The sequence below is a fragment of the Electrona antarctica genome (assembly GCF_951216825.1).
Source record: "Electrona antarctica genome assembly, contig: scaffold_93, whole genome shotgun sequence".
Taxonomy (NCBI): domain Eukaryota; kingdom Metazoa; phylum Chordata; class Actinopteri; order Myctophiformes; family Myctophidae; genus Electrona; species Electrona antarctica.
Window position 1 is genome coordinate 119,542 of NW_027638165.1, and position 60,948 is coordinate 180,489.

Consider the following 60,948-nt stretch of genomic DNA (forward strand, 5'->3'; position numbering starts at 1 on the left):
GATACCCATGTACCTGTCTAAATACTTCACTAAGATACCCATGTACCTGTCTAAATACTTCACTAAGATACCCATGTACCTGTCTAAATACTTCACTAAGATACCCATGTACCTGTCTAAATACTTCACTAAGATGTTTATTTATTTTCCCCCTCACTGTATATGTTTATTTTCCCGTGTTGACTTTATAGTTGTGTATATTATATATAGTTGTGTATATTATATAGTTGTGTATATTATATAGTTGTGTATATTATATAGTTGTGTATATTATATATAGTTGTGTATATTATATAGTTGTGTATATTGTATAGTTGTGTATATTGTATAGTTGTGTATATTATATATAGTTGTGTATATTATATAGTTGTGTATATTATATATAGTTGTGTATATTATATAGTTGTGTATATTATATAGTTGTGTAAATTATATATCTCCAACTTGTTCAAAATGCGGCTGCTAGAGTATTAACTAGAACTAAAATGAGAGAACACATTACTCCAGTTCTAATATCACTGCATTGGCTCCCAGTGGTTTTTAGAATAGATTTTAAAATTCTTTTACTCGTTTATAAATCCCTAAATGGTCTTGCACCTTCGTACCTCCGTGACTGCCTACCTAGATATGTCCCTAACCGCCCCCTCAGGTCCTCCACTGCTGGCCTGCTTGAAGTGCCTAAAACAATGTGCACACAAAAATATGGTGAGGCAGCTTTTTGCTTCTACGGCCCAACAGCCTGGAATAAATTACCATTCCAGCTCAGACACGCACCCTCTGTAGACATTTTTAAATCTCAACTCAAGACTCACCTCTTCACTCTTGCTTTTAGTTGAGTTTTAATATCTGCGTTCCTACTCTGTCCTGACTGATTTGCTGCATGTTGTGTTTTTATTTATTTTTTCTCTATGTTTTTATACTTTTATTTTGTTCTTTGCCATAGTTCTATCATTTTAACTACTTGACTGTGTTTTATTGTATTCTATTTTTGTGTCCTGCCCTGTGAAGCACTTTGAGCTGCATTTATGTATGAAAGGTGCTATACAAATAAAGTTTATTATTATTATTATTATTATATAGTTGTGTATATTATATAGTTGTGTAAATTATATATAGTTGTGTATATTATATAGTTTTGTATATTGTATAGTTGTGTATATTATATAGTTGTGTATATTATATAGTTGTGTATATTATATAGTTGTGTATATTATATAGTTGTGTATATTATATAGTTGTGTAAATTATATATAGTTGTGTATATTATATAGTTGTGTATATTGTATAGTTGTGTATATTATATAGTTGTGTATATTATATAGTTGTGTATATTCGTACGTCTCTAAATGTTTTGATGAATTGAAAATGGTGGACCCTCTTGTAAACAAGTGTAATGCTTTAATGGTGTCATCCACTCACAGTTTACAGTCTTTGTATTGAATTGTACTTGAAATGTAGCCTACTGTAATTCTGCAAACTGTTAATAAATCAATCAATCAATCAATTCCAAATTCCAATGGACCCTCCGGTGGACCCTCTTGTAAACAAGTGTAATGCTTTATGGTGTCGTCCACTCACAGTTTACAGTCTTTGTATTGAGTTGTGCTTGAAATGTACTGTAATTCTGCAAACTGATAATAAATACTTCAATCAATTCATCTGACATACTAATAATACTAGGAATGAACCTAATCTGTTGTTTTAATAAATTAATGATTCTGTTATCATTCAACAGTTTCAGAACGTTAAAATGTTGAATTCATTAATGATTGTGTTGTTTCCATTCCTGTGACAACGCCCCCTTCCTCCATTCCATGCTAGCTGGTTAGCCTAGCTGCTAACCTGTTGTTGTTGTTGTTTACCTGCCCGCTCCAGGCCTCTCAACGGTTCTGTTGGGCCGCCGGTGGCCGCTGGGTCTCCGGTGGCTCGGAGCCTCGCGGTCCGGTCCGGTGGTCCGCCGGTGGTCCGCTGGCTCAGTGGAACCGTTAGCTGTTGTTAGCCAGCCGCTAGCCGTTAGCCGTTAGCACCGCCAGACACACACACACCAGTAAATACAAGGCTGCTTCTCAAGGTTGCCAGATTGTGTGACAGAAACAAGCAACCAGCTCTATGAAAGCAATAGCAGATCTACAAGCTCACAATGCGTCGCGGTGCATATGTGACAAATGTGGAATATTTCTAGAAACATTTTAATCCGCACAAATCTCAAAATGTGGTATAATGGGGGTCCCTCAGACCAAATAAACATCTAAACTTTAGAAATATACAAAATAAACAACTACACTTTATAAACCAGCTCAAATAAACACGTTCAAACAACTACACTTTAGAAACAAGCTAAACAAGTTCAAACAACTACACTAGAAACTATCATATGTGAATGAAATTAAATCTACAAACTGTGAATAAAATGTTAATCAATCAAAACCAATATTTACAAGCAACTTTACAGAAAAGGAAGCCCAAAGTCGCTTATAATGAGCAGGCATGGCAACCCTGCGGCTGCTACTTGTTTTGTGTGAAACAGCTTAGAGAGTTCTCATTAGCGCCGCCAAGTGGCCGCTTGGAGTTTGGAACAGGAGATTGTGCCGTAAGAGTTATATAACAGGGGCTTGAATAGAATATCTCTGCTGTCGGGAAGAAACCTCTTAACTCCAAATTGTTCATTTTTCAGGAAAAAAATTATAAGTTTTTTCAGGAAATTAAGAAAACCTTATATTTTTAAAACAAAGCAATACTGCCTCATCAGAGTTGGTGTTGTAACTTTATATATAAGGAGAGAGGTGGTGGAGTTAGCTGCTTTAGCAGACAGTTTGAGAGTTCAAAGGTTTTCTCCAAAGCGTGTTTTACTACTTTCCATTGGTTCAATATTTTTGAAACAACACACAGACGTAAAGGGTGTTCAAAAGCACTGATTTATGCCAAAAAACCATAAAAAAAAAAAAAACTAAAAAATTGAGTTATGAAGTTTCCTCCCGACAGCAATATGTATACCTTTCTGTTGGATTTTGCAGTAAAACTTAAATAGAATTCAAATCAAATAACTAAAGTCAGTTTATTTTATTAGATATAAACTAAAGGTGATTTTGTTTTCTGGTATATAATTAATTATTTATTGGCCTAAAATATTGTCTATATACATGAATCCACTTGCTGGCTGTCGGTATGGAGTAATTTATTCTTTTATAGGTTTATATGTGACTCTACCATTAACATCAATATAGGCAAGACTTTCAAAATGTCATTATGCTTTATGCTTAAAGGACCACTTCACCACTTTTCAACTTATCTTCCTATAATTGGTCCTAACTAATGTTCATGATAAAATACCAAAAAAATGTCCTACTCAGTCTGACTCATAGGAAGGCTGTGGGCAGTTCAGAAACCCGTCCACCAGTGACATCATCGATGGTGAATCCAAGCTAATAGAAACAGGAGGCTTTCTTTTCCTGAAAAGTTGCAATGCAAAAGTTGAAGCCATCGTTCTCACGATAATACAAATCTAAATATATTTTAAAACAAATCTTGTTTAAAAAATAATCTGCTCTCCTAATGATGGACGGGTGTCCGAACTGCCCAAAGCCCTCCTATGAGACACAGACTGAGTAGGAAAATATGGTGGTGTTTTATCATGAACATTAGTGAGGACCAATTATATGAAGAGATGTTGAAAAGTGGTGAAGTGGTCCTTTAAGTAGCATGTGACATGTCAAACTAGGGGGTTTCCATGATTCTGAATCCATTCCAAGGATTAGTTTTGCACAAAATACACTCCTTGGGATAAAAACGGTCATAGCCGTCATCACAAATGTGATGAGGTCACATCGGTTTCCATTGGGGACCTTCATAATCAATTCATCAAAACATTGGATGACATGCAAATATCACAGTAGTATGATGTAAACATTATAAATATCACAGTACTATGATGTAAACATTATAAATATCACAGTACTATGATGTAATATCACAGTATTATGATGTAAACATTATAAATATCACAGTATTATGATGTAAACATTATAAATATCACAGTACTGTGATGTAAACATTATAAATATCACAGTACTATGATGTAATATCACATTATTATGATGTAAACACTATAAATATCACAGTACTATGATGTAAACACTATAAATATCACAGTACTATGATGTAATATCACAGTATTATGATGTAAACATTATAAATCTCACAGTATTATGATGTAAACATTATACATATCACAGTACTGTGATGTAAACATTATAAATATCACAGTACTATGATGTAATATCACATTATTATGATGTAAACATAAATATCACAGTACTATGATGTAAACATTATAAATATCACAGTACTATGATGTAATATCACATTATTATGATGTAAACATAAATATCACAGTACTGTGATGTAAACATGATTATAAATATCACAGTACTATGATGTAAACAACTAAACATGATTATAAATATCACAGTACTATGATGTAAACAACTAAACATGATTATAAATATCACAGTACTATGATTTAAAACATGATTACAAACGACCATCATCTTGCAGCGGACATGACTTGAAAGCACGCTGAATATATTAATGTATTTATTCTAAAGAATAATGTCATTTAGAAATGAGGAAACATAAATGTCCCCAAACGTTCTGATCTACAGGCTAGTTTTACATCAGCAGTGTGTTTTGTGTGTGATTAAGAAGAGACTTGTACAACGTGTTCACTTAAAGAAAAAAATACTTTATTTCAGATTCAACGTTTCGGTCGCTCTGACCTTCATCAGACATGATTTCTGAAGGTCACAAGTTAGGGTTAGGCCTAAAAACTGTTTTGTTGTCACTAGTTGCATTGGTGTGACATGTCCTTAAAACTGTTTTGTTGTGTCTAGATACATTGGTGACGCACAGGTCCTGGGCCTGGTTACAGAGCAGGAGTGGACCTGGTGAGACGTAGGAGGGGCCTGGACAGGAGTCAACCCACAGAGCCTAGTCCCTCCATGTGCCAGAAGCGTACCTCCCAGCCCTGGCAGAGTAGTTCTGGAGTAGTTCCAACGGATTGTGTGGCCCTGGTCATTCCCTAATGGGACTGATCAAGGGTAGCTACTGGGACGTAAGTCGGGACTTGATCAACCCCGGCTGGGTCACCTGAGTGAGGGGTATGATGTTCAAGAGACCCGAAACCCCGATGACCTTGGGATACATCACTGAGGATACGTCCCAGGTGACCGTGGGATACATCACTGAGGATACGTCCCAGGTGAACTTGGGATACATCACTGAGGATACGTCCCAGGTGAACTTGGGATACATCACTGAGGATACGTCCCAGGTGCATCCATGCCATGTTTTGTGTTATAGTGTGACACCATGCATGTCCTTAAAACTGTTTTGTTACATTGATGTGGACTGGCCTTAAAACTGTTTTGTTACATTGATGTTGACTGGCCTTAAAACTGTTTTGTTACATTGATGTGGACTGGCCTTAAAACTGTTTTGTTACATTGATGTGGACTGGCCTTAAAACTGTTTTGTTACATTGATGTGGACTGGCCTTAAAACTGTTTTGTTACATTGATGTGGACTGGCCTTAAAACTGTTTTGTTACATTGATGTGGACTGGCCTTAAAACTGTTTTGTTACATTGATGTGGACTGGCCTTAAAACTGTTTTGTTACATTGATGTGGACTGGCCTTAAAACTGTTTTGTTACATTGATGTGGACTGGCCTTAAAACTGTTTTGTTAAAACTGGACTGGCCTTAAAACTGTTTTGTTACATTGATGTGGACTGGCCTTAAAGCTGGACTGACATTAACTTTACACTCTTTGCTGGACAGAAGTGACCCAGAAAAGAAACAATGATATGAAAATGACAGAATTGGCCCTTTAACACAATAAGATGAATGATGCTGTATTATTAGGCCTGACTGTACCCCACACACACACACACACACACACACACACACACACACACACACACACACACACACACACACACACACACACACACACACACACACACACACACACACACACACACACACACACACACACCACATGTTCAGATGGGGGTCCCTGGTACAACACAAGTTCAGATGGGGGTCCCTGGTACAACACATGTTCAGATGGGGGTCCCTGGTACAACACATGTTCAGATGGGGGTCCATGGTACAACACATGTTCAGATGGGGGTCACTGGTACAACACATGTTCAGATGGGGGTCACTGGTACATCACATGTTCAGATGGGGGTCCATGGTACAACACATGTTCAGATGGGGGTCCCTGGTACAACACATGTTCAGATGGGGGTCCCTGGTACAACACATGTTCAGAATTATCTGTATTTGAAAATATGTTGTTCCAGGGACCTCCCAGAAGCAAAGATTTGAGTTAAAAACGTTCCCTCTGAAAGAATATATATTCAAATGTTCGCCAGATTTTCAAGATATTTCAAAAAGAGCAGATCTACAAGCTTGTACGAGCTTGCAGATCTGCTCTTTTTCAATAGCTAAAGTATAACATAATGCTTAAAACAGGGGTTCCCGTCCTGAATGGGTTAACTCTACGGGTACTGCCACCGTAGACTCTCGTTCTATTTCGCTCGAAAAACAAGACCGTTTCCGGTCCCGCAAAAAATAGCTAGCGGCTAAAAATCGTCTAAAGCTAATGTGATCGTCGTCTATTTAAGAGTCTCCAGGAGCGTTCATATTGCAACCGTGCGGTAACGACCATTTAGTAATGAGCCGCTAACATTGTTGTTCAACTCAGAGCCGCCCGAGCTTTACGGTAAATATGAGCTCAGAGCCCCACTTTACGGTAAATATGAGCTCAGAGCCCCGCTTTACAGTAAATATGAGCTCAGAGCCCCGCTTTACAGTAAATATGAGCTCAGAGCCCCGCTTTACGGTAAATATGAGCTCAGAGCCGCCCGAGCTTTACGGTAAATATGAGCTCAGAGCCGCCCGAGCTTTATGGTAAATATGAGCTCAGAGCCCCGCTTTACAGTAAATATGACCTGAGACCCAGGCCTCACCCAGGGTGAGACCCAGGCCTCACCCTGGGTGAGACCCAGGCCTCACCCAGGGTGAGACCCAGGCCTCACCCAGGCCTGAGTGAGGACCACCAGTGTGAGGCCTGGGTGAGGACCACCAGTGTGAGGCCTGGGTGAGGCCTGGGTGAGGACCACCAGTGTGAGGCCTGGGTGAGGACCACCAGTGTGAGGCCTGGGTGAGGACCACCAGTGTGAGGCCTAGGTGAGGACCACCAGTGTGAGGCCTGGGTGAGGACCACCAGTGTGAGGCCTGGGTGAGGACCACCAGTGTGAGGCCTGGGTGAGGCCTGGGTGAGGACCACCAGTGTGAGGCCTGGGTGAGGCCTGGGTGAGGACCACCAGTGTGAGGCCTGGGTGAGGACCACCAGTGTGAGGCCTGGGTGAGGACCACCAGTGTGAGGCCTAGGTGAGGACCACCAGTGTGAGGCCTGGGTGAGGACCACCAGTGTGAGGCCTGGGTGAGGACCACCAGTGTGAGGCCTGGGTGAGGCCTGGGTGAGGACCACCAGTGTGAGGCCTGGGTGAGGCCTGGGTGAGGACCACCAGTGTGAGGCCTGGGTGAGGACCACCAGTGTGAGGCCTGGGTGAGGACCACCAGTGTGAGGCCTAGGTGAGGACCACCAGTGTGAGGCCTAGGTGAGGACCACCAGTGTGAGGCCTGGGTGAGGACCACCAGTGTGAGGCCTGGGTGAGGCCTGGGTGAGGACCACCAGTGTGAGGCCTGGGTGAGGACCACCAGTGTGAGGCCTGTGTGAGGCCTGGGTGAGGACCACCAGTGTGAGGCCTGGTTGAGGCCTGGGTGAGGACCACCAGTGTGAGGCCTGTGTGAGGCCTGGGTGAGGACCACCAGTGTGAGGCCTGTGTGAGGCCTGGGTGAGGACCACCAGTGTGAGGCCTGTGTGAGGCCTGGGTGAAGACCACCAGTGTGAGGCCTGTGTGAGGCCTGGGTGAGGACCACCAGTGTGAGGCCTGGGTGAGGCCTGGGTGAGGACCACCAGTGTGAGGCCTGGGTGAGGCCTGGGTGAGGACCACCAGTGTGAGGCCTGGGTGAGGCCTGGGTGAGGACCACCAGTGTGAGGCCTGGGTGAGGCCTGGGTGAGGACCACCAGTGTGAGGCCTGGGTGAGGCCTGGGTGAGGACCACCAGTGTGAGGCCTGGGTGAGGCCTGGGTGAGGACCACCAGTGTGAGGCCTGGGTGAGGCCTGGGTGAGGACCACCAGTGTGAGGCCTGGGTGAGGCCTGGGTGAGGACCACCAGTCTGAGGCCTGGGTGAGGCCTGGGTGAGGACCACCCTAGGTCTGAGGGTGAAGTTCAGATTGTCTGTAATGATGTTCAATTAAATTAAGGCACTAATGAACTAATATCATTAATACTAATTAATATTAATTAATTAATAACAGCCTTGAGTTCTTTAAACAGACAAAGGGGAGGGGGTTAGCACAAACGGGAGGGGTTTAGAACAAATGGGAGGGGTTTAGAACAAAGGGGAGGTGTTTAGAACAAATGGGAGGGGTTTAGAACAAATGGGAGGGGTTTAGAAAAAAGGGGAGGGGTTTATGACCATATATGGGTTTAGAAGAGTCTGTTCCAGAAGCTCCAGAAGGAGGTGGAGCTAAAGGCACCGATGCACATGAGCAGCAGGATGTATGATGTCATCATGACCAGGAAGTGATGACGGACCACCCAGGAAGTCCTGCCAGGTCTGAAACACATGACCAAATATGGATATAATAACCGTGGTATATATAGTCTTGCGTTGCCAGACTGTTGCCTCTCGCAGTTTCCAAATGCTTCCGTCATACAGTCTGGAGCAACGGAAGCTCTGATCATGAGTAAAATATAAATGCTTCCGTCGTACAGTCTGGAGCAACGGAAGCTCTGATCACGAGTAAAATATAAATGCTTCCGTCATACAGACTGGAGCAACGGAAGCTCTGATCATGAGTAAAATATAAATGCTTCCGTCATACAGTCTGGAGCAACGGAAGCTCTGATCACGAGTAAAACATAAATGCTTCCGTCATACAGTCTGGAGCAACGGAAGCTCTGATCATGAGTAAAATATAAATGCTTCCGTCGTACAGTCTGGAGCAACGGAAGCTCTGATCACGAGTAAAATATAAATGCTTCCGTCATACAGACTGGAGCAACGGAAGCTCTGATCATGAGTAAAATATAAATGCTTCCGTCATACAGTCTGGAGCAACGGAAGCTCTGATCACGAGTAAAATATAAATGCTTCCGTCATACAGTCTGGAGCAACGGAAGCTCTGATCACGAGTAAAATATAAATTCTTCCGTCATACAGTCTGGAGCAACGGAAGCTCTGATCACGAGTAAAATATAAATGCTTCCATCATACAGTCTGGAGCAACGGAAGCTCTGATCACGAGTAAAATATAAATGCTTCCGTCATACAGTCTGGAGCAACGGAAGCTCTGATCACGAGTAAAATATAAATGCTTCCGTCATACAGTCTGGAGCAACGGAAGCTCTGATCACGAGTAAAATATAAATGCTTCCGTCATACAGTCTGGAGCAACGGAAGCTCTGATCACGAGTAAAATATAAATGCTTCCGTCATACAGTCTGGAGCAACGGAAGCTCTGATCACGAGTAAAATATAAATGCTTCCGTCATACAGTCTGGAGCAACGGAAGCTCTGATCATAAGTAAAATATAAATGCTTCCGTCATACAGTCTGGAGCAACGGAAGCTCTGATCATGAGTAAAATATAAATGCTTCCGTCATACAGTCTGGAGCAACGGAAGCTCTGATCACGAGTAAAATATAAATGCTTCCGTCATACAGTCTGGAGCAACGGAAGCTCTGATCACGAGTAAAATATAAATGCTTCCGTCATACAGTCTGGAGCAACGGAAGCTCTGATCATGAGTAAAATATAAATGCTTCCGTCATACAGTCTGGAGCAACGGAAGCTCTGATCACGAGTAAAATATAAATGCTTCCGTCATACAGTCTGGAGCAACGGAAGCTCTGATCACGAGTAAAATATAAATGCTTCCGTCATACAGTCTGGAGCAACGGAAGCTCTGATCATGAGTCAAATATAAAAGCGGAAGTGGAGCCTCCTCCCCACTTCCATTTTGTCTTTACATTCGTGCATATTTATCCTAATATAAATAGAAATCATCTAAGCATATATAGCGTGTTGCTTAGCCGAAAAGGAAATAAAAAAATAAGCTCTAAAGATATTTAAAAATATATTTTCGTGAAGGGAAATGGCAGCTTCCTTACTGGGATTTCAGGCGGTGTAGTTCCAGACTCTATGGGGGGATTCACACTGAGTCTGTTTGATTCAAACTGTTCCCGGATAAGGTTGCCTGGTCCCCGCTGGCCATGATTCACATTGGCCTTGTTCCCGCTGGCCATGATTCACATTGGCCTTGTTCCCGCTGGCCATGATTCACATTGGCCTTGTTCCCGCTGGCCATGATTCACATTGGCCTTGTTCCCGCTGGCCATGATTCACATGTACATGATCTACATTCACATGTAGACTAACAAGGCCTTGTTTCTTCCGCACCCGATGCTTTCACATTGCAGCGATCCACTTCAATCGGTCCCGGGAGCAGTTGGGCGATCCGCTCTTGGGAACGGTACGCATCTTTCACACTACCACAACACCTGCCAAGTGGTCCTATAGGGGTTCATACTACCACAACACCTGCCAAGTGGTCCCTATAGGGGTTCACACTACCACAACACCTGCCAAGTGGTCCTATAGGGGTTCATACTACCACAACACCTGCCAAGTGGTCCCTATAGGGGTTCATACTACCACAACACCTGCCAAGTGGTCCCTATAGGGGTTCATACTACCACAACACCTGCCAAGTGGTCCCTATAGGGGTTCATACTACCACAACACCTGCCAAGTGGTCCCTATAGGGGTTCATACTACCACAACACCTGCCAAGTGGTCCTATAGGGGTTCATACTACCACAACACCTGCCAAGTGGTCCCTATAGGGGTTCACACTACCACAACACCTGCCAAGTGGTCCTATAGGGGTTCATACTACCACAACACCTGCCAAGTGGTCCTATAGGGGTTCATACTACCACACCACCTGCCAAGTGGTCCTATAGGGGTTCATACTACCACAACACCTGCCAAGTGGTCCCTATAGGGGTTCATACTACCACAACACCTGCCAAGTGGTCCTATAGGGGTTCATACTACCACAACACCTGCCAAGTGGTCCTATAGGGGTTCATACTACCACAACACCTGCCAAGTGGTCCCTATAGGGGTTCATACTACCACAACACCTGCCAAGTGGTCCCTATAGGGGTTCATACTACCACAACACCTGCCAAGTGGTCCTATAGGGGTTCATACTACCACAACACCTGCCAAGTGGTCCTATAGGGGTTCATACTACCACAACACCTGCCAAGTGGTCCCTATAGGGGTTCATACTACCACAACACCTGCCAAGTGGTCCTATAGGGGTTCATACTACCACAACACCTGCCAAGTGGTCCTATAGGGGTTCATACTACCACAACACCTGCCAAGTGGTCCTATAGGGGTTCATACTACCACAACACCTGCCAAGTGGTCCTATAGGGGTTCATACTACCACAACACCTGCCAAGTGGTCCTATAGGGGTTCATACTACCACAACACCTGCCAAGTGGTCCTATAGGGGTTCATACTACCACAACACCTGCCAAGTGGTCCTATAGGGGTTCATACTACCACAACACCTGCCAAGTGGTCCTATAGGGGTTCATACTACCACAACACCTGCCAAGTGGTCCTATAGGGGTTCATACTACCACAACACCTGCCAAGTGGTCCTATAGGGGTTCATACTACCACAACACCTGCCAAGTGGTCCTATAGGGGTTCATACTACCACAACACCTGCCAAGTGGTCCTATAGGGGTTCATACTACCACAACACCTGCCAAGTGGTCCTATAGGGGTTCACACTACCACAACACCTGCCAAGTGGTCCTATAGGGGTTCATACTACCACAACACCTGCCAAGTGGTCCTATAGGGGTTCATACTACCACAACACCTGCCAAGTGGTCCTATAGGGGTTCATACTACCACAACACCTGCCAAGTGGTCCCTATAGGGGTTCATACTACCACAACACCTGCCAAGTGGTCCTATAGGGGTTCATACTACCACAACACCTGCCAAGTGGTCCTATAGGGGTTCATACTACCACAACACCTGCCAAGTGGTCCTATAGGGGTTCATACTACCACAACACCTGCCAAGTGGTCCTATAGGGGTTCATACTACCACAACACCTGCCAAGTGGTCCTATAGGGGTTCATACTACCACAACACCTGCCAAGTGGTCCCTATAGGGGTTCATACTACCACAACACCTGCCAAGTGGTCCTATAGGGGTTCATACTACCACAACACCTGCCAAGTGGTCCTATAGGGGTTCATACTACCACAACACCTGCCAAGTGGTCCTATAGGGGTTCATACTACCACAACACCTGCCAAGTGGTCCTATAGGGGTTCATACTACCACAACACCTGCCAAGTGGTCCCTATAGGGGTTCATACTACCACAACACCTGCCAAGTGGTCCCTATAGGGGTTCACACTACCACAACACCTGCCAAGTGGTCCTATAGGGGTTCATACTACCACAACACCTGCCAAGTGGTCCCTATAGGGGTTCATACTACCACAACACCTGCCAAGTGGTCCCTATAGGGGTTCATACTACCACAACACCTGCCAAGTGGTCCCTATAGGGGTTCATACTACCACAACACCTGCCAAGTGGTCCCTATAGGGGTTCATACTACCACAACACCTGCCAAGTGGTCCCTATAGGGGTTCATACTACCACAACACCTGCCAAGTGGTCCCTATAGGGGTTCATACTACCACAACACCTGCCAAGTGGTCCTATAGGGGTTCATACTACCACAACACCTGCCAAGTGGTCCCTATAGGGGTTCATACTACCACAACACCTGCCAAGTGGTCCCTATAGGGGTTCATACTACCACAACACCTGCCAAGTGGTCCCTATAGGGGTTCATACTACCACAACACCTGCCAAGTGGTCCCTATAGGGGTTCATACTACCACAACACCTGCCAAGTGGTCCCTATAGGGGTTCATACTACCACAACACCTGCCAAGTGGTCCCTATAGGGGTTCATACTACCACAACACCTGCCAAGTGGTCCCTATAGGGGTTCATACTACCACAACACCTGCCAAGTGGTCCTATAGGGGTTCACACTACCACAACACCTGCCAAGTGGTCCCTATAGGGGTTCATACTACCACAACACCTGCCAAGTGGTCCTATAGGGGTTCATACTACCACAACACCTGCCAAGTGGTCCCTATAGGGGTTCATACTACCACAACACCTGCCAAGTGGTCCTATAGGGGTTCATACTACCACAACACCTGCCAAGTGGTCCTATAGGGGTTCATACTACCACAACACCTGCCAAGTGGTCCTATAGGGGTTCATACTACCACAACACCTGCCAAGTGGTCCCTATAGGGGTTCATACTACCACAACACCTGCCAAGTGGTCCTATAGGGGTTCATACTACCACAACACCTGCCAAGTGGTCCTATAGGGGTTCATACTACCACAACACCTGCCAAGTGGTCCTATAGGGGTTCATACTACCACAACACCTGCCAAGTGGTCCCTATAGGGGTTCATACTACCACAACACCTGCCAAGTGGTCCCTATAGGGGTTCATACTACCACAACACCTGCCAAGTGGTCCTATAGGGGTTCATACTACCACAACACCTGCCAAGTGGTCCTATAGGGGTTCATACTACCACAACACCTGCCAAGTGGTCCTATAGGGGTTCATACTACCACAACACCTGCCAAGTGGTCCTATAGGGGTTCATACTACCACAACACCTGCCAAGTGGTCCTATAGGGGTTCACACTACCACAACACCTGCCAAGTTGTCCCTATAGGGGTTCATACTACCACAACACCTGCCAAGTGGTCCTATAGGGGTTCATACTACCACAACACCTGCCAAGTGGTCCTATAGGGGTTCACACTACCACAACACCTGCCAAGTGGTCCCTATAGGGGTTCATACTACCACAACACCTGCCAAGTGGTCCTATAGGGGTTCATACTACCACAACACCTGCCAAGTGGTCCCTATAGGGGTTCATACTACCACAACACCTGCCAAGTGGTCCTATAGGGGTTCATACTACCACAACACCTGCCAAGTGGTCCTATAGGGGTTCATACTACCACAACACCTGCCAAGTGGTCCTATAGGGGTTCATACTACCACAACACCTGCCAAGTGGTCCTATAGGGGTTCATACTACCACAACACCTGCCAAGTGGTCCCTATAGGGGTTCATACTACCACAACACCTGCCAAGTGGTCCCTATAGGGGTTCATACTACCACAACACCTGCCAAGTGGTCCTATAGGGGTTCATACTACCACAACACCTGCCAAGTGGTCCCTATAGGGGTTCATACTACCACAACACCTGCCAAGTGGTCCTATAGGGGTTCATACTACCACAACACCTGCCAAGTGGTCCTATAGGGGTTCATACTACCACAACACCTGCCAAGTGGTCCTATAGGGGTTCACACTACCACAACACCTGCCAAGTGGTCCTATAGGGGTTCATACTACCACAACACCTGCCAAGTGGTCCTATAGGGGTTCATACTACCACAACACCTGCCAAGTGGTCCTATAGGGGTTCATACTACCACAACACCTGCCAAGTGGTCCTATAGGGGTTCATACTACCACAACACCTGCCAAGTGGTCCTATAGGGGTTCATACTACCACAACACCTGCCAAGTGGTCCCTATAGGGGTTCATACTACCACAACACCTGCCAAGTGGTCCTATAGGGGTTCATACTACCACAACACCTGCCAAGTGGTCCCTATAGGGGTTCACACTACCACAACACCTGCCAAGTGGTCCTATAGGGGTTCATACTACCACAACACCTGCCAAGTGGTCCCTATAGGGGTTCATACTACCACAACACCTGCCAAGTGGTCCCTATAGGGGTTCATACTACCACAACACCTGCCAAGTGGTCCCTATAGGGGTTCACACTACCACAACACCTGCCAAGTGGTCCCTATAGGGGTTCATACTACCACAACACCTGCCAAGTGGTCCCTATAGGGGTTCATACTACCACAACACCTGCCAAGTGGTCCTATAGGGGTTGACACTACCACAACACCTGCCAAGTGGTCCTATAGGGGTTCATACTACCACAACACCTGCCAAGTGGTCCTATAGGGGTTCATACTACCACAACACCTGCCAAGTGGTCCCTATAGGGGTTCATACTACCACAACACCTGCCAAGTGGTCCCTATAGGGGTTCATACTACCACAACACCTGCCAAGTGGTCCTATAGGGGTTCATACTACCACAACACCTGCCAAGTGGTCCCTATAGGGGTTCATACTACCACAACACCTGCCAAGTGGTCCCTATAGGGGTTCATACTACCACAACACCTGCCAAGTGGTCCCTATAGGGGTTCATACTACCACAACACCTGCCAAGTGGTCCCTATAGGGGTTCACACTACCACAACACCTGCCAAGTGGTCCTATAGGGGTTCATACTACCACAACACCTGCCAAGTGGTCCTATAGGGGTTCATACTACAACAACACCTGCCAAGTGGTCCTATAGGGGTTCATACTACCACAACACCTGCCAAGTGGTCCCTATAGGGGTTCATACTACCACAACACCTGCCAAGTGGTCCCTATAGGGGTTCATACTACCACAACACCTGCCAAGTGGTCCCTATAGGGGTTCATACTACCACAACACCTGCCAAGTGGTCCCTATAGGGGTTCATACTACCACAACACCTGCCAAGTGGTCCCTATAGGGGTTCATACTACCACAACACCTGCCAAGTGGTCCTATAGGGGTTCATACTACCACAACACCTGCCAAGTGGTCCTATAGGGGTTCATACTACCACAACACCTGCCAAGTGGTCCTATAGGGGTTCATACTACCACAACACCTGCCAAGTGGTCCCTATAGGGGTTCATACTACCACAACACCTGCCAAGTGGTCCTATAGGGGTTCACACTACCACAACACCTGCCAAGTGGTCCTATAGGGGTTCATACTACCACAACACCTGCCAAGTGGTCCTATAGGGGTTCACACTACCACAACACCTGCCAAGTGGTCCTATAGGGGTTCATACTACCACAACACCTGCCAAGTGGTCCTATAGGGGTTCATACTACCACAACACCTGCCAAGTGGTCCTATAGGGGTTCATACTACCACAACACCTGCCAAGTGGTCCCTATAGGGGTTCATACTACCACAACACCTGCCAAGTGGTCCCTATAGGGGTTCATACTACCACAACACCTGCCAAGTGGTCCTATAGGGGTTCATACTACCACAACACCTGCCAAGTGGTCCCTATAGGGGTTCATACTACCACAACACCTGCCAAGTGGTCCCTATAGGGGTTCATACTACCACAACACCTGCCAAGTGGTCCTATAGGGGTTCATACTACCACAACACCTGCCAAGTGGTCCTATAGGGGTTCATACTACCACAACACCTGCCAAGTGGTCCCTATAGGGGTTCATACTACCACAACACCTGCCAAGTGGTCCTATAGGGGTTCATACTACCACAACACCTGCCAAGTGGTCCTATAGGGGTTCATACTACCACAACACCTGCCAAGTGGTCCTATAGGGGTTCATACTACCACAACACCTGCCAAGTGGTCCTATAGGGGTTCATACTACCACAACACCTGCCAAGTGGTCCTATAGGGGTTCATACTACCACAACACCTGCCAAGTGGTCCTATAGGGGTTCATACTACCACAACACCTGCCAAGGTTCATACTACCACAACACCTGCCAAGTGGTCCTATAGGGGTTCATACTACCACAACACCTGCCAAGGTTCATACTACCACAACACCTGCCAAGTGGTCCTATAGGGGTTCATACTACCACAACACCTGCCAAGGTTCATACTACCACAACACCTGCCAAGTGGTCCTATAGGGGTTCATACTACCACAACACCTGCCAAGGTTCATACTACCACAACACCTGCCAAGTGGTCCCGAGAGCGCGTCCGGGACCATAGTGTGAATCCCCTGTATGTACCATCCAGGACCATAGTGTGAATCCCCTGTATGTACCATCCAGGACCATAGTGTGAATCCCCTGTATGTACCATCCAGGACCATAGTGTGAATCCCCTGTATATAAATACCATTCGGAGATTGTGGAATAGTTGCCTGGAGACTATTATATACAATACATGACCACCCAGGAAGTTCTGCTGGGATGTGTGCACGCACACACACACGCGCCCACGCACACACACACGCGCCCACGCACACACACACGCGCGCCCACGCACACACACACGCGCGCCCACGCACACACACGCGCCCACGCACACTTCTACTGGTGTGCAAGGTGCAAGTTGGCACCTCGACAGAGTGCATTTCTAGTTATTATTATTATTATCCTCTTAGAGTACACCATTTATACATTATATCTTCACCTGGACAGACGTGTCCTCTGCGAGTACACCAGCAGGTATTTCACTCTCAACAGTTGGTTGTTGGTGACGATGAAGTATTTCTGAGGAACTTCTCCTCCTTCACTGTTCCTGGCCCTGGAGCGCTGCCGGTCCACCTGCTGGCAATCTAGAGACATTACAATAACATCATTACTGGCCCTGGAACGCTGCCGGTCCACCTGCTGGCAATCTAGAGACATTACAATAACATCATTACTGGCCCTGGAACGCTGCCGGTCCACCTGCTGGCAATCTAGAGACATTACAATAACATCATTACTGGCCCTGGAACGCTGCCGGTCCACCTGCTGGCAATCTAGAGACATTACAATAACATCATTATCATTATCATCATTACTGGCCCTGGAACGCTGCCGGTCCACCTGCTGGCAATCTAGAACACATTAGAACAACATCATTATTATTATTATTATTATCATTATTATTAATCTACATACATTACAATAACATTATTAGTGCACGTACTGCGATCGGCTGGGTATGTCGGTTATGTATGTATGTATGTCGGTGTCGTCCACCAGCCAATAGGGGACCAGCATTGTATGTATGACGGTGTCGTCCACCAGCCAATAAGGGACCAGCATTGTATGTATGTCGGTGTCGTCCACCAGCCAATAAGGGACCAGCATTGTATGCATGTCGGTGTCGTCCACCAGCCAATAAGGGACCAGCATTGTATGTATGTCGGTGTCGTCCACCAGCCAATAAGGGACCAGCATTGTATGTATGTCGGTGTCGTCCACCAGCCAATAAGGGACCAGCATTGTATGTATGTCGGTGTCGTCCACCAGCCAATAAGGGACCAGCATTGTATGTATGTCGGTGTCGTCCACCAGCCAATAAGGGACCAGCATTGTATGTATGTCGGTGTCGTCCACCAGCCAATAAGGGACCAGCATTGTATGTATGCTAGGGCTTCAATATTCATAAGTTTCATTAATATCGGTGCCAAAAAAAGACGATTATTGTATTTTGTCATAAATGTGCCGGTAGAACACGGTTGTAAGGAGATGTATAGCTGCGTCTCCCTGAAACACCGGAGGAGGTCTAGACACAGAGCCTTCTCTCCACACAGACACACACACGCACACACACACACACACACGCACGCGCACGCACACGCACACGCGTGCGTGCGTGCCTGCCTGCCCTCAATAACAAACATCAAAGCTGTATATAGGAGGGGCTAGCGCCCCTCAATAACAAACATCAAAGCTGTATATAGGAGGGGCTAGCGCCCCTCAATAACAAACATCAAAGCTGTATATAGGAGGGGCTAGCGCCCCTCAATAACAAACATCAAAGCTGTATATGGCGGTGGTTGAGTTAAAGCGGTATATAGGGGGCGCTAGAGCCCCTCAACAATAAGATAATGGCCAGATGACCTCGCCGTACCTTTTCTCTTCACCTGACATTTGACCTCTGGGTGGTCGATGACCTCACACAGCGCCACGCAGCTCAGCTGAGACCCCAGGAGACTTTCCCTCCAGCCGTTACCGTGAGGGCTGTACAGCACCGCCATGCTGAGGTCAGAGGTCAGATAGGTTCCCTCGCCAAACAGGGACGTCTGAAACATAACCATGTACAATACACCAGTAAGACGCATTAACACAATCCACGCCGGGATTTCTTTCGAAATAACAGCTCGGGGTGCCGCGCAGATAGGGCAGCTTTTACTCTGTAAGCCCCCCCACCCCCCTTCCGTTCTGGACCAAAAACGGGAGACATATTTTTGCCTGCTTACCTCGCTATCGTAAGATAAAGTCGCTGAATAATCCCTCGCGTTCATATTTTGAACGAGAGGCATGTTGAAGTCAGAAATGGAGCTGGATTAGGAGATACGAGGCATTCTTTCTGCAGCGGTAAACAGGGAAGTGATGTGCATGCACAAAGTTCTCCAGTATATATTATAGTGTATATGGTAGGGTTTAGGGTTTAGGGGTTAGGGTTTAGGGTTTAAGGGTTAGGGTACCTTGTTAAGGTGAACTGTAGCCCATTATAAACAATAGAGTGGAAGTTCTCCAGGTATATATTATAGTGTATAGTTTAGAGGTTAGGGTTTAGGGGTTAGGGTGTAGGGGTTAGGGTGTAGGGGTTAGGGTTTAGGGGTTAGGGTTTAGGGTTTAAGGGTTAGGGTACCTTGTTAAGGTGACAGTGAAGCCCGTTATAAACAATAGAGTGGAAGTTCTCCAGGCGACTCCCGTGGAAGGCGTAGAAAACGTCTCGTTCTCCTCTGGTTTTCTGGAAGTGGACGTTGAGCTGCTCGCTGTATTCCACCTCAAACAGGAAGTCTGGCACGGGCGTGGCCGGGCCCTCGATGCCCGCCAGGCTGCACAGCTTAGCATACTGAAGACAAAAACATTATATATACACAATACATATATAATATATATACCCCGATATATAAATACATGTAGAGGCCCTCCAGACTGCACAGCGTAGCATACTGGAACACATTATAATTCTATTATATACAATACATACTGTACTACCACCCTTATACAATACACACTGTAGAGTTAGGGGCTAGGGTCGTAGAGTTAAGGATAGGGTTAGGGTCCTACCAACCTCTTCCTTATGGAGGGTCTTCACAGCGAAGCCTCTAGAACTCAGAACCCAGTGAACCAGAGTTACCAGACCTACCTGTTCTTTAAGGGTTAGGGGCTAGGGGCGTAGAGTTAAGGATAGGGTTAGGGGCTAGGGGCGTAGAGTTAAGGATAGGGTTAGGGGCTAGGGGCATAGAGTTAAGGATAGGGTTAGGGGCTAGGGGCGTAGAGTTAAGGATAGGGTTAGGGGCTAGTGGCGTAGAGTTAAGGATAGGGTTAGGGGCTAGGGGCGTAGAGTTAAGGATAGGGTTAGGGGCTAGGGGCGTAGAGTTAAGGATAGGGTTAGGGGCTAGGGGCGTAGAGTTAAGGATAGGGTTAGGGGCTAGGGGCGTAGAGTTAAGGATAGGGTTAGGGGCTAGGGGCGTAGAGTTAAGGATAGGGTTAGGGGCTAGGGGCGTAGAGTTAAGGATAGGGTTAGGGGCTAGTGGCGTAGAGTTAAGGATAGGGTTAGGGGCTAGGGGCGTAGAGTTAAGGATAGGGTTAGGGGCTAGGGGCGTAGAGTTAAGGATAGGGTTAGGGGCTAGGGGGCGTAGAGTTAAGGATAGGGTTAGGGGCGTAGAGTTAAGGATAGGGTTAGGGGCTAGGGGCGTAGAGTTAAGGATAGGGTTAGGGGCTAGGGGCGTAGAGTTAAGGATAGGGTTAGGGGCTAGGGGCGTAGAGTTAAGGATAGGGTTAGGGGCTAGGGGCGTAGAGTTAAGGATAGGGTTAGGGGCTAGGGGCGTAGAGTTAAGGATAGGGTTAGGGGCTAAGGGCGTAGAGTTAAGGATAGGGTTAGGGGCGTAGAGTTAAGGATAGGGTTAGGGGCTAGGGGCGTAGAGTTAAGGATAGGGTTAGGGTCCTACCAACCTCTTCCTTATGCAGGGTCTTCACAGCGAAGCCTCTAGAACTCAGAACCCAGTGAACCAGAGATAAATGCTGGTCAGATTCTCCTGCTTTGAGTCTCACCAGGTCCCTCACCCCAGGCAACGAGCTGGCATCTGTTAGCTACAATACATACACATTATATTATTATTATTATTATTAGTAACCAGGTCCCTCACCCCAGGCAACAAGCTGGCATCTGTTAACTACAATACATACACATTATTAAAGGACCAAGCAGTTCTGAAAGAACTTGGTCCTTTTTTTAAATTGCTATTTATTTTCTTCCGCCAAAAATAGCAGTTCTGGCTGAACCGTGCAGTCGGTTTTCGCGAAATTTGGAGATATGGTAGAGGGCCATGCCAAACGGTGAGGATGCGAAGCCCACAACCATTGGCCAAAGGGTGGCGCTATATTGAAAATGCAAACTTTGACCACGCATAGCTCATGAACCGTTTGACCGTCGGCAATGAAACCTCGACACACATATGCGTCTCCTCATGCCGAACAAGTTCTGCGCTGTTACTTTTGACCTCTGACCTCTAGATCACCCGCCATTTTGAATTATATGAAAATCAATTAAAATGCATCTCCTCCCAGGGTCTTTGATCAAAATGCACGTGAACTTTGGACCTATACGGACATGGGAAAGTATAGTACGTTTTTGTAAGTGAAAAAATGAAGGTTTTATGAGCCAATGAAAATTGCCGTTTTGTGAAATTCTGTCTTTGTTCTGTTGTAGTGCCTGTGGCTTTGCTGACCTCTGCTGGTCTAAAGTGCCTCACCTGTCAATCACCTGAGCCACACCCTTAGTCAGCTGTTCTTGATTAGTTGCAGGCTATATAAGAGGACTTGTGGCCAGCAGCTCAATGGGCCTCATGCGCCAATAAGTTCCTAACTTTTCCTCTTACATTTCTTCCTAAGTGAATTCCTAAGAGAAGTCCAGTCAGATTCATGAAACGTTCTTAAGTAGGCAGAATTGTTCGTAAGCATGTTCTTATGATGATGAATCCAAATCCTCGTAACTTGAAGGGGTGTGCCAGTTCATTCAAATTATCATAGGTAGACGCCCCACATATCCTAATTAGCATCCTAATTACCATAGGGAACCGCCCCACCAATCCCATATAAGGCATTGGGAATTCACTTTCCTACCTGTGTTCACCCAGGTGGGTGTAGTTTTGCATGACTCCATGGCCTTGCCTGCAGTCACACCTGTGTGTGATTGCAGCTCACAGGACCTCACACATAGAAATAAAGTTGAGTGAAGTCAAGAATACCTAAACTAAAGTCTAAATATGGTGGAACACCAGACTCCAAACATTAAAAATCAATAATACTGTGGAGGTACTGAAGTGAACAGAAAATTTCACATTTTCAATATTTCAATATTTTAATATTTTCAATATTCATGAATGTATTTTATTATTTATCTCACAATAGTCAACTGGGGGGGGGGGGTGATGGCGGGAGGGGGGGGGGGGGTTATGTGGTGGGTATGGTGCGTTTGTTTGGGTTGGGTTGTGAACTCTAAACCAGTGGTTCTCAAACATTTTCATGTCAAGGACCCCCAAATTGACATGCATTCTGCAGACCCCCATATGAAAATATTTTCTGCTAGGGTAATGTTTTGAAGATTTATCAAAATGTTTTGAAAATAGCCGATCTACGAGCTCAAAATGGGCAGTAATGGGACGCGTTTGTGAGCTTGTAGATCGGCTATTTCCAAAGTATAAAATGGGATTAAAGTGGTAAAATATTCCATATTTTGCTGTGGACTGCCTGGAACTTCCTCAAGGACCCCTTGAGGTCCTCAGACCAAACTTTGAGCATCATGCAGATGGCGCTGTTTTCCCTTTATGTTTTCAGATTGCACTTAAGAACGAAAAAGGCACCCTAAGAGTGCTCCACAGTGTGCGTAGATTCTGTTCTTACCTACGAACAAATCACAGCTAAGAAAAGATTGAGGGATCCCAAAACTTTCTTAAAAACTTCCTAAGTGGGTCTAAGAACCAATTTCCTCTTAAAGGGGAAAACCACCCATTTTCAACATTTTACTATGTCATTAATATACCTTAGAGCTGTTGTGTGGAATAATAAAAAAGTCCCCCCATTCTGTGTTTCCTAGAACTGTTAAGTATGAAAAAAATCATTAACATGGTGAAACGCATCTTGATGATGTCATCAAGATGCGTTTCACCATGTTAATGATTTTTTTCAGACCTCTAGTTCTAGGAAACACAGAATGGGGGGGACTTTTTTATTATTTCCACACAACAGCTCTAAGGTATATTAATGACATAGTAAAATGTTGAAAATGAGTGGAATGCCCCTTTAAGAACTTCTTAAGAACGGTTGGCGCATGAGGCCCATTGTCTCCCAAACACCCAAACTGAACAGTTGTGTTCCCTTTTTGGGTCGTAAGTACTGTATTCTTGTCCATCATTCCCTATTTTGCAATGCAGGATTTTAAATAAATGTGTAAAATCTTTGTAAACTTTTGATCTGACTTTGTATCCTTTTATGTTAAAGGGCCGTAACAATGCTAGAAACTGATTTGTTTAGTGAGAAACATGTATAAAGAACTTGATCCTGATCAAATCAGGTTCTTTACTCATGAATTGATAGATTATTTGATGTTGTACAACAGTGATTTTGAAACAAAGACCGGAACTCTGAATCCCCCCCTTCACCCACAAATGTGGTAATCTGGTTCTCCAAATTGGAGAAAGAGACTGCTTTCCCTGAACTGAATAGGAACTGAACGGGGACTTTTCAATTCAACAACTTAAAGTGGGCCCCATTTGTTTGTTTTTCATGAATGTTCAAAGCTGTTTATTTTCTGTGAAGTTTAATAATAATTTCAGTTAACCTTTAATCCCTGTTTCCGACTCATTTCATTGGTTTTCACTCACTCATTGAGCTCCTCGTCTAAATCTGGTACATTTTCTGGTTTATATGCAGTCAATTAATTTATCTTTACCCACCTTATCATTAGTTCTCCTTGTGCAACTTGCTACAAAAACACTGAATGATTTTGCTTGTTAGTTCGGTAGGTAGAGCTCTTGCCTTTGCAACACAAGGTCATGGGTTCAAATCTGGGCACCGCCAACTCTGTGTATGAGTCTTCAAGAACCCGTACCTGCCTCCCACTATAAAAAACCGACCCTGTCACAATTCCATGGTCTTTTTCTCAAGTTTAGTCTTCCATGTTTCTTGTGCATATTATTCTTATTGCCTTCCTGCTTGGTCCGGCCTTATCGCTGCTTGCAGCGATCCTTTTCTAGTATTATTATTATTATTATCCAGGTCCCTCACCCTAGGCAACGAGCTGGCATCTAATAACTAGAGATTATTATTATCATCATCATCATCATCATCATCATCATCATCATCATGCCGGGCAACGAGCTGGCATCTGTCCACTGTAGAATAATACATATTATAATTAGGCCTACGGGTTAAGCCCTTTTTGTTTTCGTGAAAGTTCCGCCATTTTTGCAGTTTTGGCAGTTCTGTGCTATCGTTCTTAACTAAGGTGTAAAAGGTGTAAATTGAATCCCAGTATTTATCGGACGATGAGAAACATGTTGCTAGATCGAATACTAATACATCTTGTATATAAGTTAATATAGTAGCCTATTACATATTATAATTTATAATATAAGTTAATATATCTTACCAGCTCCTCAAAGTCTTTGTTGTTGTGTGTGCTGACGTACGTGGGAGGAAACGGTCTCAGGACAGAGTCTCTCTTGTAACTCTGAGCAGCAGCAACGAACAGGCTGAGACGAAGGTCTGCTGCTACCGGATCTCTGTGGAGGCAGGAGACCACTAGGTCCTTTACGGCCTCCATAACGACCTGTTAACGAGATCATTAACACTGTTAACGACCTGTTAACGAGATCATTAACACTGTTAATTACCTATTCACGACCTGTTAGTGACATCATTTACATCGTTTATAGAAGACAGAGCTCTCTGGACACGTTCAGGTGTTTAGACAGATATCTGGTGTTGTGTTTATAGAAGACAGCTCTGGACACGTTCAGGTGTTTAGACAGATATCTGGTGTTGTGTTTACAGAAGACAGAGCTCTCTGGACACGTTCAGGTGTTTAGACAGATATCTGTTGTGTTTATAGAAGACAGAGCTCTGGACACGTTCAGGTGTTTAGACAGATATCTGTTGTTGTGTTTATAGAAGACAGAGCTCTCTGGACACGTTCAGGTGTTTAGACAGATATCTGGTGTTGTGTTTATAGAAGACAGAGCTCTGGACACGTTCAGGTGTTTAGACAGATATCTGGTGTCGCGTTTACAGAAGACAGAGCTCTGGACACGTTCAGGTGTTTAGACAGATATCTGGTGTTGTGTTTATATAGAAGACAGAGCTCTGGACACGTTCAGGTGTTTAGACAGATATCTGGTGTTGTGTTTATAGAAGACAGAGCTCTGGACACGTTCAGGTGTTTAGACAGATATCTGGTGTTGTGTTTATAGAAGACAGAGCTCTGGACACGTTCAGGTGTTTAGACAGATATCTGTTGTTGTGTTTATAGAAGACAGAGCTCTGGACACGTTCAGGTGTTTAGACAGATATCTGGTGTTGTGTTTATATAGAAGACAGAGCTCTGGACACGTTCAGGTGTTTAGACAGATATCTGGTGTTGTGTTTATAGAAGACAGAGCTCTGGACACGTTCAGGTGTTTAGACAGATATCTGTTGTTGTGTTTATAGAAGACAGAGCTCTGGACACGTTCAGGTGTTTAGACAGATATCTGGTGTTGTGTTTATAGAAGACAGAGCTCTCTGGACACGTTCAGGTGTTTAGGCAGATATCTGTTGTTGTGTTTATAGAAGACAGAGCTCTGGACACGTCCAGGTGTTAAGACAGATATCTGTTGTTGTGTTTATAGAAGACAGAGCTCTGGACACGTTCAGGTGTTTAGACAGATATCTGTTGTTGTGTTTATAGAAGACAGAGCTCTGGACACGTTCAGGTGTTTAGACAGATATCTGGTGTTGTGTTTATAGAAGACAGAGCTCTCTGGACACGTTCAGGTGTTTAGGCAGATATCTGTTGTTGTGTTTATAGAAGACAGAGCTCTGGACACGTCCAGGTGTTTAGACAGATATCTGTTGTTGTGTTTACAGAAGACAGAGCTCTCTGGACACGTTCAGGTGTTTAGACAGATATCTGGTGTTGTGTTTATAGAAGACAGAGCTCTGGACACGTTCAGGTGTTTAGACAGATATCGGGTGTTGTGTTTATAGAAGACAGAGCTCTGGACACGTTCAGGTGTTTAGACAGATATCTGGTGTTGTGTTTATAGAAGACAGAGCTCTCTGGACACGTTCAGGTGTTTAGACAGATATCAGGTGTTGTGTTTATAGAAGACAGAGCTCTGGACACGTTCAGGTGTTTAGACAGATATCTGGTGTTGTGTTTATAGAAGACAGCTCTGGACACGTTCAGGTGTTTAGACAGATATCTGGTGTTGTGTTTATAGAAGACAGCTCTGGACACGTTCAGGTGTTTAGACCGATATCTGGTGTTGTGTTTATAGAAGACAGAGCTCTGGACACGTTCAGGTGTTTAGACAGATATCTGGTGTTGTGTTTATAGAAGACAGAGCTCTGGACACGTTCAGGTGTTTAGACAGATATCTGCTGTTGTGTTTATAGAAGACAGAGCTCTGGACACGTTCAGGTGTTTAGACAGATATCTGGTGTTGTGTTTATAGACAGTTGCGTCTCCTCTCAAACGAGCACTTGCCCGGACGGTCAGGCAACCTGAAAGCAAACTCCACCTGCCCAAATGTTTTATTTAGCTGCCAGGGGCAGGTGGGCAACCTTTAGTTTTTTATTTAGCTGCCAAAGGCAGGTGGGCATTTTATTTGGCTGCCAGGGGTAGGTGGGCAACCCTTAGTGTTTTATTTAGCTGCCAGGGGCAGGTGGGCAACCCTTAGTGTTTTATTTAGCTGCCAGGGGCAGGTGGGCAACCCTTAGACACACACACACACACACACACACACACACACACACACACACACACTTATAACTTGACATCATTGCTTGTCTTGTTTATCATTGTATGTCTTTAAATGTCTTAATGAATTGAATACAGGAGCACAATGGAAACAAGAGCTTTTAACAATCATTATAAATCATACTTATTATAATTATTGTCATGACGTCACTGTGGTTTAGAACTTTGTAAACTTATCAACAAGACAGAAGCAGCCATGCTAGCTGCAGTTAGCATCCTGAGCTAGTTACTTTATATTAGTGCTTCTTTGTAATCATGAATATTCATGACGTCAATAAATAAATAAATGCATGTTTGTTGTTTACCTTCAGTGTTTGTTGACGTTGATGACGTCAGTCATGTCCATATAAAGTAATAATAAACAGCTGTTAGCATTTAGCTTAGCCTAGCCAACATGGCAACATGTACACTCTGGCAGCAGCAGGATGTAAACATAGAAGGGGTGACAGGTTGTCAGAGAGAAACAAGCAACAAGGTCTGTGAAAACAACCTTTAATCCATTGGTTCTCAAAGTGGGGTCCGGGGACCCCAAGGGTCCTTGTGGGAGTTCCGGGGGTCCCCAGTTAAATGGAACCAAATGAACCCCAACAGGTCCATTTGGTTCCATTTGTACACTCTCAGAGTTAAATTAACAGTGATTTTACAATATAATTTGGGGGTCCCAGAGATAGAAATGACATTAAATGTGGGTCCGTAGACTAATGCATCATCACTGCTAGAGATCAAATAATCTTCTCTTATGGGTTGTTGTTGGAAATAGCAGATCTACAAACTCAAGCTTGTAGATTTCCAACTACAACAACAAAACATATTGGAAGAGAATACAAATACAAAAGTGGATTATCTTTTATACATTTTAACAAACACATCTTGTATGGGGTCCCTGGTTTAACATGTTTTCAGATGGGGGTCCGCGCAGACAAATATATATATTATTTTGGGGGTCCTTCTCTTGAAAATGAAACCCTGGATTAAACATTTTATTTAAATGAAACCCTGGATTAAACAACATTTATCAACCCACAAATACAAATATATATTTACAAGATACAGGGAAAACGTCGCTTATAATGAGAGGACATGGCAACACTGCCACGTCACTTGATCACACAGAGGTTTCCGGTGTGTTACGGTGAAATGGGTGACCTGTAGAATTCTGTGACTGGGCCCTGTACTGCTACTGCGCCTGCGCCGTGGTCGAAAACTACAAGCTCTCCAGATCGGCTCATCACGGATGAAGTATAAAAGGCTCAGTGTCGCCCTCCTGTGGTGGCTTCGAGGAGAGCATTGTGCAGAATGTCGTTTTATATTTCACAAGTTTTCAAATTAAATAAATGTATAAAGCATATTTAGAAAATAGCAGATCTACGCATTGAGAGCTTGTAGATCGGCTATTTTCAAATGGCTGAAAATGCATTAGCCTATTTTGTAAACGATTGATTGATTGATTGATTGATTGATTGATTGAAATATTTATTAACAGTTTGCAGAATTACAGTACATTTCAAGCACAAACTCAATACAAAGACTGTTAACTGTGAGTGGACGACACCATAAAGCATTACACTTGTTTACAAGAGGGTCCACCATGTTCAATTCATCAAAACATTTAGAGACGTACAAATAGATACTTCTATATAGTCAAAGAACAGAACAGGAATTCATCATAAAGGAGGTAAAAAAGGGAAAAGAAACATATACAGTGTCAGTGAGGGGAAAAGGGGGGGTGGGGGGGTGTCAGCGGTTTTGAAGGAGTCAAGGGATTCACATGTCTGAATGACTGTTGGTAGGGCGTTCCACATTTTGGTGGCATAGTCCCTTGTTTGTGCCGAATCTGGGTTGTACATGGTTTGTTGCACTCCCTCTGGTGTTGTGGGTGTGGACTTCGTTAACATTAAGGAAGTATTTAGACAGGTAGGCCTGTACATGGGTATCTGTGGTGTATCGAGTGTAATGCTTTATGGTCCACAGTTAACAGTCTTTGTATTGAGTTGTGCTTGAAATGTACTGTAATTCTGCAAACTGTTAATTAATACTTCAATAAGTCAATCAATCAATCAATCAATAAATCAATATTGGGCTGAAATGGGTAATGTATATTTTTGGAATACTGAATCTAAAAAGTAACTAAAGTTTTCAAATACGTGTAGTGGATACTATGGTACTCTTATTATAGTATTATTATTATAGTAAAAGTACAATAAGTGTACTTGAGTAAATGTACTCCGTTACTTTCAGCACCATGGACAGCAGCCGTGAGGTCGGAAGGGGCGGAGCTTCGTGACAGACGTAACGAGCTGTGGGGATGTTACACCCAACCCTGTGACCTGACGCTTGTTGAGACGCCAGGGGTCGCTGTTCCGGTATACAGAATGAGAACGACCACCTTTTAAATTATTACCATTATAAAATCAGCTGTCAGAATATAAGAATATATGTGACCTGAGTTTAAAAAGAAACCTTAAAGAAAAAACTAATATTTTAAGATTCCAAAGCCCTGGCGTCACATAATTCCACAGGTCACTATTAGCAGTGTAACACCTTGACTGGCAGGTCTGTGCGCGTCACGTGACATGTACTCCCAACCGCTCGCTCGGTGAAGAAGGAGTGATTTATTTTATCAGATGACTAGATTTATATTTCATTTCAATAGATTATTAATAATAGAATGCAATTAACAGACGCATATTAAAGCACGTGGTTAAAGGACTCATTAAATCTACAGGCAGGTAAGAGGAATTCATTATTTTCGTTTTTGTCACAGTTGGATTTTTTTTGGATTAATGCCGAATTGAATAACCCATGAATAGTAATTCATGGTAGTAATAAATAATCACTGTCACATCCGAGCAAGTTAATTATGGTGGATTCAACGAGCGCGTTGATGGATATTAAAACAACAGATCAACACAACGGAGACGCTTCTCTCTCCCGTTTGAAGGACGCCAGCTAGCCTCTGCTCTAGATGTCTCTGTCTATGATTATTATAAGGTTTAATAATCATCTGTTTAATGCGCCATCATCAGGACACACTAACACTATATGATATAATGTAAAAACATCTGCTCTCTGTTTTATTTCATATCAAAGTGTGGACAGATGTGATGTGGAGAATAGGATGTCCTTCATACTAGCAGCTATCAGATCAGCCTCGCTGTGTCTCTGCATTCTATATTCCATCCATTCATTCACTCCCTGGTCCCTCCGTCTGTCCCTCTGTCTGTCTGTCTGCTGGTGGTAGATTTATGAAATTATTACATTATCAGTGTTATAATGTCCCTATATAGTAATTATACATTGATTCAGCAACATTAAATACTGGGTGAAAACAGCATTTAGCCTCATAGGGAGGGGGAGGGGGGGGGGGGGGTGGAGGCCATAGTCCACCACCCTGATGCTAACACTTATTATTACTGTCCTATAAATAGAACGCTGTACCTTGATATCACTTGTACGAATTTAAATGTTCTGATGAATTGAATATGGATACTACACTACATACTGTGAAATAATAAAATGTACCCATTCTACATACTGTGAAATAATGAAATGTACCCATTCTACATACTGTGAAATAATGAAATGTACCCATTCTACATACTGTGAAATATAATGAAATGTACCCATTCTACATACTGTGAAATAATGAAATGTACCCATTCTACATACTGTGAAATATAATGAAATGTACCCATTCTACATACTGTGAAATAATAAAATGTACCCATTCTACATACTGTGAAATAATGAAATGTACCCATTCTACATACTGTGAAATAATGAAATGTACCCATTCTACATACTGTGAAATAATGAAATGTACCCATTCTACATACTGTGAAATATAATGAAATGTACCCATTCTACATACTGTGAAATATAATGAAATGTACCCATTCTACATACTGTGAAATAATGAAATGTACCCATTCTACATACTGTGAAATAATGAAATGTACCCATTCTACATACTGTGAAATAATGAAATGTACCCATTCTACATACTGTGAAATAATGAAATGTACCCATTCTACATACTGTGAAATAATGAAATGTACCCATTCTACATACTGTGAAATAATGAAATGTACCCATTCTACATACTGTGAAATAATGAAATGTACCCATTCTACATACTGTGAAATAATGAAATGTACCCATTCTACATACTGTGAAATCATGAAATGTACCCATTCTACATACTGTGAAATAATGAAATGTACCCATTCTACATACTGTGAATACAAATGAAGCTTCACAGTATAATCCTGATCATATCATTATTGTCCTATAAATATAGGATGGGTTTATTCATGCTAATGATCATAAAATGATTGTCGTATGAATAGAATAGTTGTATTATTATATCAAAGAGCATCAGGTTGTATAGTGATGACAGGTGTGTGTGTGTGTGTGTGTGTGTGTGTGTGTGTGTGTGTGTGTGTGTGTGTGTGTGTGTGTGTGTGTGTGTGTGTGTGTGTGTGTGTGTGTGTGTGTGCGTGCGTGCGTGCGTGCGTGCGTGCGTGCGTGCGTGGTAGTTGATCTCATAACAAAGGACATATCTAAACATTTTGCACTGTCTGTGAGAATGTACAAACATTCCTGTGTCAAACCTTCCATGTTTCAACTCTGTACTGAAAATACTGAAATGTTTGCACATCTCTCTGCTAACACACCAGATGTTGTTGTGGTCAATGAAGAGAACAGATCAGTTTTCATTCTTGAAATGGCCTGACTGCACCTTTGATTCTAGCTTAGAGGGAGCCTTTATGACCACAGTCATTAAGTACCAGCCGCTCCTCCAGACCATCATAGAGCTAGGCTATAGGTGCAATCTACTTGCATCTTCGGCAGCCTAGGACACGTACACAGTTTGGTTGTAAGAGGCTTCCAACAACTTGTGATGCCAAAAAAGCAGCCAAACGGCTCGCGAAATTCTGTGCAATCTCTTCCACTATCGGTAGCCGCCAAATATGGCAAAGACGCTGTTACTTGTACCCCTGAAGGGTGTGTGGGTATTTGTACGGGATTTGCTGATTGCACTCTGTACAGCACCTTGTAAATATTTGTGTCCTTGTATTGTATCTCTTATGTGGACATAAATAAATGATTAATGTGTGTGTGTGTGTGTGTGTGTGTGTGTGTGTGTGTGTGTGTGTGTGTGTGTGTGTGTGTGCGTGCGTGCGTGCGTGCGTGCGTGCGTGCGTGCGTGCGTGTGTTTTCACAGCTGTTCTGTTGAGCTGTGGAGACTAATAAAGCTGTCTGTTTTGAAGACTGACTGCCATGGCAGGTAAGATGTCACTACCATGTCACTCCTAATGTGTCACTGTGTTGTGAGGAAACTCATAGGCTGCGTTCGAATTCATTCCCTATGCCCCATATAGTGCACTACTTTGGGGTTCCGCCATTTTGTTATAGTGTCCGAATATGTAGTGAGCATTTTTGCACCCTAATGTAGTGGACTGAAGTATCCCACAATGCACCGGGAATTGTAGGGACCATCCGATGGTCACTACAAAAACACAGCGAAGCAAATCTGCCCCATAATGCATTGCGCAAGCTCGCCCTTGAGCGCACAAAGCACGCGTTTGCGCGCACGTGCGCTGCTTCTGCATGGCATGCGCTTATTGCGCTCCAACTCAGAAGAGGCAGAAGTTGAACCAGCGAAAGAAATCAACACAAATGTACTTTTTAAACTTTCGTTTCCCCTCTCTTTTCTTCCCTGGCGGATCTCGAAGCTACAGATCTCGAGACAAATGATCTGTGCATTTATTTGCAATTGTTTTGTTTTATTTATTTATAATAAAACAATTCATTTGCATTTGCAATAGTATTACTAATCTGATTCATTCATATCACCCAGGCCCAGCGCATGACGTTAGGAGAGGAATGAGTTGCTTGCTGTAGTGTAGAAGGCCTTATATTTGAATAGTTTTTGGATTAAGGTTGGTGAGGTTGTAAAGCTATGTGCTAAAGTCCAATATATATTTTGTACATGCATGTGAGACATTAATTGTGTCTCCGAACATATGTTTTATTAATATTAATTAATTCCTGACATTAAAAAATATATGTTATCTAACATTATTTCATTGAATTGCGCTAAATACATTACAACTTCATTATGTAGGCAGTAATTTATTGGACTGCTGTTTCTGTTAACGTCCGTATTTTAATGTGAGCAGAGCTTGTAGATCGGCTACTTTTGGTAATTCTTTACCAAAAGTACCCGATCTACAAGCTCACAACACGGACGTCGCGTTGCTTATAGATCGGCTATTTTTGCCGTATCCCCCCCCCCCCCCCCAGGATTAGTGGGGGTTCATAATCATGCTGCTGATATTTTCATATTGTCAAGGTGGTGCACTGTTTTCATATTGCTGGATAATGGATATAATATTAATGTATTGATAATAATCATAGGCCTATGTTATTTTAAAAGAATAACCTTTTTATCATCATTTCAGCAGCAGCGTTTTGACTGTTTTTTTGTAGTCAGTTGATTCTTCATATCCAAATGAGTGAAACGGCCGGGATGATTTGTTTATTTTTCATACAGTTCTTTTTGAGGCGATCTGAACCCTATGGGGGATTACAATGCAAATAAAAAGTACATGAACCCGCGGACCTATAGCGCCCTCTACCGATATTGACGTCAGAGTCGGTGCTCCCCATACAGGGAGTATTGTCCGAATTAATCACTATTTGAGTCCACTGAGTCTGGGTCCCCGTATGGGGAGTAGGGAGTAGGGAACAACCCTAGCAATTCGAATGCAGCCATAGACTGTGGATCAGGAGTGTGTTAAAGTGTGGATCAGGAGTGTGTTAAAGTGTGGATCAGGAGTGTGTTAAAGTGTGGATCAGGAGTGTGTTAAAGTGTGGATCAGGAGTGTGTTAAAGTGTGGATCAGGAGTGTGTTAAAGTGTGGATCAGGAGTGTGTTAAAGTGTGGATCAGGAGTGTGTTAAAGTGTGGATCAGGAGTGTGTTAAAGTGTGGATCAGGAATGTGTTAAAGTGTGGATCAGGAGTGTGTTAAAGTGTGTGTTGTTTTTGGACAGAGAACAACTTCCCTCCCCTGCCGCGGTTCATCCCACTGAGGCCGTGTTTCTACCAGGACTTCAACGAGATCCCAGATCAACACCGTGGTCTGTGCAAGAAGATCTACTATCTCTGGATCTGTGAGTGTTTGTAGATCTACTATCTATTAGGTACTATCTGGATCTGTGTTCGAGACCAAGATTATTGCATGGTTTATGTGAGGGTACCTACCCTAGGGGACACGGGGAGAACATGTGAGGGTACCTACCCTAGGGGACACGGGGAGAACATGTGAGGGTACCTACCCTAGGGGACACGGGGAGAACATGTGAGGGTACCTACCCTAGGGGGACACGGGGAGAACATGTGAGGGTACCTACCCTAGGGGACACGGGGAGAACATGTGAGGGTACCTACCCTAGGGGACACGGGGAGAACATGTGAGGGTACCTACCCTATAGGGGACACGGGGAGAACATGTGAGGGTACCTACCATAGGGGACACGGGGAGAACATGTGAGGGTATACCTACCCTAGGGGACACGGGGAGAACATGTGAGGGTACCTACCCTAGGGGACACGGGGAGAACATGTGAGGGTATCTACCCTAGGGGACACGGGGAGAACATGTGAGGGTACCTACCCTAGGGGACACGGGGAGAACATGTGAGGGTACCTACCCTAGGGGACACGGGGAGAACATGTGAGGGTACCTACCCTAGGGGACACGGGGAGAACATGTGAGGGTACCTACCCTAGGGGACACGGGGAGAACATGTGAGGGTATACCTACCCTAGGGGACACGGGGAGAACATGTGAGGGTACCTACCCTAGAGGACACGGGGAGAACATGTGAGGGTATCTACCCTAGGGGACACGGGGAGAACATGTGAGGGTACCTACCCTAGGGGACACGGGGAGAACATGTGAGGGTACCTACCCTAGGGGACACGGGGAGAACATGTGAGGGTACCTACCCTAGGGGACACGGGGAGAACATGTGAGGGTACCTACCCTAGGGGACACGGGGAGAACATGTGAGGGTATACCTACCCTAGGGGACACGGGGAGAACATGTGAGGGTACCTACCCTAGAGGACACGGGGAGAACATGTGACCCTCACATGGGTTCTATTCCCACTGAGGAATAACCCTAACCCATACTCTAGGTGGGCTTGGCGAGAGGGCCTTGCAGTAATGCTGGTCTCTATACTGCCTCACCCAAGGTTGGGGCTCAGTTCGGGGCTCTCCCCAGGATTGTGTGAAAACAGCTTTAAGCTCCGATGTTAACCCCTCCACTGAGTTAACGATGTTAACCCCTCCACTGTGTTAACGATGTTAACCCCTCCACTGCCACCTGGACATTAATGCTGCGTCAGCGTCACGTTGTTTTACCCAAAATATTATGCATGTAAACAATCTGGTGTGGCAGGTTTACCTTTACCTCTCTCTCACACGGAAACCCTGCTGAAAGTAAACAATCTAGTGTGGCAGGTTTACCTTTACCTCTCTCACAGTATGACACAAACCCTACATTATAACACTAACCCTACTTTACATTATATCACTAACCCTACGGAATCTAACAACCTACTGCTAACCCTGAATGTAACAACCTACTGCTAACCCTGAATGTAACAACCTACTGCTAACCCTGAATGTAACAACCTACTGCTAACCCTGAATGTAACAACCTACTGCTAACCCTGAATGTAACAACCTACTGCTAACCCTGAATGTAACAACCTACTGCTAACCCTACTGAATGTAACAATCTGGTGTGGCAGGTTTCCACTCTCACAGTATGACACAAACCCTGCTTAACAAGTTAACATCACAGTATGACACAAACCCTGCTTAACAAGTTAACATCACAGTATGACACAAACCCTGCTTAACAAGTTAACATCACAGTATGACACAAACCCTGCTTAACACAAATCATAACTACATGTGTTACATTTCCACCTCTAGGTTCTACAACTTGAACTTAAATGTAAGTTCTGAAATAATACATTGATTAGATCCCTAGAACAGTAATACTTTATTAGATCCCTAGAACAGCAGTAGTAATACTTTATTAGATCCATAGACTCCTAGAACAGCAGTAGTAATACTTTATTAGATCCCTAGACTCCTAGAACAGCAGTAGTAATACTTGATTAGATCCCTAGACTCCTAGAACAGCAGTAGTAATACTTTATTAGATCCCTAGACTCCTAGAACAGCAGTAGTAATACTTTATTAGATCCCTAGACTCCTAGAACAGCAGTAGTAATACTTTATCAGATCCATAGACTCCTAGAACAGCAGTAGTAATATTTTATTAGATCCCTAGACTCCTAGAACAGCAGTAGTAATACTTTATTAGATCCCTAGACTCCTAGAACAGCAGTAGTAATACTTTATTAGATCCCTAGACTCCTAGAACAGCAGTAGTAATACTTTATTAGATCCCTAGACTCCTAGAACAGCAGTAGTAATACTTTATCAGATCCATAGACTCCTAGAACAGCAGTAGTAATACTTTATCAGATCCATAGACTCCTAGAACAGCAGTAGTAATACTTTATTAGATCCATAGACTCTAGAACAGCAGTAGTAATACTTTATTAGATCCATAGACTCCTAGAACAGCAGTAGTAATACTATATTAGACCCATAGACTCTAGAACAGCAGTAGTAATACTTTATCAGATCCATAGACTCCTAGAACAGCAGTAGTAATACTTTATTAGATCCATAGACTCTAGAACAGCAGTAGTAATACTTTATTAGATCCATAGACTCCTAGAACAGCAGTAGTAATACTATATTAGATCCATAGACTCTAGAACAGCAGTAGTAATACTTTATTAGATCCATAGACTCTATAGCAGTAGTAATACTTTATTAGATCCATAGACTCTAGAACAGCAGTAGTAATACTTTATTAGATCCATAGACTCTAGAACAGCAGTAGTAATACTTTATTAGATCCATAGACTCTATAGCAGTAGTAATACTTTATTAGATCCATAGACTCTATAGCAGTAGTAATACTTTATTAGATCCATAGACTCTAGAACAGCAGTAGTAATACTTTATTAGATCCATAGACTCTAGAACAGCAGTAGTAATACTTTATTAGATCCATAGACTCTATAGCAGTAGTAATACTTTATTAGATCCATAGACTCTATAGCAGTAGTAATACTTTATTAGATCCATAGACTCTATAGCAGTAGTAATACTTTATTAGATCCATAGACTCTATAGCAGTAGTAATACTTTATTAGATCCATAGACTCTATAGCAGTAGTAATACAGCGTCACACAAAAGCATAAAAAGTAGTAGATCTGCAAGCTCGGTACACGAAGCAAAGCAATGCCGTTTGAGCTTAGATAGATCTGTAGATCTGCTATTTTAGCTGTTTTTTAATTAGAATCATGAAAAGTAACAGTTCTGGACCCGACAGAGACCACATATATATATATATATATATATATATATATATATATATATATATATTAGGGTTGTCCCGATCGGATCGGGTGATTGGAAATTGGGGCCGATCACGTCATTTTCAAATGATCGGAATGGGAGCCAAAAAACGTGATCGGGACGTCCCTAGTATCAATATTATATCCATATCATGATATTAGACTGGAAATTGTCTGTGATTTGGGATATTATACTATTATGATATTATGGCATATAAAATATAAATACCGGATCGGGAAAAATCGCTATCGGGACATCCCTAATATATACATATATATGTATGTATATGTATATATATATACATGTATATGTATATACATATACATGTATATATATGACGGAGACGATATCCATGCTGGGTTTGTCTTTGATGACGTGTTGCTGTTCAACAGTGAATAGCGCTACGTTGGCGGTGAATCTCATTGGCTGCCTGGCGTGGATGTGCGGTGGGGGCGGAGCCACCAACTTTGGCATGGCCATCCTGTGGCTGATCCTGTTTACGCCGTGTTCCTACGTGTGTTGGTTCAGACCCATCTACAAGGCCTTTAAGTAAGTATACTATTAATATGTGTTGGTTCAGACCATCTACAAGGCCTTTAAGTAAGTAATAATTATACTATTAATATGTGTTGGTTCAGACCATCTACAAGGCCTTTAAGTAAGTATACTATTAATATGTGTTGGTTCAGACCATCTACAAGGCCTTTAAGTAAGTATACTATTAATATGTGTTGGTTCAGACCATCTACAAGGCCTTTAAGTAAGTATACTATTAATATGTGTTGGTTCAGACCATCTACAAGGCCTTTAAGTAAGTAATAATTATACTATTAATATGTGTTGGTTCAGACCATCTACAAGGCCTTTAAGTAAGTATACTATTAATATGTGTTGGTTCAGACCATCTACAAGGCCTTTAAGTAAGTATACTATTAATATGTGTTGGTTCAGACCATCTACAAGGCCTTTAAGTAAGTATACTATTAATTATACTAAACAATCCCAAAACGATCAGATTTGAGAAATAAATCAGATTTGAATCAGATTTATCTGGGCCCCATTTAGACTGCATCACATCATTTAGACTGCATCACATCATTTAGAATGACATCATTTAGACTGCATGACATAATTTAGACTGCATCACATCATTTAGACTGCATGACATCATTTAGACTGCATCACATCATTTAGACTGCATGACATCATTTAGACTGCATGACATCATTTAGACTGCATGACATCATTTAGACTGCATCACATCATTTAGACTGCATGACATCATTTAGACTGCATCACATCATTTAGACTGCATCACATCATTTAGACTGCATGACATCATTTAGACTGCATCACATCATTTAGACTGCATGACATCATTTAGACTGCATCACATCATTTAGACTGCATGACATCATTTAGACTGCATGACATCATTTAGACTGCATCACATCATTTAGACTGCATCACATCATTTAGACTGCATCACATCATTTAGACTGCATGACATCATTTAGACTGCATCACATCATTTAGACTGCATGACATCATTTAGACTGCATGACATCATTTAGACTGCATCACATCATTTAGACTGCATCACATCATTTAGACTGCATCACATCATTTAGACTGCATCACATCATTTAGACTGCATCACATCATTTAGACTGCATCACATCATTTAGACTGCATCACATCATTTAGACTGCATGACATCATTTAGACTGCATGACATCATTTAGACTGCATCACATCATTTAGACTGCATGACATCATTTAGACTGCATCACATCATTTAGACTGCATCACATCATTTAGACTGCATGACATCATTTAGACTGCATGACATCATTTAGACTGCATGACATCATTTAGACTGCATCACATCATTTAGACTGCATCACATCATTTAGACTGCATCACATCATTTAGACTGCATCACATCATTTAGACTGCATGACATAATTTAGACTGCATCACATCATTTAGACTGCATCACATCATTTAGACTGCATCACATCATTTAGACTGCATGACATCATTTAGACTGCATCACATCATTTAGACTGCATCACATCATTTAGACTGCATCACATCATTTAGACTGCATGACATCATTTAGACTGCATGACATCATTTAGACTGCATCACATCATTTAGACTGCATCACATCATTTAGACTGCATCACATCATTTAGACTGCATCACATCATTTAGACTGCATGACATCATTTAGACTGCATCACATCATTTAGACTGCATCACATCATTTAGACTGCATCACATCATTTAGACTGCATGACATCATTTAGACTGCATCACATCATTTAGACTGCATCACATCATTTAGACTGCATCACATCATTTAGACTGCATGACATCATTTAGACTGCATCACATCATTTAGACTGCATCACATCATTTAGACTGCATCACATCATTTAGACTGCATGACATCATTTAGACTGCATGACATCATTTAGACTGCATCACATCATTTAGACTGCATGACATCATTTAGACTGCATGACATCATTTAGACTGCATGACATCATTTAGACTGCATGACATCATTTAGACTGCATCACATCATTTAGACTGCATCACATCATTTAGACTGCATGACATCATTTAGACTGCATCACATCATTTAGACTGCATGACATCATTTAGACTGCATCACATCATTTAGACTGCATAACATCATTTAGACTGCATCACATCATTTAGACTGCATGACATCATTTAGACTGCATGACATCATTTAGACTGCATCACATCATTTAGACTGCATGACATCATTTAGACTGCATCACATCATTTAGACTGCATCACATCATTTAGACTGCATAACACCATTTAGAATGACATCATTTAGACTGCATGACATCATTTAGACTGCATGACATCATTTAGACTGCATCACATCATTTAGACTGCATCACATCATTTAGACTGCATCACATCATTTAGACTGCATCACATCATTTAGACTGCATGACATCATTTAGACTGCATAACATCATTTAGACTGCATGACATCATTTAGACTGCATCACATCATTTAGACTGCATCACATCATTTAGACTGCATCACATCATTTAGACTGCATCACATCATTTAGACTGCATGACATCATTTAGACTGCATCACATCATTTAGACTGCATCACATCATTTAGACTGCATGACATCATTTAGACTGCATCACATCATTTAGACTGCATGACATCATTTAGACTGCATCACATCATTTAGACTGCATCACATCATTTAGACTGCATCACATCATTTAGACTGCATCACATCATTTAGACTGCATGACATCATTTAGAATGACATCATTTAGACTGCATAACACCATTTAGAATGACATCATTTAGACTGCATGACATCATTTAGACTGCATCACATCATTTAGACTGCATCACATCATTTAGACTGCATGACATCATTTAGACTGCATCACATCATTTAGACTGCATCACATCATTTAGACTGCATGACATCATTTAGACTGCATGACATCATTTAGACTGCATGACATCATTTAGACTGCATCACATCATTTAGACTGCATGACATCATTTAGACTGCATGACATCATTTAGACTGCATCACATCATTTAGACTGCATGACATCATTTAGACTGCATGACATCATTTAGACTGCATCACATCATTTAGACTGCATCACATCATTTAGACTGCATCACATCATTTAGACTGCATGACATCATTTAGACTGCATCACATCATTTAGACTGCATCACATCATTTAGACTGCATCACATCATTTAGACTGCATCACATCATTTAGACTGCATGACATCATTTAGACTGCATGACATCATTTAGACTGCATGACATCATTTAGACTGCATAACACCATTTAGACTGCATCACATCATTTAGACTGCATGACATCATTTAGACTGCATGACATCATTTAGACTGCATCACATCATTTAGACTGCATGACATCATTTAGACTGCATCACATCATTTAGACTGCATCACATCATTTAGACTGCATCACATCATTTAGACTGCATGACATCATTTAGACTGCATCACATCATTTAGACTGCATCACATCATTTAGACTGCATGACATCATTTAGACTGCATCACATCATTTAGACTGCATGACATCATTTAGACTGCATGACATCATTTAGACTGCATCACATCATTTAGACTGCATGACATCATTTAGACTGCATCACATAATTTAGACTGCATGACATCATTTAGACTGCATGACATCATTTAGACTGCATCACATCATTTAGACTGCATCACATCATTTAGACTGCATCACATCATTTAGACTGCATCACATCATTTAGACTGCATCACATCATTTAGACTGCATGACATCATTTAGACTGCATCACATCATTTAGACTGCATCACATCATTTAGACTGCATGACATCATTTAGACTGCATCACATCATTTAGACTGCATCACATCATTTAGACTGCATCACACCATTTAGACTGCATCACATCATTTAGACTGCATCACATCATTTAGACTGCATCACATCATTTAGACTGCATCACATCATTTAGACTGCATCACATCATTTAGACTGCATGACATCATTTAGACTGCATCACATCATTTAGACTGCATCACATCATTTAGACTGCATCACATCATTTAGACTGCATCACATCATTTAGACTGCATGACATCATTTAGACTGCATGACATCATTTAGACTGCATCACATCATTTAGACTGCATCACATCATTTAGACTGCATCACATCATTTAGACTGCATCACATCATTTAGACTGCATCACATCATTTAGACTGCATCACATCATTTAGACTGCAGTCACATCATTTAGACTGCATCACATCATTTAGACTGCATGACATCATTTAGACTGCATCACATCATTTAGACTGCATCACATCATTTAGACTGCATCACATCATTTAGACTGCAGTCACATCATTTAGACTGCAGTCACATCATTTAGACTGCATCACATCATTTAGACTGCATCACATCATTTAGACTGCATGACATCATTTAGACTGCATAACATCATTTAGACTGCATGACATCATTTAGACTGCATGACATCATTTAGACTGCATGACATCATTTAGACTGCATCACATCATTTAGACTGCATCACATCATTTAGACTGCATAACATCATTTAGACTGCATCACATCATTTAGACTGCATCACATCATTTAGACTGCATGACATCATTTAGACTGCATCACATCATTTAGACTGCATCACATCATTTAGACTGCATGACATCATTTAGACTGCATCACATCATTTAGACTGCATCACATCATTTAGACTGCATCACATCATTTAGACTGCATCACATCATTTAGACTGCATGACATCATTTAGACTGCATCACATCATTTAGACTGCATCACATCATTTAGACTGCATCACATCATTTAGACTGCATCACATCATTTAGACTGCATCACATCATTTAGACTGCATGACATCATTTAGACTGCATCACATCATTTAGACTGCATCACATCATTTAGACTGCATCACATCATTTAGACTGCATGACATCATTTAGACTGCATCACATCATTTAGACTGCATCACATCATTTAGACTGCATCACATCATTTAGACTGCATGACATCATTTAGACTGCATGACATCATTTAGACTGCATCACATCATTTAGACTGCATGACATCATTTAGACTGCATGACATCATTTAGACTGCATGACATCATTTAGACTGCATCACATCATTTAGACTGCATCACATCATTTAGACTGCATCACATCATTTAGACTGCATCACATCATTTAGACTGCATCACATCATTTAGACTGCATCACATCATTTAGACTGCATCACATCATTTAGACTGCATGACATCATTTAGACTGCATCACATCATTTAGACTGCATGACATCATTTAGACTGCATCACATCATTTAGACTGCATGACATCATTTAGACTGCATGACATCATTTAGACTGCATCACACCATTTAGACTGCATCACATCATTTAGACTGCATGTTGCGGTCTCCAAACAAAGTATGTATAATACAAGTGGCTCAAACTGGAGACCCCAACATAAGGAAAGACATCACAAAAGTGGACAAGTTTAAACGGTTTTTATTAACCACTTCCCCACATAAGTATTAAATCAACAAACAAAATATCAAACAAAACACATACTGTTAGGTACTTTACCAAATCAGGAGAAAGAAAGGAGACCTGGAGATGCCGGCCAAAACAGGAGAATGAGGGGGGCCCAGGCCACCCCCTATAGGGACGTCGAAGCCGTTTCCCCCCTCCCCTAACTTAAACCAAATAACTAATGAGAACGAAAACTATAACTGCCGGCCATCCCCAGGCCAAACTAAACTAAATAAAGTTTAACTGCAAAGTATTGGCATGGATTGTGACTGAGCTGTTGCTGGGTCTGTGTCTGCCTTGACACTGAGCTGGCATGGCTTTTATAGCAGAGGGCTGCAGCAGAGGGTGATTGGGGAATCTGCTGCAGGTGTGCCAGCCTGGGTGTGTCAGTCTGAGTGGGGAGGAGAGACAAGATTAGGCACAGACAATGATTGAATGACTTGAGTGTGTGTGTGTGTGTGAGTGATGTCATGGCCACACGCAACACCCCCACCATATGATGGTGAATACCGGGAGTGCAACGTGAGGTGATTCACTCATCAGAAAAAGAGCGTGACAATGTGTCGGCCAGGACATTATCCTTGCCACGGATATGCCTGATCTCCACATTGAAATACTGCATGAAAATAGACCACCTCATTAACCTTCGATTTGTGTTCCGCATCTGGTTCAGGAAAACGAGAGGGTTGTGATCAGTAAAAACGAGGGTAGGCTCACTGGAGGAACCCACATAAACCTCGAAATGCTTTAGGGCCAAAATAAGCGCTAGCGCTTCTTTTTCCACTGTGGAATACACACGTTGATGCCGATTGAATTTTTTGGAGTAATACGAGACCGGGTGCTCAATCCCATCATCCCCATCTTGAAGTAGGACCGCACCCGCCCCCGCATCACATGCATCCACAGCGAGTTTAAATGGCCGCTCGAACGCCGGTGCAGCAAGAACTGGAGCATTAGTTAGCAAGGCTTTAATACAATCAAAAGAATGCTGACAGCTCGGAGACCATTTGTAGCGTACTTTCGGGCTCAACAAGTCGGTTAACGGGGCTGCAACGGCAGAAAAGTTTTTGCAGAAACTTCGATAATATCCTGCCATTCCTAGAAACCGCATTAGACCACGGCGAGTGACAGGATGAGGAAACGAGAGGATGGCTTCCACCTTAGAATGGACAGGCTTAACTTGACCTCGACCCACAATTTTGCCGAGGTATGTCACTGTAGCCTGCCCGAACTCACATTTGGCAAGATTTAAAGTGAGATTGGCCTCACTCAACCTGCCAAATACTTCACGAAGTTGTTGGATGTGTTCGTCCCACGTTGTGGAATAAATGCAAATGTCATCCAAATAAGCCTCGCAGCCCGATAAACCCGACAAAACTGTGTTGACCAAACGCTGGAACGTTGCTGGAGCGTTTCGAACACCAAACGGCATTACAGTGTACTCTAGAAAAGCGTCAGGGGTCACAAAGGCAGATATAGCTTGAGCCCTAGGTGTTAACGGCACCTGCCAATAACCTTTTAGTAGATCGAGTTTAGTGACATATTCGGCACAACCAACTTTATCAACACAGTCATCTATCCTAGGCAGAGGATAACAGTCAGGTTTTGTGACCCCGTTCACCTTTCGATAATCGGTGCAAAAGCGATCCGAGCCATCAGACTTTGCAGCCAAAAGGCAAGGTGAACTCCAAGCACTTGTGCTAGGTACAGCTATGCCATTTTCCAGCATGTAGTTCACCTGCTTTTGGAGACGAAGCCTTTTTTCGGGATTAACGCGATATGCGTGTTGTTTAATTGGCGGGGAATTACCAACATCAATGTCATGCTGCAACACATGCGTACGGGTCGGCACGTCTGAAAAGAGAGTTGCATTAGAGCCAATTAAGCTGATCACATCCTCACGTTGAGACTGAACCAAATTTGGAAGACAATCATGAAGTTTAGTAAGCATTTCTGAATTCCTAAGTCGTCCATGAGTAACATCAGTGGAGATACCTACAATATCATCTTGGTCGTCCTGAGATTCAGAGGGAGGAACACTGGCATTGCTAGACAGTGCCAGAGTTACCTTGTCAGGATCACCATCTCCACTTGACAACTCGGGTGGCACATTGACCTCTGTGCCATCAGAAGGGTTGGAATCAGGCTGAGGCTCTCTGTCAAAATAAGGCTTCAACATATTAATATGACACAGCCTACTCCGTCGCCGACGTTCAGGGGTGTCAATGATGTAGTCTCGATCGCCAACCTTCTTTTTGACCAGATAAGGGCCACCATAACGTGCCTGCAAAGCAGAGCCAGGAATGGGCAACAAAACCAGAACTTTATCACCGGGACTAAAACTCCTGCTTTTTGCATCCTTGTCAAACCACCTTTTCATTTTTCCCTGGGCAACGGTCATGTTTTCTTTAGCCAATTCACAAGCACGGTGAAGTTTGAAACGGAATTTGGACACATAGTCAAGCAGATTTTGAGGTTTGCTGTCGCCCAGCCACTTCTCCTGCAAAAGCCTCAGGGGCCCTCTGACTGTGTGTGCAAACACCAGTTCGGCGGGACTAAAGCCGAGGGATTCTTGTACCACCTCACGAGCGGCAAAGAGGAGGAGATGAACACCGTCATCCCAGTCTTTTTCGTACTCAAAGCAGTAGGTACGCAACATAGACTTTAATGTCCTATGGAAACGCTCGATGGCTCCCTGACTTTCTGGGTGATAAGCACTCGAACACACATGAGTGATGTTAAGTTGTTTCATGACCTGCGCAAAAACTCGTGACATGAAGTTTGAACCCTGGTCAGACTGGGCCACCCTAGGTAAACCGAAAATAGAGAAGAATTTGACCAAGGCCTTAACAACAGCTGGGGCTGTAATGGAACGCAACGGGATGGCCTCAGGAAAACGAGTCGCTGTGCACATTATAGTTAAGAGGAATTTGTTACCACTCTTAGTGCGAGGCAAAGGCCCAACACAATCAATTTGCACATGCTCGAACGGTTCACCAATAACAGGGATTGGATAAAGTGGGTATGGAGAGATGAACTGCTTTTTAGCCACCTGGCATACATGACACGTTTTGCAATGTTGACGCACATCACCCTTTAGGCCTGGCCAGAAAAAGTACCGCAAGATACGATCAAAAGTCTTGTTAATCCCCAGGTGACCAGAAAGCGGGTTATCATGTGCTAGTTTCAACACCTCACCTCGGTATGTCTGAGGGATAACAATCTGTTCCACCACCCCCCAAACATCATGGCCAGACAGCCGCGGAGGTGTCCACTTACGCATGAGCACCTCGCTTTTCAGGAAAAGCCCTGTTGACAAATCTTCCAACGCCTCTCCTGAAACAACGCTTTCAAAGAGAGGAGCTAGTGTCGCATCCCGTTTTTGATCAGCAACTAGCTGCTCACGTGACATGCATATTTTCGAGTCAATTTGAGGCAAAACAACAGAACGGGTAGGGGCCCCTGGAGAGGCAGGTGGAGCAGCTGAACAGTCCACCAGAAAACTGTCAGACAGCTCCACCTCAGCCTCCAGCTTCTGACGCTCAGCCATTGCCCGTGTCATAGCACAGACTGAAAACACTTTGGGAAATTTCAATGCCAAATCGTCAGAGTTCTCCGGCAGAGGAACAGCAATTACCTCTGGAGTAATGAGCATTTTACCACCAGCCAAATCATTGCCCAAGAGAAGAGTGACCCCCTCGATCGGGAGTTGAGCACGGAGCCCAACCTTAACACACCCCTTGACCAAATCAGAATCAAGAAAAATGTTATGGAGCGGCAGGCCCACGAACTGCATATCAAACCCCCTCACCAGCACATCAGATTTAACTGCAGACTTTTCCGAAAATGGCAACACGTGCTCTAGAATTACAGACTGATTGGACGCAGTGTCCCTGATGATATCAACAGGTACCTTAGGGCCCCCTTCTGTCAGAGAGACAAAACCTTTCATCAGAAAAGGCTGAAATTCAGGGTCAGGAATGCGCACCGGCTCTACTGCAACAGGTGGCACTGAGGAAGACTGACTTTTAATCAAAGCAACAGTTTTAGGTGGCTGATTCTTGTTTTTGAGAGCATAGCATTTATTTATGGTGTGGCCAACTTTTTTGCAATAGTTACAAGTAGGCCTTTCTGTAGCCCCCTCCCCACCCTCTGACTTGTCTGGCTTCCCCTCACCCTCCCGTTTAGCAAAGAATTTTGCTGAGACTATGTGAGAAGAATCTGATTTGTCTGAGTGGGAAGAGTTAGGCTTCCGCCATGGAGGATTGGAACTACGCTCCGAGGACACATTAGTCTTGTCAAAACTGTCCTTGTGGGTGAGCACATACTCGTCCGCAAGGACAGTTGCAGCAGAAAGAGTAGTAGCCTTTTGCTCATTAACATAGGTTGCAATCCTATCTGATAGGCAGTTCTTAAACTCTTCTAGTAAGATGAGCTCACGCAGCTGATCAAACTCTGTGACCTTTGATGACTGACACCATCGGTCAAATAGGGCCTCCTTCTCTCGGCCAAACTCTGCAAATGTATGATTGTCAGTTTTCTTAAACCTGCGGAACTTCTGCCTGTAGGCTTCGGGGACCAACTCAAAAGCCCTGAGTACCGCACCTTTAACCTTCTCATAATCAAGAGAGTCATCTGGTGATAACGAGGCATAGGCCTCCTGGGCTTTCCCAGTTAGCACACATTGCAACAATAATGGCCAAAACTTCTTGGGCCATTTCAACGCATCAGCTGTACGTTCGAAAAGAGTAAAGTACTTGTCCACATCTTTAACATTGAATGGAGGAATCATACGGATGCATTTGTTAACATCAAAATCAGGGGCACCAATGACACGAGGAGAGGCATGCTTAAGCTCTAACTCTTTCAACTGTATTTCTCGTTTGGTCTGCTCCTCCAACTCCATCTGCCTAATTTGAACATTGAGCCTTAGCTCCTGCTCTTTAAGCTTGGCTGAATGTTCCTGCTCCTTAAACTGCAGGTCTAGGCGGCGCATTTCTAGCTCCAATTCCAACCTCCTAATGCTGTCATCAGAATCAGCTGGTTTTCCAGCTGATTCAGCAGCACCAGGGTCAGGCAAAACCCCTTGTTCAAACAATGCTGCCCATAACTCAGGCTTTAGTGTCTTTTTTGCTTTAGTACTTTGGACTTTGATATTGTAGTGATCAGCAATATCAATTAAATCCCCCTTTGTGCATTTATGGAAAACATCAAGGGAAGGCTGCTTAACAAAATCCGCCAACTTAAACTCCATTTTGGATTATGGCTTTTACCAATTGTATGGAAAATTTCACCGCAAAGCGACAAAAAGAGCACAAAAGTTTACAAAAGTAGTGTAGGCTTAAGGTCACAAAGACCACCACAAAAAACCACTCGCAATACAATATAAGGCAAATAAGCCAAAACGATGAGACACAGACCAGCAAGAAAATAAAACCTGCTCAAACCAGTTCTCAATAAGTGATGTCCTAATTAGGGGTGTGCACAAACCTAGGCAAGTTACAAATTTCAGAAACTCAGTATACTCAGTTAAATACTGAAAATAATTTGCAAACAAAAGATAGCCTAAAGCCGATTAATTAAGGTGGACAAAATAAATCCAAACCTTTAAAAAAAAAAAATCAAATATGCACACCAACAAATTCAATTAATTTCAAAGTTTAAGGAAATATAACAGATCTATAGTTTCGGCGAGCCCCCATTATGTTGCGGTCTCCAAACAAAGTATGTATAATACAAGTGGCTCAAACTGGAGACCCCAACATAAGGAAAGACATCACAAAAGTGGACAAGTTTAAACGGTTTTTATTAACCACTTCCCCACATAAGTATTAAATCAACAAACAAAATATCAAACAAAACACATACTGTTAGGTACTTTACCAAATCAGGAGAAAGAAAGGAGACCTGGAGATGCCGGCCAAAACAGGAGAATGAGGGGGGCCCAGGCCACCCCCTATAGGGACGTCGAAGCCGTTTCCCCCCTCCCCTAACTTAAACCAAATAACTAATGAGAACGAAAACTATAACTGCCGGCCATCCCCAGGCCAAACTAAACTAAATAAAGTTTAACTGCAAAGTATTGGCATGGATTGTGACTGAGCTGTTGCTGGGTCTGTGTCTGCCTTGACACTGAGCTGGCATGGCTTTTATAGCAGAGGGCTGCAGCAGAGGGTGATTGGGGAATCTGCTGCAGGTGTGCCAGCCTGGGTGTGTCAGTCTGAGTGGGGAGGAGAGACAAGATTAGGCACAGACAATGATTGAATGACTTGAGTGTGTGTGTGTGTGTGAGTGATGTCATGGCCACACGCAACACTGCATCACATCATTTAGACTGCATGACATCATTTAGACTGCATGACATCATTTAGACTGCATGACATCATTTAGACTGCATGACATCATTTAGACTGCATCACATCATTTAGACTGCATCACATCATTTAGACTGCATGACATCATTTAGACTGCATCACATCATTTAGACTGCATGACATCATTTAGACTGCATCACATCATTTAGACTGCATCACATCATTTAGACTGCATCACATCATTTAGACTGCATCACATCATTTAGACTGCATCACATCATTTAGACTGCATGACATCATTTAGACTGCATCACATCATTTAGACTGCATCACATCATTTAGACTGCATGACATCATTTAGACTGCATGACATCATTTAGACTGCATCACATCATTTAGACTGCATCACATCATTTAGACTGCATCACATCATTTAGACTGCATAACATCATTTAGACTGCATGACATCATTTAGACTGCAGCACATCATTTAGACTGCATGACATCATTTAGACTGCATCACATCATTTAGACTGCATCACATCATTTAGACTGCATCACATCATTTAGACTGCATGACATCATTTAGACTGCATCACATCATTTAGACTGCATCACATCATTTAGACTGCATCACATCATTTAGACTGCAGTCACATCATTTAGACTGCATGACATCATTTAGACTGCATCACATCATTTAGACTGCATCACATCATTTAGACTGCATCACATCATTTAGACTGCATGACATCATTTAGACTGCATGACATCATTTAGACTGCATGACATCATTTAGACTGCATCACATCATTTAGACTGCATGACATCATTTAGACTGCATGACATCATTTAGACTGCATCACATCATTTAGACTGCATCACATCATTTAGACTGCATGACATCATTTAGACTGCATGACATCATTTAGACTGCATGACATCATTTAGACTGCATCACATCATTTAGACTGCATCACATCATTTAGACTGCATGACATCATTTAGACTGCATGACATCATTTAGACTGCATCACATCATTTAGACTGCATCACATCATTTAGACTGCATGACATCATTTAGACTGCATCACATCATTTAGACTGCATCACATCATTTAGACTGCATGACATCATTTAGACTGCATGACATCATTTAGACTGCATGACATCATTTAGACTGCATCACATCATTTAGACTGCATCACATCATTTAGACTGCATGACATCATTTAGACTGCATGACATCATTTAGACTGCATGACATCATTTAGACTGCATGACATCATTTAGACTGCATGACATCATTTAGACTGCATCACATCATTTAGACTGCATCACATCATTTAGACTGCATGACATCATTTAGACTGCATCACATCATTTAGACTGCATGACATCATTTAGACTGCATCACATCATTTAGACTGCATGACATCATTTAGACTGCATCACATCATTTAGACTGCATGACATCATTTAGACTGCATCACATCATTTAGACTGCATCACATCATTTAGACTGCATCACATCATTTAGACTGCATGACATCATTTAGACTGCATCACATCATTTAGACTGCATCACATCATTTAGACTGCATGACATCATTTAGACTGCATGACATCATTTAGACTGCATCACATCATTTAGACTGCATCACATCATTTAGACTGCATGACATCATTTAGACTGCATCACATCATTTAGACTGCATCACATCATTTAGACTGCATGACATCATTTAGACTGCATGACATCATTTAGACTGCATGACATCATTTAGACTGCATGACATCATTTAGACTGCATGACATCATTTAGACTGCATGACATCATTTAGACTGCATCACATCATTTAGACTGCATCACATCATTTAGACTGCATCACATCATTTAGACTGCATCACATCATTTAGACTGCATCACATCATTTAGACTGCATGACATCATTTAGACTGCATGACATCATTTAGACTGCATCACATCATTTAGACTGCATCACATCATTTAGACTGCATGACATCATTTAGACTGCATCACATCATTTAGACTGCATGACATCATTTAGACTGCATCACATCATTTAGACTGCATCACATCATTTAGACTGCATCACATCATTTAGACTGCATGACATCATTTAGACTGCATCACATCATTTAGACTGCATCACATCATTTAGACTGCATCACATCATTTAGACTGCATCACATCATTTAGACTGCATGACATCATTTAGACTGCATCACATCATTTAGACTGCATGACATCATTTAGACTGCATCACATCATTTAGACTGCATCACATCATTTAGACTGCATCACATCATTTAGACTGCATCACATCATTTAGACTGCATGACATCATTTAGACTGCATCACATCATTTAGACTGCATCACATCATTTAGACTGCATCACATCATTTAGACTGCATGACATCATTTAGACTGCATCACATCATTTAGACTGCATCACATCATTTAGACTGCATGACATCATTTAGACTGCATCACATCATTTAGACTGCATCACATCATTTAGACTGCATGACATCATTTAGACTGCATGACATCATTTAGACTGCATGACATCATTTAGACTGCATGACATCATTTAGACTGCATCACATCATTTAGACTGCATGACATCATTTAGACTGCAGTCACATCATTTAGACTGCATCACATCATTTAGACTGCATGACATCATTTAGACTGCATCACATCATTTAGACTGCATCACATCATTTAGACTGCATGACATCATTTAGACTGCATCACATCATTTAGACTGCATGACATCATTTAGACTGCATCACATCATTTAGACTGCATCACATCATTTAGACTGCATGACATCATTTAGACTGCATCACATCATTTAGACTGCATCACATCATTTAGACTGCATCACATCATTTAGACTGCATGACATCATTTAGACTGCATCACATCATTTAGACTGCATCACATCATTTAGACTGCATCACATCATTTAGACTGCATCACATCATTTAGACTGCATGACATCATTTAGACTGCATCACATCATTTAGACTGCATCACATCATTTAGACTGCATCACATCATTTAGACTGCATCACATCATTTAGACTGCATCACATCATTTAGACTGCATCACATCATTTAGACTGCATCACATCATTTAGACTGCATCACATCATTTAGACTGCATGACATCATTTAGACTGCATCACATCATTTAGACTGCATCACATCATTTAGACTGCATCACATCATTTAGACTGCATGACATCATTTAGACTGCATGACATCATTTAGAATGACATCATTTAGACTGCATCACATCATTTAGACTGCATCACATCATTTAGACTGCATGACATCATTTAGACTGCATCACATCATTTAGACTGCATCACATCATTTAGACTGCATCACATCATTTAGACTGCATGACATCATTTAGACTGCATCACATCATTTAGACTGCATCACATCATTTAGACTGCATCACATCATTTAGACTGCATCACATCATTTAGACTGCATCACATCATTTAGACTGCATCACATCATTTAGACTGCATCACATCATTTAGACTGCATCACATCATTTAGACTGCATCACATCATTTAGACTGCATGACATCATTTAGACTGCATCACATCATTTAGACTGCATCACATCATTTAGACTGCATCACATCATTTAGACTGCATCACATCATTTAGACTGCATGACATCATTTAGACTGCATGACATCATTTAGACTGCATCACATCATTTAGACTGCATCACATCATTTAGACTGCATGACATCATTTAGACTGCATGACATCATTTAGACTGCATCACATCATTTAGACTGCATGACATCATTTAGACTGCATGACATCATTTAGACTGCATCACATCATTTAGACTGCATGACATCATTTAGACTGCATGACATCATTTAGACTGCATGACATCATTTAGACTGCATCACATCATTTAGACTGCATGACATCATTTAGACTGCATGACATCATTTAGACTGCAGTCACATCATTTAGACTGCATGACATCATTTAGACTGCATGACATCATTTAGACTGCAGTCACAACCAGTCAAATCTGATTTATTTCTAAAATCTGATCTTTTGGCCCGACCTTCACACTGCTTCTGCAAGTGACCAGATGGGATCTGTCACAGATCTGTGTTCAGACTGGCAGCTGAATCCAGCCTGAATCAGATCTGTGTTCAGATCCAGATTGGAATCTGATGTGTTTACTAAACGCAGAAAGGTCACATACAGGTCACATGGAATCCTATTATTGTATTATTTTTGTGTGTGTTTCAGGACAGACAGCTCCTTCAACTACATGGCATTCTTCTTCGTCTTCATGGCTCAGGTTGTGATCAGTATTATCCAGTGTGTTGGAATCCCTGGCTGGGGAGTGTGGTAAGACTATTATTATTAGTATGATTATGATTATGATTATTATGATTATTATGATTATTATGATTATTATAATACCTGGCTGGGGAGTGTGGTAAGACTATTATTATTAGTATGATTATGATTATTATGATTATGATTATTATGATTATTATGATTATTATAATACATGGCTGGGGAGTGTGGTAAGACTATTATTATTAGTATGATTATTATGATTATTATGATTATTATGATTATTATAATACCTGGCTGGGGAGTGTGGTAAGACTATTATGATTATTATTAACTTGGAGTTAGTAGCAAAACAAAAGCCTGCCAACCTAATACTCTAACAACTTATATTAGTTAAAACTACCTGTGGCAGCAGGCAGCAAACAGCCCTTAGCCCACCTAGTGAGCAGCAAACAGCCCTTAGCCCACCTAGTGAGCAGCAAACAGCCCTTAGCCCACCTAGTGAGCAGCAAACAGCCCTTAGCCTAGTGAGCTTAACAAGGTTCTGCCTACGTGGTGCCTGACTGTGTATTGACGATATTCAGAACGCGACCATCTTTCCAGCAAGGTGCTAACTAGATGCAACTTCCCACTGACAGCCCATTCATCCAATCAGAACAGTCCTATCTAATTGTATTAAACAAGGTCAAACTCACCAACATTGCAGCTGTGCAAAAAGCTTGAATTATTCTCTATCTGCAAAGAGTTTGTTTCATAAAAATCCACCGTAGACATGTTATGAGCTACTTCCTGTCAAGAAATTCCTTGCAGGTGAGTATTGGAGTTTGGAAGCGCTCGTTTTTAGTAAAGCAACCTCCTGCTGCCTCCTGCATTATGTGCAAATTCAAAACAGGTGGTACGCATGGGCTGTTGAGTGATATCGAACGAGCACTCCCAAACTCTGATACAAAAAGTAACAGAATGTCTTGACAGGAAGTAGCTCATAACAAGTCTTTGGTGGATTTTTATGAAACAAAAACTTTACAGATTGAAAGAGGATAATTCAAGCTTTCCCTACAGCTGCAATGTCAGTGAGTTTGGCGTTGTTTAATACAATTAGACAGGACTGTTCTGTTTGGATGAATGGGCTGTCTATGGGAAGTTGCACCTAGTTAGCACCTTGCTGGCACTTCGCTGACAAGATGGCCGCGGTCTGAATATCGTCAATAGAGGCCTCTGTCTTCCTGTCCCAGGCAGAGCATATACAACATAACTTACATTAGTAGGTGAATAATAAACTAAATGATAAAGTTTGCTCTGGGAACAATCAAAAAGGGAGATAACACATGAGGCTGTAGGGACAGGACTACAAACATGGAGGCTGCAGGGACAGGACTACAAACATGGAGGCTGCAGGGACAGGACTACAAACATGGAGGCTGCAGGGACAGGACTACAAACATGGAGGTTGCAGGGACATAACTACAAACATGGAGGCTGCAGGGACAGGACTACAAACATGGAGTCTGCAGGGACAGGACTACAAACATGGATGCTGCAGGGACAGGACTACAAACATGGAGGCTGCAGGGACAGGACTACAAACATGGAGGTTGCAGGGACAGAACTACAAACATGGAGGCTGCAGGGACAGGACTACAAACATGGAGTCTGCAGGGACAGGACTACAAACATGGAGGTTGCAGGGACAGGACTACAAACATGGAGGCTGCAGGGACAGGACTACAAACATGGAGGCTGCAGGGACAGGACTACAAACATGGAGGTTGCAGGGACATAACTACAAACATGGAGGCTGCAGGGACAGGACTACAAACATGGAGTCTGCAGGGACAGGACTACAAACATGGATGCTGCAGGGACAGGACTACAAACATGGAGGCTGCAGGGACAGGACTACAAACATGGAGGTTGCAGGGACAGGACTACAAAAATGGAGGTTGCAGGGACAGGACTACAAACATGGAGGCTGCAGGGACAGGACTACAAACATGGAGGCTGCAGGGACAGTACTACAAACATGGAGGCTGCAGGGACAGTACTACAAACATGGAGGCTGCAGGGACAGAACTACAAACATGGAGGCTGCAGGGACAGCGCTACAAACAAATGGAGACACTGAGCCCAGGTGGAACTCAGCCTTTTATAGACAGCAGAGCTGTGTATCTTCATGTCGCTGTGCTTCTATTGACAGTGAATGGTAGACTGTATCTTTGTATCTTCATGTCGCTGTGCTTCCATTGACAGTGAATGGCAGACTGTATCTTTGTATCTTCATGTTGCTGTGCTTCCATTGACAGTGAATGGTAGACTGTATCTTTGTATCTTCATGTTGCTGTGCTTCTATTGACAGTGAATGGTAGACTATCTTTGTATCTTCATGTCGCTGTGCTTCTATTGACAGTGAATGGTAGACTATCTTTGTATCTTCATGTTGCTGTGCTTCTATTGACAGTGAATGGTAGACTGTATCTTTGTATCTTCATGTCGCTGTGCTTCCATTGACAGTGAATGGCAGACTGTATCTTTCCGTCTGCCCGTGTAAACACACCATTATACCAGTCCTGTTCTTAACATAGACTAATTTACCCTGTTGCGCTCTGTCTCCCTCTAGTGGCTGGCTGGCCACCATCACCTTCTTCAGCACCAACATCGGTTCTGCTGTCGTGATGCTGATTCCTACCATCATGTTTACTGCTGTGGCGACACTGTCCTTTATCGCTTTAACTAAGGTAAGATTACCTTTAACCTTCTGTTAACCAAATGGACCCTAACATACTGATGTTCACTGTGGCCCCTTGTCCTTTATCGCTTTAACTAAGGTAAGATTGTGTTCTTCAGGTCCATAACTTCTACCGGGGCGGGGGGGGCAGCATGTCCAAGGCTAACTAAGGCTAACTAAGGTTGTGTTCTTCAGGTCCATAACTGTAATAATGTAATAATGTTCTTCAGGTCCATAACTGTAATAATGTAATAATGTTCTTCAGGTCCATAACTGTAATAATGTAATAATGTTCTTCAGGTCCATAACTGTAATAATGTAATAATGTTCTTCAGGTCCATAACTGTAATAATGTAATAATGTTCTTCAGGTCCATAACTGTAATAATGTAATAATGTTCTTCAGGTCCATAACTGTAATAATGTAATAATGTTCTTCAGGTCCATAACTGTAATAATGTAATAATGTTCTTCAGGTCCATAACTGTAATAATGTAATAATGTTCTTCAGGTCCATAACTGTAATAATGTAATAATGTTCTTCAGGTCCATAACTGTAATAATGTAATAATGTTCTTCAGGTCCATAACTGTAATAATGTAATAATGTTCTTCAGGTCCATAACTGTAATAATGTAATAATGTTCTTCAGGTCCATAACTGTAATAATGTAATAATGTTCTTCAGGTCCATAACTGTAATAATGTAATAATGTTCTTCAGGTCCATAACTGTAATAATGTAATAATGTTCTTCAGGTCCATAACTGTAATAATGTAATAATGTTCTTCAGGTCCATAACTGTAATAATGTAATAATGTTCTTCAGGTCCATAACTGTAATAATGTAATAATGTTCTTCAGGTCCATAACTGTAATAATGTAATAATGTTCTTCAGGTCCATAACTGTAATAATGTAATAATGTTCTTCAGGTCCATAACTGTAATAATGTAATAATGTTCTTCAGGTCCATAACTGTAATAATGTAATAATGTTCTTCAGGTCCATAACTGTAATAATGTAATAATGTTCTTCAGGTCCATAACTGTAATAATGTAATAATGTTCTTCAGGTCCATAACTGTAATAATGTAATAATGTTCTTCAGGTCCATAACTGTAATAATGTAATAATGTTCTTCAGGTCCATAACTGTAATAATGTAATAATGTTCTTCAGGTCCATAACTGTAATAATGTAATAATGTTCTTCAGGTCCATAACTGTAATAATGTAATAATGTTCTTCAGGTCCATAACTGTAATAATGTAATAATGTTCTTCAGGTCCATAACTGTAATAATGTAATAATGTTCTTCAGGTCCATAACTGTAATAATGTAATAATGTTCTTCAGGTCCATAACTGTAATAATGTAATAATGTTCTTCAGGTCCATAACTGTAATAATGTAATAATGTTCTTCAGGTCCATAACTGTAATAATGTAATAATGTTCTTCAGGTCCATAACTGTAATAATGTAATAATGTTCTTCAGGTCCATAACTGTAATAATGTAATAATGTTCTTCAGGTCCATAACTGTAATAATGTAATAATGTTCTTCAGGTCCATAACTGTAATAATGTAATAATGTTCTTCAGGTCCATAACTGTAATAATGTAATAATGTTCTTCAGGTCCATAACTGTAATAATGTAATAATGTTCTTCAGGTCCATAACTGTAATAATGTAATAATGTTCTTCAGGTCCATAACTGTAATAATGTAATAATGTTCTTCAGGTCCATAACTGTAATAATGTAATAATGTTCTTCAGGTCCATAACTGTAATAATGTAATAATGTTCTTCAGGTCCATAATTGTAATAATGTAATAATGTTCTTCAGGTCCATAACTTCTACCGGGGCGGGGGGGGCAGCATGTCCAAGGCTCAGGAGGAGTGGACCACCGGAGCCTGGAAGAACCCTCACGTGCAACAGGCGGCGCAGCAGGCAGCCATGGGAGCAGCGCAGGGCGCCGTGACGCAGAACCAGAGCCAGAACCAGAACCAGCAGTACTCCGCAGCTCCCACCTACAACTACGACGAAGGCATGTGAGAGAGAGAGAGAGAGAGAGAGAGAGAGAGAGAGAGAGAGAGAGAGAGAGAGAGAGAGAGAGAGAGAGAGAGAGAGAGAGAGAGAGAGAGAGAGAGAGAGAGAGAGAGAGAGAGAGAGAGACGGCAAGGTGGGAGAGAGAGACGAACCAACAACACCATATTACACTATAGAACAGATAGGATGGTTACTGGACAACAACTCCATATTAACACCGTCATACCAATCAGTTGTTTAAGAGGATCAAGAATTTACCAGAACACCATCATCATGTAACCAACAGCAGTCGTTTAAGAGGTTAGAACACCATCATCATGTAACCAACAGCAGTCGTTTAAGAGGGACGATACATCGAGACCATGGACCTCACAATGCCACGCCAGACCTTCAGTTCCTGCTTACTGATGCATGTGTCCCTAGCGATGTGTCCCTAGCGATGACGGTACTTACATTTGTAGGAGTTCATTGTTAATAGAGTACCGAGAGAAGTCCTGACGTCACTCGCTCTTTATCGCCTGGGTTGCAGTAGTCATCTCTCTATGGAGAAGAACATCTTAGGCTCATCTTCAATCGTCTCATATAAGCATTGTGGTCCAAAGACAAACAAACTGTCTCCACGGGATATTGTCGGGGAGGTGTCTCTGTATCGTTTACGACAGTCACTCATATTTGATTCGGTGCGTTTCTGGCGGAGATTTAACTTTGCAGTAACATTAGCATTTTCTCGCCATCGGTTTTGACTGTTCATCCATATGAGGGAAACCGTCGGCACAGTTTGTTCACTTTTGGAACACGGTTATACCTATTTGACGAGATAAAAGAAAAGTCTGAATTCAGAATAGGGCGGAGAGGTACATGCAGCCGACAGGGGTACACCCAACCCACAGGGAACCCACAGGGGTACACCCAACCAACAGGGAACCCACAGGAACCCAGAGGGGTACACCCAACCCACAGGGAACCCACAGGAACACAGAGGGGTACATGCAACCCAGGAATGAAGTGTAAATGACGTCAGACATCTGCAAATATATAATAGTCCATGTCAGTGTACAGTAAATAAAGAGAGAGAGACACATAGAATGTAGCTAAACTATCAGCTCGTTCATCTAGAATTATCTTCTATACCTACTGACTTTAAAGACTTTACTACGAAACATTCTAAATGCTGTTGAAAAGTACACAGGGTTGGGTTAGGGTTAACCCTAACCCTACACAGGGTTGGGTTAGGGTTAGGGTTAACCCTAACCCTACACAGGGTTGCTTAATTATGAACATCGTCTTTGATTGCTACCGTTTACACTTTGTTAAATGTTTAGAACGTCTAAGGGAATGAAACGTTAGCCCCTAAGAGATGCTACCAATGAGGTAATTCTCCCTCAACACTGGTTGGCCTTAACAGAATGAGGTCATTCTCCCTCAACACTGATTGGTCAATAACTGGCCTGAACAGAACATGTGAGAAAACATTTAAATCCGGTTCAATCTTTTATCTTTATCACACAGAATGAATGTTTAATAATAATAATAATAATAATATTAATGATGTCTGTTTGTCCTC

At 42.5% G+C, this 60,948-nt stretch overlaps 3 protein-coding genes and 1 long non-coding RNA gene across 5 annotated transcripts in view; 1 reads left to right on the forward strand and 3 right to left on the reverse strand.

Moving 5' to 3' along the window:
- LOC306918344 (CTD small phosphatase-like protein 2-A) overlaps positions 1–2,066 on the reverse strand; it is a 44,822-nt gene extending 42,756 nt beyond the window's left edge. The window contains exon 1 of one of the 2 annotated variants that reach the window (XM_079531236.1): positions 1,863–2,066. The gene's annotated coding sequence lies outside the window, so the exon portion shown is untranslated. Of the gene's footprint in view, positions 1–1,842 lie in introns of both variants that reach the window. The other variant, XM_079531237.1, reaches the window with a different exon arrangement.
- Positions 2,067–4,720: 2,654 nt separating this feature from the next.
- LOC306918339 lies at positions 4,721–7,588 on the reverse strand. Its single transcript, XR_013789324.1, has 2 exons — positions 6,523–7,588; positions 4,721–6,474 (listed from the first exon to the last, which is right to left on the reverse strand). It is a non-coding gene; the product is annotated as an uncharacterized lncRNA (long non-coding RNA).
- A 647-nt stretch (positions 7,589–8,235) lies between these two features.
- parp16 (poly (ADP-ribose) polymerase family, member 16) lies at positions 8,236–27,656 on the reverse strand. The gene is made up of 7 exons (XM_079531228.1): positions 27,519–27,656; positions 24,844–25,023; positions 21,147–21,284; positions 19,834–20,040; positions 19,090–19,261; positions 17,656–17,800; positions 8,236–8,755 (listed from the first exon to the last, which is right to left on the reverse strand). Exons 2-7 carry the CDS (start codon positions 25,015–25,017, stop codon positions 8,626–8,628), a joined length of 966 nt encoding a protein of 321 aa, XP_079387354.1. The 5' UTR covers positions 25,018–25,023; positions 27,519–27,656; the 3' UTR covers positions 8,236–8,625.
- A 4,840-nt stretch (positions 27,657–32,496) lies between these two features.
- scamp5a (secretory carrier membrane protein 5a) lies at positions 32,497–59,390 on the forward strand (the record flags this gene model as incomplete). Its single annotated transcript, XM_079531229.1, has 6 exons — positions 32,497–32,503; positions 34,272–34,391; positions 38,129–38,285; positions 54,565–54,666; positions 57,233–57,350; positions 59,181–59,390. 6 exons carry the CDS (start codon positions 32,497–32,499, stop codon positions 59,388–59,390), a joined length of 714 nt encoding a protein of 237 aa, XP_079387355.1.
- Between the last annotated feature and the right edge of the window lie 1,558 nt (positions 59,391–60,948).

Coding starts and splice junctions, on each gene's coding strand:
- parp16 (XM_079531228.1), bottom strand. CDS start 25,017: ATGGAGGCCGTAAAGGACCTAGTGGTCTCCTGCCTCCACAGAGATCCG. Junction 19,262..19,833: donor TTCACTGTCACCTTAACAAG/GTACCCTAACCC, acceptor GTTATGTTTCAG/ACGTCCCTGTTTGGCGAGGG. Junction 8,756..17,655: donor CAGAGGACACGTCTGTCCAG/GTGAAGATATAA, acceptor CATGTGTTTCAG/ACCTGGCAGGACTTCCTGGG.